Source organism: Solanum stenotomum, chromosome 2 (assembly GCF_019186545.1).
Source record: "Solanum stenotomum isolate F172 chromosome 2, ASM1918654v1, whole genome shotgun sequence".
Classification (NCBI taxonomy): domain Eukaryota; kingdom Viridiplantae; phylum Streptophyta; class Magnoliopsida; order Solanales; family Solanaceae; genus Solanum; species Solanum stenotomum.
The window spans coordinates 28,255,963-28,328,051 of NC_064283.1; the positions used below are offsets into that span (position 1 = coordinate 28,255,963).

General features: G+C 35.4%; 1 protein-coding gene across 1 annotated transcript; it reads right to left on the reverse strand.

Annotated features, from left to right (window-relative positions):
• Positions 1-35,969: 35,969 nt before the first annotated feature.
• On the reverse strand, positions 35,970-45,866 carry LOC125857082 (uncharacterized). The gene is made up of 4 exons (XM_049536752.1): positions 45,348-45,866; positions 44,014-44,871; positions 41,199-42,401; positions 35,970-39,041 (listed from the first exon to the last, which is right to left on the reverse strand). The coding sequence occupies exons 1-4, from the start codon at positions 45,484-45,486 to the stop codon at positions 36,208-36,210; spliced, it is 5,034 nt and encodes a 1,677-aa protein (XP_049392709.1). The 5' UTR covers positions 45,487-45,866; the 3' UTR covers positions 35,970-36,207.
• Between the last annotated feature and the right edge of the window lie 26,223 nt (positions 45,867-72,089).

A 72,089-nucleotide genomic window follows, 5' to 3' on the forward strand; every position in this document is an offset into this window, starting at 1 on the left:
TATTTATAAATAAAATATAAGTATTTAGATAAAGTTTAATCAATTTAAGTCTTTAATTTTACTATTTTCTGAAGCCCAACACTTAAATTTTAGCCCAACTAATAAAATCTTAAGTCTAAATCCCTCAATAGTCATTACTTTAAAGATGGAAAAATTACATAAGTGAAGGTCTTTTATTTAATAATTACCACTTTTAAGTATACTTTTAATTTATTACCATTTTTGTCAACTTTTAGCAATACTTACTTAAACAATTTTGTTCCTTTAAACTTAACAAAAAGTGCTGTCATTCGCAACTTTTAGCAATACTACCATTCAGCCAAATTGTTATATATGGTTAAAAGAATAATGTTGACAAATGTTGTAAATATTTTTTAAAAAGTGTACACGTAAGTGATATTTCCTTTAAAGATCACACTTTCTATGTTCTTTAATAAAATTTTCTAACGTAGCATTGAATAATTTAAAGCTCAAGCTAAAGATGGTAATTGATTAATTTTGACTATTAAATATTGATTATTATTTTTTGGAAAAAAATCTGAAATAGATCCGAACTTTGACCGAAATTGCTATAACGATACCAAACTTTGGAAAGGGCCCTTTACCACCATGCACTATTTAATAGTGTATTTTGAAGGTATATATGTGCCCACGTGGACATAAAAATATAGCATAATTGTAATATTTAACATGTCCACGTGGACACATATATACCTTTAAAATACACTACTAAATAGTGCAGGAGGGTAAAAGGTCCTACATAAAGTTTGGTATCGTAACAACAATTTCGGCCAAAGTTAGAGTATTTTTCAGACTTTTTTCCCTTTTTGTAGAAGTAATTTCTCAATATTTTAAGGTATAATTTTATTGAAAAGTCTATTGATAAGATGTTGAGATCTCCGGAATATTGAACCAACTTTATGCTATTGACAGTGAGTTTTTTTTAGTTTCTGAAACTTGATACATTGGATGAATCACTTTGTTCATGCAATAGCTTATTTGTGAATTATTCATGTACTAAGTGTTTGTGTCTATCGAGATGCGTATGTCCTCAACAAACTTATTACTTTCGAACCAAAAAAACCTAAAAAAACGGACGATAATCAAACCGATGGTTATTTTTTTTATTTGGTTTGGTTTGGTTTTAAAAATTTAAAAACCAATTTAAATTGGTTTGGTTTTGGTTTTAACTAATAACCGTTCCAAACCGAACCATAAACACCCCTAACAGTGATGTGGCAAGCTATGTGACACTAATTCCGCCACCTAAGCTTGCCAAATAGGATACCTACAAAATTTTGATCCAATTTATAATTCAAACCCTAACTCATTCTTGCTAGATCCACCCACTATTATTAAGAGGCAAACCCTAACCCATTTTTGTTAAAGGGATTGTATATGAACAAGAGATGAGAGTGTCTTATTAGCTCTAACAATCATTACTACACGTTTTTCATCAAACTTAACCTTCTATTTCGCATAGTTCAGATGCAATTTTAACCCTTTTCTGTTATTATTTTATCAGGCTAATGGAACCTTTTCAAGACAATGTGTAGAAAATTTTTTACAAAAAGAAGTTGAGGTTGGAAACTGTTATATCAAATATTAATGGAAAAATAGGGATTTTGTATATATAAATATGAAAGAAATGACTGTGAGGGATAAAGAGCAACAGCTCACTATCAAACTTACCAGACAGAGATTGGGCAAGGAGTTTTGTAACAATCTAATACTACCCTAGACGTGATATGGTGCCTAGAGTCTCGAGAGACCCCAAGTTAACCACATGTCATAGCATGACACTAAGATAATATACATAACTGAAATAACATGAAAAGTGGAATAGAGTCTCAAATGAATCTCAACATAATATGGAAATCTGAGTACAAAGACACATATACAGAAATACTAATATCTAAAATAACCTTTATCAAAAGTGAGTCGCTAGGACAAGCCCTAGTTCACTCTAACATCGAAAACTAAAAGTAAAGTTTGAAATGAAAATAAGAACTCATAAGTGGTATGTCCCCAAACTATGAGGACTCAATGAAATAATGCTAGGTTGATAGGAACTTATACTAACTACGCGTCTGATGAGATGCATCAAAACCTATAGTATGAAACAATATGGATAGAAAAGTATGCAGTCAGCACTCAGAATATACTAAATTTGGATAAATGCATAAACATGACATAATAACATGATAAGTATGAAAACATGATAATGTAATGACCAAGTAATCATAACATGAAAACTAATACTCTGATTTTGAAAACATAATACAAGGTGATGTTATGTTCTCGAAAGTCAATCATAACATAAATGTGTGTGAGAGACCAATAACCGACATATAACCATGTGAGCATACATGGAGTTTGATGTACTGCCCCATTGAAAAAGACCCAATATACCGTATGATACAACTGGACATAATGAGCATTTTGCTCTATAATAAGCAATTAGCTCCATAAACCTATGGGTAACGTAGTTTTGGGACATGAGTAATCGTCACTAGTCCAACTTAGTGCTTAAGTACTACTCCCAACAGAAAACATGCATTATAAGAATCATAGAGGCTGTAAGAATTTAATAATACTGAATCATTCGTGGAAAATTTGATAATCATAAGACTGACTCCTTAAAATCATAATACATAACATAATCTTGAGATACAATTTATTCGAAAACATCTAAATCATGATAATCTCATAAACTATTTGATTCTTAATCTAAAAGCATCTTTGATTCATGGAAATCTTCATAACATAATGCATGCATATTGAAATAATGTAATCATGATCATAAGAATACTTGCATAGCATGTGTTCAGGAAAATATCATTGAAAAACATTGAATTATGATCAAATCGTGCATAATAATATCAATCATGAAGAATAAATTGAAATTCAATAAAACCCTTAGAAACCATGAAACCCTAGAATTTGGTAAGAATCATAAATTAAGAAAATTGAAGTTTCTTTGGAACTCAATATGTGAAGAAGGGCCCATTGATAAAGTTCTCACATACCTTGCTAGAAACCCTAGGTGAGAATTGGAGAAGAAGACTTGAAGCTTTGAGATCCTTGATATTGCATTAGGAGAGAAGACTTGCGAGAGGGTTTTGGGATTTGAGAGAATGAGAGTGAATGGGGAGGTTAGGGATCTTAGCTAGGAATCAATTATACTCTTCAAAATAGGCCTAAAAATGTAGTATAGGAATTAAAATAGTAGGAAAATACCCAAATACCATTGAAATAACTGTTGAATAGCTTCTATGAATACAGTTTGTACATTTTTCTACGGACCGTACTATCAACTCGTAGATCCCAATCCATTCAACCCAACTTTCTAAAGAATGAACCATGGGCCACCATCTATGACTCGTAGTCCTTTTCACAAGTCGTAGATACCAATCGTAGAATGAGTCCAAAGGAAATGTCTAGGTTTCAGGACTTTAAACCACTATGTACGACCCATATTTTCATATACGACCCATATTATCAAGTTATATAACATAATTACTGAAAATCACCAAATTTCTTAAGGCAAACCATGAACACCTTTCTATGACTCGTAGAACATTGCACGAACCATAGGTCCCTCTCGTACAATCCAGGTATTGAAATTACACATTCTGAATGTTGCCTCCATGAGACCCAACTACGACTTGTAGTTCCATTTATGAGTTGTACTATTGGCTCATACATTGAGGTCTGAGGCTTAACATTTTTGAAGTTACTGAACTCAACTCTACGAGCCTATCCATAAGTCGTAAATCCCACTCATAGTCACTGAACCAAAATCTTGAAATTCTAAGTGTCAACCACGATTAGCTTCCACGAGCCATAAACTATTATATGACACATACATGGGGCTTGTGAAACCCAAAAAACAGAATATGACACTAGTTTTCTACAACTTTTCAACTTCCAATTGAGTTATGCACTTTCTAAGTGTTACAATATCTCCCTCTTGGAAAGATTTGTGCTTGAATGAGATTCAACGTAACTAAGCATGATAAGAGTAGGGATAAATCTAATAACTTAGCATGAATGTAAAATACATTAAACCTGAGGGAGTGACTGATTTCATGAACATGCATGCATACAAAAACATGGGAATAACTAAAATACATTAATCCAAACACCACATAGGAAGAACTAATATCTCACATTGAAACTGAACAAAAGGGAAAGAAATGAGGGTACTTGGACATCATATCGACTTTAGCCTCTGTTCAACCTAACCATCGGTGGGGTGAAAAGTTATGTTAAGCTTAACTTGAGTACAAAGACCTTTCTGAAATAATCTCCAAAACTGAGAGGTGAACTAAATACCTCTATATAAAATAATGGATAAAGGCACACTGTGCTTCTTAACCATCTCCTGAATATGGAGTCTAGCATAGTCCTTGACTTAATAAGAGGTTTTCATATGAAGAAATGCGCATACAAAGTCGTTTGGTCTAAAATTACCCAAATAGATTTATGATGTCGATGAGTGTGAGGTAACCCTATAATGAATCTTCAAACATCCAAGTAGGAATGCTAATATCCTGAGTCATACCGTTTGGTTTCTAATGTTCAACTTTCAATTGTTGGCAAATTGAACACTTAGCCACAAATTCTACAATATCCGTCTTCATCTCATTCCACCAATAGACTTCCCATAGATCACGATATATCTTAGTGGCTCCCGAGTGAATAGAATACCAAGAATTGTGAGCTTTTGATAATAGTTGTTCCCTCAACGTATCAACATTTGAAACACATAAATGACCTTGATAATGAAGCACACCATCTCCCCTAGGAGAAAGCCTCAATAGCTTTTTCAGAAACCAATTTCTTCAACTCAACTAAAGTTGGATCACTATCCTGTTTTGGCTTAACATCTGACACAAGAGAAGATTCTGACCCATTTGAATAATAACTCCACCATCCTATAAATCACCCAAACGAATTCCTAAACGGGCTACTCTGTGCACATCACGAAGCAACTAGTTTTTATCATCCTCAATATGAGCAACACTATTCATGTACAATCTACTACGACCATCCACAACCACATTTGCCTTACTCGAATGGTAAAGGACACTCATGTCACAATCTTTCAACAAGTCAAGCAATCTTCTTTGGCGAAGATTCAAATTATTTTGTTTAAACACATACTGAAGGTTCTTATGATCAGTGGACACATCCTCATGAACACCATAAAGATAGTGTCTTTATATCTTTAAGGCAAAAAACCTCGTCGCCAACTCTAAATCGTGAGTCAGTTAGTTCTTCTCATAAACCTTAAGTTGTTTAGAAGCATATATCTTACCATGTTGCATCAACACACACCCAAGAGAAATCCTTAAAACATCACAATACACAACAAAACCATCTGAACCTTCTGGTAAAGTCAATATTGGGTTGAAGTAAGTCAAGTCTTCAACTCATGAAAACTCTTGTCACAAGTTTCGGACCATTGCAATTTCACTTTAATATGAGTCAAGTTAGTCAAAGCAGAAGAAATGGAGGAAAATCCTTCCACAAACCATCTATAGTAACTGGCTAAACCCAAGAAATTCCTAACATCTAAGGGAGAAAGAGGTCTAGGCTAGTTCTTAACTACTCAGTCTTCTTAGGGTCAACTTGAATACTTTCTCCTGAGACTATATGGCCAAGGAATGCAACAAGCCTCAACCAAAATTCACACTTGGTAAACTTAACAAACACCAGACGATCTTTGAGAACTTGCAAGACAATCCTCAAATGATCGGCATGCTTATCATTGCTCCAAGAATAGATCAAGATGTCATCTATGAACACAATGAAGAACATATCCAAATATTGATTGAACACCTTTTTCATCAAATCAATAGAAGTTGCAGTAGCATTCATTAGTCCAAAAATATAACCAAAAATTCATAGTGACCATATCGAGTTGTCACGACCCAAACTACCCCTAGATGTGACATGGAGAATAAGATACCGAGAGACCCTAAATAATTCACTTGACATAAGCATGACACTAAGATAAACATAATAGAAATAAAGAGATAAAGCGGAATATGTCTCAATATTTCCCCACCTAATATGATACCAAAATCAAAGTACAAAGACTGTAAATGTGAAATCATATTAGGTCTAACAACAGGTCTCTACTAATCATAGATGTGACTAGGACAAGTCTTAGCTCATGAAATAAGTCTAAAACTGAAATGACTGAAAGCAACAAAAGATATGTGGTGGCAAGGTCCTCGAACCATGAGGACTCACCAAAAACTCTGTAAGTAGCTGATCAATCCAACTAGTCTGGGCCGAATGGAGGAACGTCAGACCATATATTATGAAACAATATAGGTACAGAGCTATATGCGTTAGTAATTTGAATATACTGAATACAGGGAACATGCAAAAATATAAACATGAAACATGGTAAGTCTTATGATGACACATGACCAAGTAAACATATCAAATCTTGATAAGCTAAAATCATAAATTATGAGGTAAGGTCAATGCAACATTTGAAAATCATAACATAAGCTTAAATCACCATCTTTGAGGAAATCATAAACTCTTTTGAGAAAACCATAATCTTTTGTAGGATGTTTGTCGTTCATCGACAAAGACCATAGGAGTTATAACATGAAATCCGGTGTCTTTCCCACACCTAAAAGAGATTATCCTACTTGCCAAGGTAAGAACCATGTTCTTAATCTTAGGTGGATCAACTAGGTATGTCCAATCAGAATAAAGTCTTACGGGGGCACATAGTTGTGGGACAACAGAATTGCTACTAGAGACCCGACCACTACTAACGGGGGAGCCTTCATTCAAAAGTCCTCTCGGTGCTAAGCAAACTCCCAACGGAAATAGGAAAAATCATATCATAACCATAATACTTGGAAAGGTAAGAATCTAGTAATATCAATCTAGTCATTAACTTCATATCATAGAAAAACTCTTTCAAAATCATGATTGCATAACATATTCATAAAAACACTTATCTAAAATCATCTAAATCATGACCATCTTTCATCATGAAAATATTTTACTTTGAAACAACATTTTACATAAAACATATTAATATTTTATCTAAAGCATCCATGATTCATAAATTCCTCAATTTCATTATATATGCATAATCTCAAAACATAGTTCATAATCATAAAATAGGCATATGACATGGGTTCATATGAAATTCATTAAAAACATGTAATTTGAATCAAATCGTGCATAATAAGATCAAATAGAATGAATTTGTCATAAATAGTTAAACCCATTAAGAAGCATGCAAAACCCTAGAATTTGGTTTAAATTATAGAAGAGAAAAGAAGAAATCTTTGAGACTCAATGAATGAAAGAGAATCCATTGATTAGCTTCCCACATACCTTGATGAATGTAAGCCTTGGAATTGGAGAAGGGAGCTTTAAGCTTGAAGAATCCTAGAATTTTCCTTGAAATCCTTGTAGAGAATTTGGAGGAGACGACCTTTAGGGATTTTGTTTAGGGGGGGTGAGTAAATGAGAGGGAATGGGAGATTTAGAAGAGTAAAATTAGTTATAGGACTTAGATATAGGCTAGAAATGACATAGTTTAGGTGTTAAATGGGTTGGAAAAGACCTAAATACCCTGAACTTAAAAATGATGGAAAGATTCTACTGACACATCTACGGTATGTATAAGTCTCTACAGACCGTAGTGGTCATCCGGTGACCAAGTAATGGAAACTAGAATTCCTAAAGTCAGACCATGAGCCCATGTCTACGAACCATAGGTCCTTTCACGGGTCGTAGGCCCTCTTGTATAACCCAAGTCCAAGTTTCCTCCGAGTCCTAAATACTTCCCATGGACTGTATAGGCTTGTAGGGCTTGTACAACCATCTGTAGACCTAGGCCTCCAAAATTTCTTAAAGTCTGGACTCTTTCCTACGACACGCTCTTACGGACTGTAGAACCATCCACAGACCATCTTGTTGGTTTGTGGAAGCCTCATCTGGTCATACTCCAATTTTTTCAACTAAACTTTCACGACTAAGCTCTACGGACCATAGAGAACTGTACAAGCCATAGTGTCGTTCGTAGAGCAATTACACCAGCAACCATTTCTGCAAATTTCCTTTCTAATTTAATTCACCATTTTTTAGGTGTTACACGTGTCTTGAAGGGTGTCTTCATAATGTCACATTCTCTAACTTTAAGTTGATGATAACTAGATCTGAGGTCTATATTTGAGAAGAAACTAACATCTTAAAGTTGATCGAACAAGTAATCAATCATTGGGATGGGATACTTATTTTTATTGTGATCTTGTTCAATTGTCGATAATCCATACACATTATGAGAGAATCGTCTTTTTTACGAACAAAGAGAACTTGTACACCCATAGAGAAATACTTGGTCAGATGAAACCTTTATCTAAGAGGTCCTTTAACTAATTTTTCAACTCCTTAATCTCATCTAGAGCCATTCTATAAGGAGGAATGAATATAGACTGGGTATCTAAAAGAAGGTCAATTCCAAGTCAATTTCCCTTTCGGGGAAACTCTAGGAAGGTCATTTGGAAATACTTTCAGAAACTCATTCATAACAGGAATTGACTCAAGAGTAGGGGTTTCAGAATTTGTATTCCTAACCCAAACTAGATGATAAATACAACCCTTGAAATAATATTTATGGCCTTAAGGCACGAGATAAACTGACCTATAGACGTTGAATTGCTACCCTTCCACTCTATGACTAGTTCATCTGGAAACTAGAATTTAACAACTTTGGTTTTATAGTAAATATAGGTATAACAAGCATGAAGCCGATCATACCAAGAATAACATCTAAATCAAGCATATCTAATTCTACTAGATCAACTATGGTGATTTTCTAAAAAAATGAGACTGGTCAATTTCTAAAAACCCATTTAGCAAAAACTGAATCACCAACTGGAGTAGAGACTGAGAAGGGTTCTCATAGGATTTCGAGACTGACATCTAATATCATGGTAACATAATGAGTCATGAAGAAAAGTGTGGCTCTTGGATCTAACAAGGCATAAATATCAAACTGAAAGACTTGTAACATACTAGTGACCATATCATGGGAAACCTCTTGTCCTATCAAGTATGAAGAACATAAAACTTGTTCTAATGATGTACGCCACCAGAGCTAGATGAAGTACCCTACTGATTCGGGAGTACTGAAAAAGTGTTAGGTTGAGTATGTCGATAACCATCTCCACCCTTATTAGGAACCAAAGGGAAATCCCTCAATCTATGACCAGTCTTACCACATCCAAATGATTACCAATACTAGTCAAGCACTCTCTTGGATGGCTCTTCTCACATTTTTTATATGTGGCTAAAGGACGTCCCTGAAAGCATTACCATATGGCTTAGGGTTGGGCATCTTATCTTTGTTGGACTTTTTCACCAAAGCACTAGTAGAAGATGGAGCTAGCACTGAATGCCTCAATCTAAATGGAGAACGACCATCATCATTAGATCTCTGATGAGAGTAGTCACCACTATCAGTCCAAGCCCTCTTAGTCTCCTTAACACTCTCTTTAAGCTTCTCTTTCTCAATTTGTTGGGCATGAGTCATCAACCTAGAAATATCCATTTCTTTAATCAACATGGTTTGTACTACACTATTTCCCCACCATCTTCGAAACATAGGAAACAAGCTTGCTCATTCGAGATCTAGAATCAGCCATTATAGTCGAAGTATATTTGGAGAGTTGAGTGGATTTTGAGGCATATTCTTTCACACTCATATTCCCTTGCTTGACGTTGATGAATTCTTGAACCTCTATCCCTCTTATATTGAGAGGGTAGAATCTATCTAGAAAAGCTTCATTATTCTTTTCCCAATCCAATGGACCCACATTAATAGCCCTTTCTTCCCTCCATTGTTTTAACTAAATCTGGGAAACACCTTTTAATTGGTAAGTATACAAGTCCACACTCTTAATCAAAGTGACACCCATGATCTCAATGATCTTTTGAATTCCCTCAACAAACTCTAATGGATCCTCGTCCACCTTTGAATCGTGGAATTTTTTAGGATTCATCCGAGTGAAGTTGCATACTCTAGTCCCCATCATACCTACATTTGGGTTCATGGGAGCTACAACCACACAGTTGTCTTGAGCAGTAATGGCTTGGCACTTGAAAAGTAGCCCCAAATTCCACAATGAGTGACCTACTTGCCAAAGGATCAACTAGAGCTTGTGGTGCTTCTGGTTTCACATTCAAATCTCTTCTCAAATGATCTTTTATTGGAAGCATAGCTCTGATAACACATAGAACATGAATTAGAAGGAAGTCTTATAGAGTTCAATTCTATCGCACAACTAAGAGTTATGAAAGAAGTGAAGTATTTCTTAAACGTCTTATAGCTTCTCATTCAAAAATGTGGTGCGCTTCACACCCACGAATAAGATTCTACTTAACGCGAGTTTGAGACACCCTAAGTCACTTGAACCAGATACTATAAATACCAAGTTTGTCACATTCCAATACTAAACCCTAGACGTGACATAATGCCTAGAGTCCAGAGAGACCCCAAGTTATCACATGCCAATTGGCATAGCAAGACACTATGATAATATACATAACTAAAATTACATGAAAAGAAGAATAAAGTCGCAAATAACAATCTCAACATATTATAGAAATCAAAGTACAAAGACACATATGCAGAAATACTAATGTCTAAAATAGCCTCTATCATAAGTGAGTAGCTAGGGCAATACCTAACTCACTTGAACATCCTAAACTGAAAGTAAAGTCTAAATGAACATAAGAACTTATAAGTGGTATGTCCCCGAAACATGAGGACTTACCAAAATAGTGTTAGGCTGATAGGAGTTTGTACTAACTATGCGCTTGATGAGATGTATCAGAACCTATATTATGAAACAATAAGAGTAGAAAAGTATGTGGTTAGTAGTAAATGCATAAACATGACATAATAACATGATATGAAAATTGATACACTGATACTGAAAAACATAATACATGATCATGCAATATTCTTGAAATTCATAATCATAACATAAATGTGTGAGAGAGACCGATAACCGACATATAAACATGTGAGCTAGACATGGAGTTTGATGTACTTTCCCATAAAAAAGGGCCCATATACTTTGCCAGGGTATAGAGGCATCATAGCATGGGGGTACCACTATACATAATGAGCATTCTTCTCCATAATAAGCACTTGGCTCCATAAACCTATGGGTAACGTAGTTTTGGGACCTGGGTAATCTCCACTAGTCCAACTTGATGCTAAGTATTACTTCCAACAGAAAACATGCATTATCATAATCATATAGGTAGTAATAATCTAATAATACTGAATCATTCATGGAAAATTTGATAATCATAAGAGTAGCTCCTTAAAGTCATAATATTGAGATATAATTAATTCAAAAGCATCTTAATCATGATAATCATATAAACTTTTTGATACTTAATCTTAAAGCATCCTTGATTCATGAAAATCTTCATAACATAATGCATGCATAATGAAATAGCTTAATCATGATCATAGAATACTTGAATAGTATACGTTCAGGAAAATATCATTGAAAACATTGAATTATGATCAAATCATGCATAATAATATCAATGATGAAAAATAATTTGAAATTCAATAGAACCCTTAGAAATCATGAAACCCTAGAATTTGGTAAGAATCATAAATTGGGAAATTTCTTTAGAACTCAATGGGTGAAGAAGGACCCATTGATGAAGTTCCCACATACCTTGCTAGAATATGTAGGTGAGAAATATAGAAGAAGACTTGAAGCTTTGAAATCTTTGATCTTGCCTTGGGAGAAAAGACTTGAGAGAGGCTTTTGGGATTTAGGAGAATGAGAGTGAATAAGGAGGTTAGGGGTCTTAGGAATCAGTTATACTTTTCAAAATAGGCCTAAAATGACGTAGTATAGGAATTAAAAGATTAAAAAAAGGCTCAACTACCTTTGAGAAATAACTATCAAACAACTTCTATAAATCTATCTACGGTCCGTACGTCCTTCTACGGACTGGTCAGTCCACTTATAGATCCCAATCCCTTCAACCCAACTTTCTAAATAATGAACCATGGGCCACCATCTATGACTCGTAGACTTTTCACGAGTTGTAGATACCAATAGTAGAAGGAGTCTAGAGGAGATGTCTAGGTTTTAGGACTTTGAACCACAACCACTATGTACGGCCTGTATTCCATTTATGACTTGTATTGTCAAGCCGTATAATCAAATTACTGAAAATTACCTAGTATTTTAAGGCAAACCATAAACACCTTTCTACGACTTATAGAATATTACACGATACTTAGGTCCCTCTCATACCATCCATGTATTGAAATTACAGTTTATGAAGGTTGCCTCCAAGAGACCCAACCATGGATCGTAGTTCTATTTACAAATCATACGGTTGGCTCGAACATTGAGGCCTGAGGCTTAACAATTTTTATGTTTTGAACTCAACTCTACGAGCCTATCCAAAACCCATACTTCGATCTACTAGCCATAAATCCCACTCGTATTTACTAAACCAAAATCCTAAAATTTTAAGTGTCAACCACACTTAGCTTCCACGAGCCGTAAAATATTATACAACCCATACATGGGGATCCTGAAACCCAAAAACCAATAGATGAGAATAGTTTTCAACAACTTTTCAACTTCCAATTGAGTTATACACTTCCAAGGTGTTCCAAATTCATAGTGACATTAGTTTATGCAACATATAGCCAAAAGGAGAGATTGCAATTATGAGAATAAGTGTGTAATTTGACTGAGGGCATACAATTATCATGGATTGTTGGTGGGGACTTTCATGTGATAACAAAACATGAGGAGAAATTGGGGGGGTCTGCCTATAACTAATGCTTATATAGAAATTTTTAGTCATTATATTTATAGTTGTACTTTGATTGATCAAGGGTACAGGGGTAGCAAATATACATGATGGAATGGAAGAACAGATGATGCTTGCGTTTTCAGAAGGCTTGATAAGGTGTTAATAAATTATGATACGTTGTAAATTTTTTCAATAACAAGAGTGGAGCATATATCAAGAAGTGGATCAGATCATGCAACATTAATGATAAAGTGCAACATGAGGAATGAGAATATAATAAAACCATTTAAGTTCCTAAACTTTTAGATTCAAGAGGATTCTTTGAAGAAAGTGCTAAGGATACATTGGAAAGTTGATTTAGAGGCAATCATTTTTCAATGTCTCATTATAAGTTAAGGAAGGTTAAAAATGTTTTGGCAAAATAAATCATATCAGCTTCCGATAATATATTCTAGGAGATTACAACACTGAAGGAAGTAATCAGAGTAATGGAGAGGCAATTTGATGAAGATCCAAGGATAGAGAATAGGGAAAACTACATGAGGCACAAGTGGAACTGAGTAAATAATTACACAGAGAAGAGAAATTTTGAAAGTAAAAAACTGGGATGCAATGATTTAAACATGGAGAAGAAACACTAAATTCTTTCACACACGTGTTAAGGGGAAAAGAAGTAGTCTGAAGGTAACTAGAATAAAGAATGAAAAAGGGGAATGGATAGGATCAAGAAGATATTGGTAATGAGGCAATAAACTTTTACAGAAATAAGTAGGGATGATATTACAAATATGGTGTAAGTATTCATTTTAGTGGAGCAATATTGCCTCGATATATAACTCACACAGACTTGGTACTTCTAACAAAAAAGTTTGAAGTGAATATTTTCTCAAATATGAGGCCTATTTCCCTTAGAACCTTTGTGAACAAAATTTTCTCAAGAATAATTCATGAGTGTATTAAAGGAGTATTAACAAAGAGAATTTCTCTAGAGCAGGCAAGTTTTATAAAAAAAGTATATCAAAAAACATATTAATTGTGTAGGAAATTATAGTAGATATAAGAAAGAGACGACAACCAACAAATTTGATCAATAAACTTGATACGATGAAGGCATATGATCATGTGGAAGGAACTTTTCTAACCAAGATATTGAGAAAAATGAGATTTGGGGAAAAAATGATTGATATGGCCGGTGTTAAGATTGGTAAGGTTTAATTGGTATACTATTTTTATGAATAGACAACCATTTGGTTTCTTTCCTTTATCCATAGGACAGAAGCAAGATTTACTATCCCCTATGCTATTTATTTTGCCGGCTGAAGTACTATCTCGAACTATGAATGTTCTAATGCAAGAAAGAGAATTCAAGAAATTTGGGATGCCAAGATGAAGTCCAACATTGAACCATTTGACATTTTCAGATGATATGATTATTTTCTGTAAATCATAGGTCAAAACAAGCAATTGGTTATGATGATGTGTCGTAGATTTGTGGTACTTTTAATGCTTAAAATTTAGGATTTTTGTATGTTATCTTGCTTATTTTAGTAGATTTTATGTGTTTTGTAGTTGTCTTGCAGGAACTTAGGTTTTGGTGGCTAAGTGTTAGAAGATAGTAGACGTTGTGGATTTTTGTCCATTTATGAGTCATGGTCTAAACCACAAGCCACAGATGGTCTAGTAAAAACAAGCTCAGAAATGTGAAAAAGAGTCTTGAATTTTACGAAGAGCCAAGACAATCCATAAAAATGTCTACGAGTCGCAGAAAGGGTTTGTGGTTGAAGTTCAGAGAATGGTCAAAATAATGGGACTTCTTACGAAGGAACGGGTAAGAGTTTGTATGATTCATAAACAAGCTTTCATGGTTGAGAATCAGAGAGTTCAAAAAAAGAAGCCTTAGGATTACGAACTGATAATATGAGTCGTAAAAGTTTTCATGGACTGTAGATCTTGTTCATGAAAACAGTTCTAAGACTACATTCACTATCATTTATGAGAGGATTCCACGAGTTGTACTATGAACTACGACCCATACTTTGTGTCATAAAAGTCATTGAATCTAGTTTTCCCAGATCAATTTGGATAGGGTTTTGTATGTTTACAAATACTTTTCCTAGGTTTTCTTTTACATTGTTATGCACATTTTGGTGGAGGAATAATAAGTAAACAACTCATTGCTTTTATTCTTGAATTTTGAAGATTTATTTCACATTGATCTTTGATTTTTGAGGTTGAAATTTAATGCAAGATTTTTGACGAAAACTGGGTCCCACACTTGAGACTTCTAGTGTGAGTTTGTGCCGTTAGGCATTCTAACTTTAAATCTTAAGCCAAGGGTTGAGTTTGGTCAACCTTCTTGGTAAACATGCTCAGATGAGAATTTCGTTAGCACGATTAGCTCCGAAATGTCGAGCTTGGTCTAGAACGACCTTTCATGCGGTTCTCTAGGCTTCTGATCTCATTTTGAGTCTTCTTGTGGTTTCATCGAAACGACCTCGGATTAAATTTTTGATGGTTCTGTTGAGTCTGGAATGTCGAATTCGATGGGGTAGCATATTTTGTTTGCGAGCATGGGGTTTTGAACGAATCCCAGACACCCCATTGAAGAATTCGGAGTTTACGCAAACTAGTTGAAGTGTTGATACCTAGTGCAGGCTTTTAGCGACCAGAAGTGACCACAATAGACTTTTAGCGACTAGACCTCAGCTATTTATATAGCGAATTTGTAGCTTCATTTCTTATTTTCAAAAGGTGATTTCTCCCTTATTCAAGCTCCGATTTGAGTGATTCAAAATCCCATGTGATCGTTGGGAGCGTGGATACTTGGGTTTTTGTTTAGAAGTTGTTGAGGAACCTTCGTTTGAGGTGAATTTTATCTTGAACCTACTACCTTAGCTTAGTTTTCTTGTTAATTTTGCATATTGTTGTTATGGCTATTTTCGGGCCTCGAATAGTGTTCAATTTTGGAGCACAAGTTCCAGGCGTAGTTAGGAACTTTTGACGGAGTCAATTTCGAGATTCCTAGCGTGGGTCCCACATTTTTGTTTTACTTAATTTTGGGTCTTGATCTACTTGTTGTGATATTAGTGTAAAAGTGTTTGTAATGACGTTGTGATCGATAATTTGATAGTTTGGCGGTGTTTAGAGGCATTTCAGATGCAGATAGCTCATGTGTGGTGAATTCGAAATGTTCATGTTCGGCTTTGAGGTAGGCTTCAATCTACTGTCTTGATTGAGCTTCTTAGATAATGTCTAGTATAGATTTCATGTAATTTTGGATGGTATTTGTCGGGTATTTAAATTTCCTCTAGTTATTCCATCATTTTTTTTAATTTCGTAGGAGCCTTGGGCTTATTGTGGGTGTTGGGATCCTTAGTTTAGATTGTGGCTTCGCTTGTGGTATAGATTCTCTTACTTATCCTTGATAGGATTGATTCGTGGTTGTCTTAGACTAGGTTGGACATTAGATGCTTTAGGTTATGTTTTATCACATTGTAGTTATAGTTTGCTCACTTTAGGGATTGTTTTGGGTCGTTCTCTTTGCGTTGATGCTTGTGACCTTAGTGGCACGTCATAAATGTGGGTTGGTCTAGTTGTGCAGGACTGGAGCGGTGTGATTGGGGTAGGGCATCATCCTTTGAGTTTGCTCCCCCTTTTATTGATTTGAAGTATCTTCTCGATCCCTTTGATTATTGATTAGCGGCGGGCATGGTGTATCATTATTGAGCTTATGATTATATTGTTTTTCCTGAGGTCGTGTGTAAGGACTAGTTGGATCGCAGGTTAGTACTCTATGCTTTGGTAGTGTGATTTCATCTGTTGTATAATTATTTTATTTTGAGTGCCTTGTTTGAATGCTAGTGATGGCATGCATTACATTGTTTTCTCATCCTCGCGGATTTTGTGGTACTATCCCAGCCCATGCATTGGCATATTTATCGTTTATGATGAGATATTGATTTACTCAATTTTTATTCTAAACTGGTTTTAATGGGAGTTGTACCACCTGGATCACTTGACTTACTGATTTTTGAGATTACAAGGCGTCAATGATGTGCTCCTTTCCTATTTGAGGTATTAGAGGCATATGGGATGTGCTCAATTTTCACTTGACTACCCGTCGCATTGACGCCTTTTCTTGCATGCTTTTGGTTTTACTTATGCCCCCAGGTCACTCTTGCTAGTCGGGTGGCTTACTCCCCTAGGAGTGGACGGGCTGGCTGGGTGACCTTGATACCTGAGATCCTCTTCAGAGTCGACAAACCACCGGGTCACTCTTGCTAGTAGGGCGACTTACGCCCCTAGGAGTGGAATGATTGGTTGGGTGACCTGGATTGATTTGTCACTCCTGCTAGTTAGGTTGGGAGTTAAATGGAGTCATATGGTTATGGTTTCAGATGGTCACTGATGGTTCTGTTGCTCACCCTGCATTCGTATGCATTGCCTATCACTAGCATATTTGTTTGTTGTTTGTACCCTTCGATTTATGGGGCCAGTTGGGTTATGTTTTTTGTTTGTATCTTTTGGGCTTATAGGGATTCGGTTCGGTTATTGTTTGACTATATTCAATTCTTTGCTATTGTTATATTCCGATAGTAGCTTTTGAATTTAGAATTGTAATTGTGGGTCCTCCTGACACTGGGTAGTTGACTTGGTATCTTAGTTGCTCGAGATTAGGTTGTTGGCTTGCGATCCAGGTACATTCTTGACTCGACTTCTTACCCATTGTTTCATGTTTCTATTCTATTTTATCTGTCTACTTTAGTATGTCATGTTTAGTTACTTGTGCTATACTATCCTTATTACTTGTTGTTTATGCTTGTGTTATCTTGTGAGCTTAGTCGATTGTTGCCTACTGAGTACTATTTTTTGTACTCATACTACACTTCTACCCCATGTAGATTGGAATTGAGTTATTGTCGTTGATTTGGAGTAGTGCAGAGCATCTTGGGTTTTTGAAGGTTAGGCTGAGATCCTAGTGTTTAGAGCTATCGGTTTTCGTCTATTTTGGCTAAGCTTAGTCTTTATATTTTATGCAGAGATAGCTTATACTTGTCTTGTATTTGTGAAAGCCTTGTACTCCTATTTTGGATTAAATGATCAACTACTAACTGATGTCAGGTCTTGGAATGGTTTCTGTATTGTTGTTGTTGATTATCCTTTTTTTGCTTTGTTCTAAGCTCTTACTTCTTAATGTTGGATTTCGATTGGTAGTTCGTTGCTTATGGCTCTGGGCTAAAGGTTAGACTTACCTACTAGTGGGGTGTAGTAAGAGCCATCATGGCATGAGAAATCGGGTCGTGACTGCTAATTTAGTTGATCCCCTTAGCAGGTTGTCCATGGGAAATACTGCTAATGTTGAGGAAGGAAAAAAAGAGTTGGTGAAAGAAGTGTACAAATTTTCATGTTTGAGAGTGCGTTTGGTAGATTTTAGTGAAAGTGGAGTTGTTGTGATGAATGAGGGTGAATTATCATTGGTGGTGGAAGTGAAAGAAAAGCAGGACATAAACCCCATCCTACTTGAGTTAAAGGAAAATGTTCATAAGCAGAAGGTGATGAATTTTTAACAAGTGGGAGATGATGTGTTGAGGTATAAAGGTAGATTATGTGTTACAAAGGTAGATGATCTTCACGATAGGGTCATGGCAGAAGCCCATTGTTCTAGGTCTTTGATTCGTCGCAGCTCTACAAAGATGTACCACGACTTGAGGAAAGTCTATTGGTGGAGTGGTATGAAGAGGTGTATCACAAATTTTATAGTTAAATGTCTGAATTGCTAACAAGTCAAGGTTGAGCATCAGATACCATGTGGTGTGGCTCAAACATAACTCTTATGGAATGAAAGTGGGAGATGATTGTTATGGAATTTATTACTGGATTACCGCGATCTCACAGATAGTATGACTCGATTTGGGTGATTGTACTAAATCAACCCATTTTTTGCCAATAAAGACTACTGATTCAGTAGAGGATTATGTTAGGTTGTACATCCATGAAATAGTTCGACTTCATGGAGTCCCCTTGTCCATTATTTCAGATAGGAGTGCTCAACTCACTGCCTAGTTTTGGAAGTCGTTTTAGATAATGTTTGGGTTTGAAGGTAAACCTTAGAGCCACTTTTCATCCTCAGACGGATGGTAAAGCATAGCGCACAATTCAGACCCTAGAGGATATTTTGAGAGCTTGTGTTAATGATTCCAAAGGTAATTTGGATGACCACTTGCCTCTCATAGAGTTTGCTTATAATAACATGTATCACTCTGGTATCCAGATGGCTTCTTATAAGGTTCTTTATAGACGAATATGTAGATCTCCTATAAATTGGTTTGAAGTTGGTGTAGTTGAGTTGATAAGGTCAGACTTAGTTCATCAATCTATATAGAGGTTGAAGATCATCCAAGAGAGATTGAAATAATGCAAAGTCATCTTAAGTCCTATACCGATGTTAGAAGAAGAGATTTGAAGTTTGATGTAGATGATTGAGTCTATTTGAAGGTTTCACCCATAAAGGGTGTTATGAGGTTATGTAAGAAAGATAAGCTTAGTCCCCGATATATTGGCCCATCTAGGATATCAAAGAGGATTGGTAATGTAGCTTATTAGTTGGAACTACCACTAGAGTTAGCGGTTATCCATACGGTATTTCATATATCCATTCTTAAGAAGTGTTTGGGTGATACTTTACTTATTGTGCCTACATAAAGTATTAGGGTGAAACATAGTATCTCATATGAGGAAGTTTCAGTTCAAATCCTTGATCGTCAAGTTTGCAAGTTGAGGACCAAAGAAGTTGCATCAGTCAAGGTCATGTGAAGGAATCATTTTGTTGAAGAGGCTACATGGAAAGTCGAAGAGAATATGAATGCTAGATACCCTCATCTATTTTCCTACGATCCAATTTCATTTCAAGGTATTAAATCTTCCTAAGTACTCATTCAAATTCATGCGTCTCCTTCATTCTCATGTTCCATTTATGTGTGCATATTTATGAAATCATTCCTTACTTAGAAACTTAGCCTGAATCAGTTTTCCATCAGTTTTATGAGTTTTATGTGTTGTTGGGTGCTATTGCATTTATGTTGGGTCGCTAGATCTTTCCCTACCCTCACTTTATGCCTATTTGGTTCTCATTTGAGGAAGAGTATTCCTAAGGGAAAGATATTGTTAACACCTCAAAAATTGGTAAGTGGGTTGAAAGTTGAAAAGGATCAGAAAATGATTTGGTGCCAGTTGCACAAGTCAACCTAAAGTCCGTAGAAAGACCTACGGTCTGTAGGAGGCAATTATACAAAAGGTTTTGGAAGATGAAAAATGTCAAGTCTCTGAAGAAAACCTACGGTCCAACAAGACGATTTGTAAGAAGTCTTATGAGTCGTATGAGGTGCCCGTAGATGGGTTCCAGACTTAGAAAAAAATTGATTGATGAAGCTTGGTTCTATGGATGGGTCTACGGGTCATACAAGGTCCTATAGTCTGTAGCCCATAGATCATAGTAGTGAGACTGAAATTAAGGATAAAATGTTGTACCATGGTTCTATGAGAGGGCCCTACGAGTCATAGAAGGTTCCACGGCCCGTAGGAAGTGGGCATGGAAATTAATCTAAAAGGTGTGCCTCCAGTAGTGCTTCTACGGCTGAACAATACAGTCCATAGAAGATAGAAGCTTATACGGACCGTATGTGGTGCCCATAGAAGTGGTTCAAAAGTTTTAAGAAGGGGTAATTTAGTATTTTTCCCACCCCTTCTAAGTCTAACCCCGTTGTTTTTACAACTTGTTAAGGTTCTTTTCAATATATTTCCCCCCTAGAACTCTCATTAACACTCCTAAGACTTAGAGCAAAGATCTAAGAGGAGAAAGGTAGGGTTTTCAACCGTCTTCTTCAATTTCTTTAAAGTTTCTCCTAGAACATTTTTCTTTAGGGTATGTAAGGCTATTCATAGTGTTGGACTAAGTTCATCCTCATACCCTACATCTAAATTCAGTCAGTAAGAATAAATTATAAGGTTGTACCCTAAGTTTTATGATTCTAAACCATATTTTCATTCCTTATTCTGAGTTTTGAACCATGATTATTGAGATTATATACTTTGTGCATTCTGAGTTCGAATTCTTGTTCATGGTTATTTCATTACATGAACCCTATTGAATGAATCTTTGCATAACTATTTCCAGACATTTATTTTCAAAACTGAAGCGAGTTCAAGCACTTTTAAAGTATCTTTTGAGAAGAGTTTTAATGGAAATTTAATGATCACAAACATATTATTTTTACATTTCGAAAGAAAGCATTATTTCCAAAAAAGTATAAAGAGTTTCAGAAGCATTTCAGACAAATTAAGCACAACTCAGTACTACCTTAAAGAGTCCTTTGAGTATTAACTCAACTCAGTGAGTATTTCTATATGAGCGATATATATACATTTCGGAGGAAGTATTGAGAGTTAAGACAACTCAAACTCTATAACTTGCGTCGCCAGCTTAAATAAGATTGTACTGTAATTCGACTAACTCTTTATCCCACCTCGTTGAGGGCTTTTAGTGGATCCATAAGTGGAAGTTGTATCCTATAGTCAGAAAAGGTATGAGGCAGCTTTGGCAACGTGGATAAGTGTTGTATCATCACGAGGCTTATATTGATGGTTGTCGGTTAGAGAAACTCCTCAGTAAAATAAAACACAGATCTAGAATTCAGTATTTGCTATTATTGTATCTTTCATTATGAATCTTAAATGATTTTTACTTTATGTTCATGTTTCACTTCAGTTGAGTTATTTTCAGTCCTTCATTCTAGTTAATTGTTTCATTCAACTTTATTGCATACAATACTTTTCATGTATCGATGTCATTTGACTTGCATCATGAAATGACACAAATACATGTACTTATGATCATCAACAGGGGCTTTATTAGGATTGTATCATCCATCGTTAGCTTTCGGTGAGGCATCCTTGCTTTCGGATGACTCTAATTTTATTGCTTAGCAGTAGTAGTGTTTTGAGGTGTCGTGGGTCTTGATCCGACACCTATCTTTAGACAATAGAGGTTGCATAGATAGGCAGAGTTCACATGCTTTGCTAAACTTTAACTATTTATATTTAGTACTTTCAGACAACTTTAGATCTAGTATCTGTTTTAAATGTTTTCTTCAATTTTTTTATCTTATAATTTCTTGAGTTAGTTTTCCGCAAAGTAGTCAGCCAAGCCAGGGATTCACTTGGGAACCAACAATGATTCTCGAGTGCCGGTCACGTCCAGGGTGTAGGCTCGGAGCGTGACAATATTAGTCCTAGCAGGAAATAAATAGATATATTTTGAGGTCTACATGAGAGAATGAAATCTTGTATGATACACCTTCTAGAGAAAAGAATTGTGCTCATTCATACAATTGATATGCTTGGTTTGGATATTCATAATTTTAATGCTGAGTATTTTGAAAAGGATGATGCAATTGACGCCCAATGATTTAATTATGAATTATGTGAGGAAGAAAAGATGCTTATAAGCCAACTTGAGGAGCTAAAATTGGAAGGCCAACTACTCGACCACACTTTTATTGATGGTGTTACCGTTGAGAAGAGTGCACTAGAGTTATGTGAGGAAGTAGATAACATTAATTTTAAAAACTCTAGTGTGTGTAAATATGAAGGTGTAAATAAGAATGTCATTCATGAGTTAGGAAACATTAGACCTCATTCCAATCATTTTCCCACATTATGTGTAGATGATGAGATATTAATCGAGTCATATAAACCTATGAAATAGTTTATGAAGGATGAAAAATGTGATATATTCTTGAATTTATTGTTTCAAAATTAAAAAAAAACCATTCCTCATTTAAGGGCCAAGAATTGCAACATACGATCTATGTTGCTTTGTTCCTTTATTTTTGTACCACCACCTGTTAAGCAGAATAGAAAAATTGATGTAAAACTAGGGGTGCAATTCACATCCCCAAAGTGGAAGGAAAATAGTAAAAATGATGGTGGACTGCCGCGATGTTAAATCAGGCGTTTCATGGGAGACAATTCATGTGAAAACTTGATGAAGTCTAAGTAGTAAAGTGGCATGTGTCGTGCTGCGACATTAAATCAAGCGATTACTGGGAGACATCCTAATTTGTAGTGTAGCTTCTTATTTTTATTTTTTTTAGTGTCACTTTTTGTGTTGTTTTGTTTTTACAGTTTAGGGAAAGTCTGATATTTTGTTTTTAAGTGTGGGTGTATGCGACCCTTGATGAAAGTTGAGAAAATATGTTGTTAACTAGGTCATAGAGGGCCCCAGGGAGTATTTCTTACCCCTCCCCCCTCCTCCTCCTCCTCCTCCTCCTCCTCCTTCTTCTTCTTCTTCCTCTTCTTCTTCTTCTTCTTCTCTTTTCGATAAATTACTTTGGGGACAAAGCATGATTATAAGCGTGGGATGAAAATTATTTCGATAGTTATGAGTTAAAGGGTGAATATGTCATAGGATTTTGTTTTATTTGAAAAAAAACACAAACAAAACAAAAGATTTTTATTATTATTATTTTTATTATTTTTTAGTGGCGTAACTCGTCCACCATTTTGTTTTTCTTATGGTTTTGATTCTTTTCTAAGGGGTCCCTTTGAATCAGGTAATTTTAAGTGTCTTTGGTGAAATCTTAATCGAGTTTGAAGGAAAGAAGTTTCTAGACTAAAATACTTACAGGATCAAGTTTTCGTTGTTGTCGATCCAGCTATCTCCTGGTTCCAACCAAAATTATTTCTTCTCCGATGCATATTTGAAGAGTGAGCTTAAAAGACTTTGATTGTTTCCGAATTGATTGTTTGTTTTTCGTATAGCTTTTTGTTATTTCTTAGTTTTATTGGGGTTGGGGCCTTTTTTGTTTTAACGTTCTTTTTTCTCATTTTGGGCTTCTGCCTATTTTCTTGAGGAAAAATTACCTAAATACACATCTTATTTACCATCTAAAATTTCCTACCATTTAAATATTTTTTTTAAATCCCCACTCGGATGCATCACTCTCCTCTCGTTGCTACATTTTTATCCGCTCTCGGAGACATCCCTCCCTTCTCGGATACATCCCTCCCCTCTCTGATACATCCCTCACCTATGTATCCAGATGTCTGCTTATGTATCCGGATGTCAGCTAATGTATCCAAAAGTCCAATGATATATCCGAAATCCATAAATTTTAAGGAATTTTTGTAATATGAAAAATAGTAAGGAAATAATGTAATTAGCTCTTATGTAAATTATAGTTTTTCTTTACGGATACTCTTTTGATTAATAAAAAATTGGTCTTCAGGCTTTTTAGCAACAAAAAAAAAATGTGGTAAGAGAGATCAATAGCATTGATGATGACAACAATTACATATGACTATCTTAAATATAAATTGTAAAGTAAAACTTTCATTCTTTTAAAATTAAGAAAAAGGTCAAAAAACTACAGAAAAGAAAATTAATAAATATTTTATTTATAGTTTAAAAATATTGCACTGGCAAGTAGTATCTATTAGTTGTTTAATGGCTAATTAGAAATACCTCATAATAGCTCTTTGGTTGCTCTTTATTCATTTTATTATTTTTATATGAATAAATTAGAGTATTGATAAATCCAATAATAATGGACATACTCACTATATCCAACACACACATAAAAATATTCCCTTTGAGGTGAAATTTTATCAATTAATAAATACAAAAATAACGTGTAATTCTAACATTTGAGTTTATTTTTTAAAACATTTTACAAAGTATATCCTATTTTTGTATTTTTCTTATTTAAATTAGTTTAAAAGATTAATTAATTTAGTAGCCATGAATAATGAAATGATCCCAACTAGTATTAATACTATTTGGACATTTGGCAAAACTCAATTGTGTCACTGACCATTATTGAACAAAATTTTATAATATTAATATATATATATATATATATATATAAAGAAAAAATAAAACAGAATAATATTTTTAAGAAAAAATAAAAGAAGAAAGAAATTAGTAGAACAAAGAAGTTGAAAAAATTATGTCAACATTAATATAGATTTTTCATTACCCTCCTCCTAAATTGATATGAATTCCATAAATAAATTATTTTTTCTCCAAATAATTCTTCCTTATTCTCCTCCTAATGTGATATGAATTTCATAAATTGATTGATTCTTTCTCCATACAACTCTTCTTCCCCTTGAACACTCATCACTTTTCTTATAAACTTTTCAATCAAATGAATTTTTTTTCTCAGCATATATCTCTTTGTATGAAGAATTATTGTGCAATATTCTTTCAAAATGTCTTTTATTTTGAAGAGATATTTGTTGCATGACCTTTCTCTCTCTCTGGACAGAATAGAATTATGTAATAATGTGATCAATTCAGCTAGTGCAAAGTTAGGCAAAATCTGTTGACCTTATGAATTAATTATGAGTCATGATGATGATGCTGGCGCACATGTAATATCAGACCGACATAATTCATGTTAATAGAAGTATATGTATAATGTGAAATTCAGTAATTGATTAACGTTAAGGAGGAGGAGGAAAATATATAGGAATAGTAGACAATTATGAGACCAACATATATATATACTAGATGGGCATGGTCCGTGTCAGCACGGGCTCAACACGTTATTTGATGTGTCCTTGAAATTATGAAACGACTTAAAGGAAAATCAAACTTTGATTTGTCTATTATTTTGATAATATTTAATTGCATTTATGTCAGAAGTAATGGTATCTTAGATCAAATGTACATATAATATGACAAGCTAAGAGAATACTATTTTTCCAATTTAATTGGATGAACTATAGTAGCACTTGAAGTGTAATTTTTTAAAATATGCTTATTAAAAGGAAAAAAATTGTTGCTAAAATACCCAGAAACCTTCACACTTTAAAAAAGAAGTACTAAACTCCCATACATATATGGATATACAAGTCACTTTACGGAAGAAAAAAAAGTGAGAAATGGATCGACTCTATAGATGAATAAAGGATAAATTCAATTTTAACAAATTTCATGATTTTTTGTTTCCACATCAACCATGAAATATAGAAGCATAATTCTCATTCCGCCTTTGCTAATGAATCTTCTCAATGTTTTTAGCAATTACAACTCTCACTTTCTTACCGCTCTCTTCATTTAATATGCACAGAGAAGAACCTGCAAGAAATGTACAAAAATTTTAAAAACAATGTTCAAAAATTCACCAAGACGTGAGACCCTTGACAACCCAAATCTCGCTCACTTCCATTTCCATACTCAGCTCCAAGATCAAAGTGTCTCGCACAACAGGCAAAAGTTTAATTAGTAACTAATACATACAACAATAAGGAGAACCAAAATTATCTTCTCCTTGAAATTATTTACACCAGATAGAGAACATAATTTTAGTCTCAAGTCCATATTCCATAATATACAAACTAACTTGCAAAACACTACTGCCAAGAATAAGACTAATACATGGAGAACCTAATTGGCAAACACTGTTGTATTCATCAATTATTTTTCTTGTGTAATCAACATTTAAATCTACCATATGGAATACAACAAGGAAAACGTAGAAAGTAAATACACAAAATAATAGTTATCGATTCTAATGAAATAGTTAATCCAATCAAGTATCTAAGAAGAGGTATCAACTAATGTTTTCACAATATTAGAGAAGTTCCTAAATATCATGTTTTTCAAGATATACATCTCTACATTGTGATGAGAAAATAACGCAAAAGCTCTGAATAAATGCGTATAGAATCAAATCTAGCTAAGATTGGAGAAGAACACAAAGAAAATATAGCAATATATAAAAATCACTTCAACACTAAAAATATTACAAATATGAAAATAAATGAAACAGATTAAAGAAGACTGAGAGAAATTGATAATGAAATGAAAAGGAGAAGCTAAAAGTGTTTGTTGCCCCCAAGAGAGGATCTTCATAGTGACTATATGTATATTTATTACCTTTAAATCAATATTTAATAACAAAGACGTTTAGATCAATTAATAACAGAGACTAAAGCATACATATAAAGCAAGATTGCTCTCTGGAACCATTCAAAATGGTAAAGAAGATGAAGAAACAGACTTAAAAGAGAAAAGACAATTTTGCCACATGCAGTTTCATTTGTCTTTGATGTTCCTTCTGCCTTAAATTTTTAAATCTTATATTTGAATGCAATAGGCTTCAGGCCTCTAAAATTCGTGTTTAATGCAAATTATAGAGTTAGCAAAGTCATCCCAAAAAAAATTTACCCTTCATCAATACCTCAAGTTTATCGCTAAGTTCTTTGACCAAGCGTTTGGTTAGGTCTTCAGAATTATCAACTTGAAGAGTTCGAACTACTAACCTGGGCTAAATGAAGCGGCAAAAAAGCTGAATAACATCTTTGTTAGTTCCCTATGATGGATCTCCTCTTTTGAGCATAGTTGTACCGGCTGATAATTTCAAAAAGCTTTCTTTGCAGTCACCAAAAAGCACAAAAGTAAGAAGATATTTCCTGCAATCATAATCTCATCTAAGCTCAATTGCAGGTACCTAAGTAGACTGACCTTTTATAATCCTTTTGTTGGTGTGGATGGCTTAATTTTCAACCCTAAGTAAACCAATCAGAAGCTATCAAACAAAGGTTCGAAGTACAATTAACACAATCATTTACACCAGTCATGTTATATTAATCTCATTCTGATTTTCTACCCCTTTTTATTTAATTAATTAATAACTTGAAGTTCTACGAATGTTGACTAACCAAATAAAATAATTTAAAAAAAATAATACAAATAAATGAGATCACCTAACTTCTGATTTTACGCATTTCATACAACCAAGGTCAATCTCTTAAATATCATTTACTCTATGTTCGTCTGAATCAATAGTTTTTTCCATTAAGAGTTCATTAAAATCTTAATGTTAGAAGTATATTCATTTATTCTACAATCATAAGTAAACTGACCTTTTACAACTCTTTGAAAGGTGTGGACGATTCAATTTTCTGAAGATTCAGACGCAACACCTGTTTTCCTGTATATTTTCATGTGGTGAATGTTTTGCATAGTCATTTGGTGATGAAGAAGTAAGCACTACAACTAAGAAATAAAATAAGAGCGACAATGGTATGATTGACACGAGTAATAAGCATATATATGAAATGTTAAGGAAGGGCAAATACAGATTTTCAAAAATTCTACGCACACGTGGTATAAACTAAGTAATTGTGTTTCTTTTGTTCTTCCTTGTAAATTTTCCAAATTTCTTAAACTTGTTAGCTGGATCAACTCAGATATCCTTTTCTAATCGCTACATCAATTTTATTGTACAACTTAACCACCCAATAGATATAATGTGACCTTAAATAAAAGATGCTCAAACCTAGTGAGAACTTGTCTACAAATATTCAAATTAACAATTCAAATGTTAGAAAGAGTTGAAGTGAAAATTGCTACTCCAATATCAAGTAAAATTGCAAAATGTATATTTGGAGGGTTTGTATATGTGAAAATTCCTTGCCTAAAAACCCATCTTCTTTCGATCTAAATGTCCTTTGTTGTCAAACGTTTTCTTCTTCAACACATAAGAAAGTATAAGAATCAAAATAAAAAATCAAGTTTTGTGTGTCAAAAACTTATTGTAGATATATTAAATAGTTTGGAATATTAGTCATGCTTTGGGCATCAATTTGTTCTATATAAAATTATTTGAAAGAGTAGCTATGAGCTTGTCATCAATTTGTTTTTACTATTACAAAGTAAAGATGTTTATCAAAGACAAATGACTATCTACTTTCATGTAAAGCAGAACTACAAAAGACTATCTCACTATTCATTTAACTAAACTTTTAGTGGCAAAGCATAGCCTCACTTACTGATAAAAATTAAGGGAAAACAGTTTGGTATGAAATTTTATCAGGTTTCTCTTTTAACATGTCCACACATAAAATTTTTTATGAATATTAGCTCAAATAATTGGACTTTTTGGTGTTTATAACTTCAAAGAATGTCTTTGTCCCCTCATCACACCAAGTGTGTCAAGCACAGACTCACAAACATATGCTCATACAAGCTCTGTCCTAAAAGTGCACATTTACACCCCTATTTGTATGGCACCATGAAGCTGCAACCTAATTAATAGTTGTATAAAAAACTGCAATAGATGTTCAATATTGGTATAATTGCATCTTCTTGATGTTTTTTCTATAAAATCTATTACTTCATCAAAAGAAGTGTTGCAATAGATGTTCGATAATGTCAATACCTAATTAATGTTCAGCTATGAAGTCTACATCATTTTGACCTGATGCTCTTTGCGTGACAACTTCTTTTCTTACTTTTTCTTTCTCAAATAGGACCAATGTTTGAACTATGCTCTAGATTCTCCTCGAGTTCATACTTTTTCTCCATGTGACTTGTGAGAATGCAAAATATTTTTGTTGCATCTCAATGTTTGTACATTAACATTGAGAAATGCATATTAATTGAATTCAACTCGATTAATCGAGAATGCAAATGAACCAAACAGATTCTAATCGATCAAGAATTAGTTAAATAATAAGTCGAGAATATATAACAAAAAGAAAATAATGAATCACAAAAGTGAAAAAGGTTGTCTAATCTCTCATAAACTTATCAACAACACAAAATTATGGAGAAAGAAATGGGCAGAAAAATCACCAAAAGTGACTATCGGCTGACATGTAGTACTAATCTTTAGGGATTCTATTCATAGAGCCTTTTTGTATTCTCATTGAATTCTTCCTAATACCATATACACCTATGAAATTGAGACAAAATAGTGAATTAGTACATGCATGTGCAAAATCAGTTAAAGAAAGAGCGCCAAAAGCTCACAAGGTTTTTGCTGAGTTTTACTTCATTCTCTTTCTTTCTTTGTTACACCCATTTCATTGTGATGGAGAACCTGTAAATTTTTCTAATTCCACGTTAAAAACACATACGAAGTAAAAGACAACATCAACAACTCAGAAAAAGTAAAATAATTAAACCCAAAAATTGGAAGGAAAACCCAAAAATTTATGATTAGAATAAAAAATTACCTCCAATTTCGATAGCCAAATGAAAATTTTCATCACCAAATTGATGCACCAGCTCGAAACTCTAATTTTCCATCAATTTTCTCGTACTCTCCGAAAATGCCATACCTCAATTTCAAAGTCTCTTCTTCTCATTCTCCACCAAGAGTGAGAATAGGAGGAATGAAAAAAATAATTAAAGTACAATTTTCAGCATAAAAGAGTTGTACCAAGAGAATTGAAAATTGTACTTTACCATTGAGCTCTATCATAAAAGAGTTTTACCAAGAGAATTGAAAATTGTACTATACCATTGAGCTGTATTACTGATAAATAAACACGTGTACTACAGTCCTTCTGCATCCTACGGTATGTTATTTTGATTCTTTGTCATTTTTAACTTTGATTATTTTTTTCTGAGTTGTTGATGTTGTCTTTTACTTCGTATGTGTTTTTAACGTGGAATTAGAAAAAGTTACTGGTTCTCCATCACATTGAAATGGGTGCAACAAAGGAAGAAAGAGAATGAAGTAAAACTCAGCAAAAACCTTGTGAGCTTTTGGCGCTCTATCTTTAACTGATTTTGCACAAGCATGTACTAATTCACTATTTTGTCTCAATTTCATAGGCGTATATGGTATTAGGAAGAATTCAATGAGAATACAGAAAGGTTATATATATATATATATATATGGGGGGGGGGGGNGATAGACAATTGTGAGACCAACAATGTCATAACTGAGTGAATGTAGGGTCTCTTAAATGTAACATATTCATAAGATGAGTATCGTAGAAATATGAATGTTAAGATGGATATGCAACATTAGAAAAAGTTACAAATAATCACAACAGATGGTGCAACTAGCTCAAGCATTTGGTTATATATTCTACGTAGACCTCCAAATATGCTATTTCATATACAATATAATAGGACAACTAAAGGTGTTAAAAAGAAACAAGGTAGACCAAAAATCGAATGGAGGAGAATTGTCTCAATAGAGACCTAAAATCCTTCATGTTGGAATTGAATTAGAGTGAAAATGTGAAGGTACTTGGCCATCATATTTGTTTCTACTTCTCAAGTAGCTCCCTCAACTAACTGATTCCTTCATAGGTATTTCATTGAAGAGACTTTCTTATTTCTCAACTTACGAACCTAACAGTCGAGAATCTCGACTGGGACCATTTCGTCAGAGAGACTATCCTTCACACCAACACTCTATAAGGGCACAACTGATGTCATATCACTCATACACTTCTTCAATAGGGACACATGAAACACCGGATGCACTGATGTCAACTCTGCATGTAAATCTAACTCATAGGCCACATTACAAAAATGTCTCACAATCTGGTAAGGACCTACATAGCCGGGACTAGATTTTCCTTTCTTACCAAACCTCATCACCTCTTTCATAGGTAAAATTTTTAGATATACCTAATCATTAAACGCAAATTCAAGCTCTCTTCACCTCACATTTACATGTGATTTCTGTCTACTCTGAGTCGTTCTCAACCTATTCTTAATAAGTTGAACTTTTTTCATAGCCTCATTAACTGATTCAGGACCTATCAAAGCCACTTAACCAACCTCAAACCACCCTATAGTAGATCTATACATCCTACCATAAAGCTCCTCAAATGGAGTCATCTGAATACTGGAGAGGTAACTGTTATTATAAGCAAATTCAATTAGAGGTACGTGATCATTTCAATTACTTTTGAAGTCGATCATGCAAGATCTCCACATATCCTCCAAAATTTAAATAATACGTTTGACCTGACTATATGTTTGTGGGTGAAAAGGTGTGCTAAGCTTAACCTGAGTACCAAGACATTTTTTAAACAATTTCCAAAACTGAGTAGTGAATTGAGTACCCCTATTTGAGATGATGGATAAGGGAACCCTATGCAATTTCACCAACTCTCGGATGTAAAGTCTAGAATAATCCTCGGTTGAATAAGAGGTTTGTAACACCCCGTATATAGAAACTCAAGTGGAAATTGAAAAGTGTAGAAGGTTGTCAATGCACTGATTCCACGAGCCCATATATGGACCATAGAAGGTTGTATGGGCAATAGGAACCAATCGTGGGTTGAGTCCTGAAAGTTGAAAAATGTTATGTCCCATATAATTTTCTACGGATCAACAGGACGGACCGTAAGAGGATGTATGGTCCGTAGAGGAGGCTCGTAGAACAGTTTCCAAACTTAGTGAAATTTCCACATCTTGAGATTTTATGGATGGCTTGTACGACCGTAGTTATTAGCTCGTAGTCAGTAGAAAGTTGAGCCCAATATATTTTCTATGGTTATCCAGTATGGCCCGTAGAAGGACATGTGGACTGTAATTGTCCGTTGGTGGAAAGTGCTATGGACTTATAGGATTTTTACACCAGGGGTTCTACGTGTTATATAAGGTTTCACGGCCCATATGAAGGGGTCCGTAGAAAGTGACTCAGAAGTTGGTCACCATTACTCTACCTACGGTTGATCAGTAAGGTCTGAAAAAGTTTGTACGGATCGTACATGGTGCTCGTAGAGTCGATCCAACAGTTTGAAATCGGGTTAGTTTAGTCTATTCTTACCCCCTTCTAAGTCTAAATCCCAATATTTTTACACCTCATTAAGGTTATTATCATTTAGTTTGACCCTAACACTAACATACACACTTCTTAGACTTAAAGCAAAAATCTAAGAGGAGAAAGCTAGGATTTTCAAGCGTTTCTTCAAGTTCTTCAAGTTTCCTCAAGAAATTCGTTCTTGCAGGTATGTAAGGTTATTCATAGTGTTGGACTAAGTTTTTCCTCACACACTACATCTAAATTCAGTCAGTAAGAGTTGAATCAAATATTCTTTCCGAAGTCCCATGAAATTTTGAATTCGAATTGTGTTATTAGTCCAACTCTGATTTCTTAATTATGAGATTATAATATTTTATACATGGATATCCTTGATTGTTGTTCATGCTTATATTTTCACATGAAACCTAGCTGATGAGATTTTATTGAAAGCCTTTGTAAAATTATTTTCCTCGCATTGATTTTGGAATTTAAAGAGAATCCAAGAGTAACATTAAAGCATTATGTTGAGAAGAGTTTTAAGGAAACTTTAATGATCCCAAAGGTATTATTTTGCATTGAGTAAAAAGCACTATTTCCACAAAAGCATAATGAGTTTTCAGAAGCATTTCATATAGATAAAGTAAAGTTCAGTTATCCCCATAAAGAGGGTTTTTTGAGTATTAACTCAACTCAGTGATTATTTATATGAGCATTAGAGTGTATATTTTTTAAATAGTATTGAGCACCGATTTGGGTAAGAGTAAAGATAACTCAAACTCTATAACCTACGTCGCTAGCGTATTTAGGATCGTACCGCAAGACGGGCAACTCCTCACCTGCCTCTAGAAGGATTTTAGTAGATCCATAAGTTAAAGTTGTGTTCTATACTCCGACATGGTTTAGTTTAGGGCGGCTCTGACAATGTGGATAAGACATTTTATCATCACAAGGCTCATATTGATGGTTGTCGATTTGAAAAATTCTCTAATAAAGTAAAATATTTATATTTCAGTATTTGCTATCATTGCATCTTATAGTGTCAAGCTTAAATGATTTTACTTCACGTGCATGCTTTACTTCAGTTGAGTTACTTTCAGTCCTTCAGATCAATTATTAGTTTCATTCAGCTTTATTGCATACCGTACATTCTATGTACTGACGTCATTCAATATTTCATCATTTTATGATGTAGATATAGGTTTTCAGGATCATTAACAAGCAATTCGTTGAGATCACACTATCCACTTGTCATCTTTTGGTGAGGTCTCTTTTCTTTCGGAGGACTCCAGTTTTATCGCTTTAGTAGTAGTAGCATTTTAAGGTTTGTCGTGGGTCTTGTTCTGACACCTATCTTTAGACAATAGAGGCTTCATAGATAGGCAAATTTAGAGAGTCTCTTAGTATTCAGTTTCAAATATTTTGTTAAACCTTTAACATTTATATTCAATATTTTTAGACACTTTTAAGATCCAGCTAATTTTTTTAAATGTTCTTCATATTTAAACTTATGTATGCTTGAGTTAGTCTTCTGCTAAGTATTCAGTCAGCCCAAGGGTTCGCTTAGGGATCAGAAATGATTTCCGAGTACCAGCCATGTTCAGGGTATAGGCTCAGGGCGTGACAATGTCTTAGCTGGCAGGAAGTGTGCTAACTTAGTCATCCGATCTACGACCACCCATATTGAATCATATTATCGACGCGTGCTAGGCAAACATGTGGTAAAGTTTATATTCAAATACTCCCACTTCCAAGTAGGAATGTTGATTTCCTGAGTCATACATCTTGATTTTTTATGTTCAACCTTAACTGTTGGCAATTTGGGCACTTAGCCATAAATTTTGCAATATCCTTCTTCATACCATTTCACCAATAGACTTGTCATAGGTTACGGTACATCTTAGTGGCCCCTGGATGAATCGAATACCAAGATAGAATCTTCTGCCTCAATCCATCGATATCTAGGACACATAAATGGTTCTGGTAACTAAGCATACCATATCCCCTTTGGAGAAAGCCTAAAAGTCTTCCTAATGACTGCTTCCTTCAATTCAACCTAGGTTGGATCATCATGTTGCTTTGCCTTAACATCCTCACATGAGAGGATTCTGAACCATTTTGAATAATAACTCCACCATCCACTGAATCCACCAGACGAACTCCCAAACGAGCCAATTTACTTCTTGAAAGTTGTGCCCTTTCCTGTACTTTTCTGCTATAATTAACACATATTTTGTCTTGTAAGAAATTTTATCATTGATGGTTGAATTTTACTTGTACAGATACACCAACTCAGAGTGCAATACAATGAGGAAGATTTGCAAGATATATCAGGCACTAGTAAGTGGTGTGATGGAAATGGATGAGGTAACAGCATAGCATTATTCTCAAACTATTCTTAACATGATGCTTTCATCAAAATTTATTTATGAAAGTAAATATGCGTAAGACGAAAGCATTTATCATTTTGATTTCATGTATGAGTGTCTATGGTGAGATTAGGAATATGGCTATCTCATCCTTGTCTAGGCGAAAAGTGGTGAATTTTGAAGTTTGATGATTCATATTAAATTTAATGATCGAAAGTTTTGTAATGTCAGACATTTTAACTATTTTGCTTCTTGAATGAATTATTCTTTTTTTCCCTTTGAATGAATTATTTCTTTTATTTTTGTGTATGGTTAATAACTCAATAACCGAACCAAATCAAACCAAAACCAATAAATATATATTATATTTTATTTGATTTGATTTTAATAAATTAAATAAAATATGAACAAGATGTAATTAGCTCTTAACATTACGGGATTTATGCAACTTTTACTTATTTTTTTATTTAGCCCACAAGCCGGCCCAACCCATATTGCTAAAGCCCTACAGACTAGCAGGCTTAACTGAGCCGGTCTAAAAACAATTCTTAAATAGGCTCCAAAGATCTTAACCCAACCCTATTAAATCACAAGTTAGCCTATTCTACTTAAGCATCTACTCATCATTTTCCGATTGACAATGCTTCAGATTTGGCTAATATACAGTGTCAGAGAGGATCGTGTTTGACAATTGAATTAAACAGGGCTACCTTGGTAGATGTCTCAATTTCAAAGTAAACTACTTCATCTTTCAGATAATGTAAATTAGACGAGAGATGGATTCTGCAATCCTTCAAACACGAGAAGAAGTAGCCAAACTCCAGCTACATTATCTCCCAACTTATAACCTATATCTTTTTATTGGTCAAAAGAAGGGAAAAAAACAAGAAACAAAAGTGGAATCTTTACAGCATATGCTGGGGGCAGCTTTGTATCACCATCACATCACTCTAATAGGTGAGGTGGGACCTGGCTTGGAAAAAAGAGTCCCTCCTCTTACTTATTTTTTTAAGCTAATTATTCTTTTGAGCCCAGCTGTCAATAACAATACTATGCATGTCATTGGATTTACAACTTTTTCACAACAAAATAAACAGCCACTTGACAATAATAACAAAACAGGAGGGCAAGGGGGAAAAATTGGAACATCAAAAATGCGAAATGCTACTTAACTTCTTCCACCTACCAAACTCTTGATAATTTATTGCTGTATTCCCCATCAAATACAACAAATACAAAGCTACTTGCAAATATTACAGACCCTAGAATTCTGTAACCAAAAAGACGGCAACAACTGTAACCGTCTAGTCTACTGCCCTATGGTTTCCTGGATTAAACTTACAAAAACTATTGTACATTCTGGCAAAAAGACACTTGCCACAGGGAGACCACACTCTGGCCTCCTTTCCAATCAACTACCTGCTCACATCCCCTTTACTTCTCCAAGAATCATCCTCTCTCATGATGCTTCCCGCCTGCCCACTAAATTGTTCAGCTTTCGCATAATGCATTTTTATGGCAGCCACCGGATCTGACACAACACCAGTGCACTGCAGAATCCCTCCTCTTCCAACAACCACCCCCCTTGCTTGTTGTTGCATACCAGCCACAACATCAAACCCATTTCTTCTTTGCATCTCAGACAACACCGCATCTTGCCTCTGTTTCATCTCTATAGTAAAAGGCTGCACATCTCGATTTCTGTACACTTGATAATCTGATCCTGCTACTCCATTGTTGCTACTTGAATCTCTTGCTGCAAACACAGGGGGACTGTTCAGATTCCGCTCAGCGGTCTTCACAACCCCATGCAAACTAGGCTGCTCCATTTTGGTGGAAGCTATCGCATAATTACCAAATGCCGCAGGATATTTAGCCAGCAGGATAGCAGAATCGGGCAACGAAGAAAACCCTGTCTGTATTCTATTCCCATCCCAAAAACCAAAACTCCTCACTGGATGATTCTCAGAACCCAGGAAGTTATTTCGCTCGAATTTTGCAGTGGCTGAATTGCCTTCTAAACTATGACTTGCACTAAAGGAATCGCTACCAACTTTCAACTTCTGGTTGCTACCATCACTCCGCTCTGCATTAGAACTGGGATTTGCCTTGGGGCATGGTTTACTGAGAATCTGTCCGAACAATTTCACATCGCCATTCCTACAAGGTTTCTCCACAATTGATGAACTACTTCCTGTCTGTTCTCGATTGGGAATCAGATCAGAAACGGAACAACCACCGCGATTTGTACCACTGCACTTCTGGAGAAAGCAACCAGTTGTAGAAAATGTATCGAATTGTAGATTCCTACCCACCTTCTGGATCTCTTGCAATGCAGCCGACGCTCTGCAGCCCGGATCTCCATTCTCCGTGAGAGCAGACTCTCCCAATAAATAGCTGCCAAGAATCTGGCAGGATTCAACCTGGGCTAGCCGTGAAGTGCTCGACAAGGGCTGCTCAGCTGACTGAGTAGCATTCTCACACTGCTTATCACCAACATTCTCAAGTTCCAGCTCTGATAATTTATCAGCATTAGAAGCTTCAGACATCTGTTTCCTCTGAAATGAAATATTGCTTTCCAAGTAATTCACATCTAGCTTACACTCAGAATCAGATTCTAACTGAGTCATATTCCGGGATCCATTAAGAGGACATAATCCCCCTCCCCTAGCAGCAGCAAGGCGAGAACTATTCCCAAACAACACCACATTGGGCTTTCTTTCTTCCAAAGAGCAGTTTGACCTACCGACTTCAGTTATTTCTGCTTTTCTATTTTTCAAAACATGTTCAGGCGAAGAAACTACTCCCCTGATTTCTTCCCCTAAATGCTTGGCAGAAACTTCACACGGTATGTAAGGCAGGCCAATCTCTGAGGCATCTCCATCAATTTCAACACCTTCCCGAGAAACAGTAACCATATTCTCATCCCCTTGACCACTTCCAATACAAACACCAATCTGAATCTCACAGTCCCTGTTAAACTCCACCTCTTGCTTATCTACATGACAGTTTACCTGAACTGAATTCTTAGACACAAGTTCAGTATCTACAGAATCCAGTTCTCCAGCCTCGTCTTTGTCATCAGAACTGGTCAAATCAGGCTTTAAAATCCCTGCATCCATACATAAATCAGATACATTTTCCAACATCAAACTTGATTTTTCATTACACAACAGCTTAGTCTCCATAACACAAGCATCAGGATCACTTCCACCATTAACATTAAGCCTCTCCAAATTGCCAGATCCAGGAAGAATCTTATCTAATCCAAGACACTTCCTAGCCTTGCTAAAGAAGATCTTGCACTGATCACGGGATCTCGTTCCAACACATCTTGAGACCATAACAAAATCCTTTCCATAAGCTGACACAGCTTGGACGAAGGTTGATTTCTCTTCATCTGACCAATCAGTAGGATCCATCTCCCCACAGCTCTCATCTGAACAGGTTTCATCATCAACACTCTGGGTAACCTCAGGAGTCCGGGGCAATCTGGTCGACAAACCCACTTTCAGGTGCTTCCATTCCTGGTTCCCTTCACCAGGATCAACTGAACTCGTAATGCAAGAACTCATAGCTTCTGATGATAAGGATCCACAGATACCAGCCAAAACATCAGCAGCCACTGTTTCTCTTTCACTATGACATACATCAAGACTGTTTGACCTCTCCAACTCATTGGCCATTCGAACACTGTACTTTGACATACCCTTTGGCTGAATTTCAATACTATCCTCCACATTAGCTGCAATTGCTGATGCAGCACCTAAGATATCGAGAGAAACAGAATTAGCTTCACGGCTCCATCTTTTCCCAGAAGAAGCAACAAGGTAGGTATTTGCTGAACAAACTTTTGCTTGTTTAGAGTAATCTGGTTTCCTCCTTGTTCTCTCAAAACAATCTGATTTGTGATTCTTGTAATAGAACTCAATGCAGTCAGCAGTTGTTTTGTGATCAAGAAAAGAAGCTATCTTCCTGAAGTCTTTCCTAAAGGTAGCAAGCTTGTCAATAAAGATTTCTCTCTCCTCAGGGGTCCACGGATTGATCAGACCCCTTTCTTCCTCGACAGCACAGGGATCTGCCACCAGACTGTTCTTTGAAATGAACCTTGACATTGTCCTCTCCTTCTGATCTAAAATTAAAGCAGGCATCCTTAATGTGTTCCTGTAGACCTTTGCCCCAAGTTCTGAGAGTAGCCTGCTTGCAAAGTTCAATATTTCAGATGACGGTACCAGACTTAAGCTTCCAACTGCATTGGCAAAAAACATTTTTTCAAATCAGTATTGCAAAGAAGACAACATGAAGGCAAATGAAGACACTAGGCATGCTAAAGCCAAAGAAGAAAACAGCTCCACACATATATTCAGACTTCAGAAGAAGCAGATATTACAGAAGTAGCAATTATTTTAAATGAAGGGTATCCAAGCCGGGTGCATATGGGATCTCTCGTGTTATTATTTGGGATTTAAAACTGGGTTTGTTAGGTTGTTACTTCTATGCATGGTGTCATCACTTTTATGCCCCAACCAGTCAGCCAACCCCAGTCATCCCCCTTGGGACCAATATTAAAGCGCTAGTTCAATTAGAAACAAACAACTTACAAATAATCACAAACACATTGCTATCTATGCATGTTGTCATCACTTCAATGCCCCAACCAGTCAGCCAACCCCAGTCATTCCCTTGGGACCAATAATTAAAGCGCTAGTTTAATTAGAAACAAACTTACAAATAATCACAAACACATACAAACATCTTACAATCCTTTTACTTAAATACTACTGACCTTCCTAAAACATTTTTAAGAAAACCAAAAAAAAAAAAAACAGAAGGGGGGACTACGACAACAACAATATACCCAGTGAAATCCCACTAAGTGGGGGGTCTAGGGAGGGTAGAGTGTACGCAAACCTTACCACTACCTCGAGGGGGTAGAGAGGCTGTTTCTGAAAGATCCTCAGCTCAAGTGCATCAAACCCAAGTAAAAAAAGGACACGGGGACTGCATATAACTAAATTACAAACAAAAAGATCAAAAGTGCCATTTAGTACACGCCATTCTCATCCTTCTGAAATTTATTGCAAGCGTCCACAATCAAATTTGAGAAGTAACCTCGCTTATATCAGACATGATTAAAAGTAAGATTATTGCTGATTTAAGAGAAGGTGAAATAAATTCAAATCAAAGAAAGTTGTGTCCAACGCAATCCAACTTGGATACCATAAATTAGTCATGCAACAGTCAGCAAAACCGAGACAACTCAATAAGCTGTCAAAAAGATAACTGGCATAATGACCAACCTAAAAAACAAAAAGCATGAGGTTGAGGTCCACTCCCAATAGAGATTTCTAATTAGTCATGCAGCAGTCAGCATACTAGAAGCAACAGAACTCTCGGGGGGGCGGGGGGGATACATTTAACTTAGGTATTAGGTAGTCTTATGCCAGTAGGACATGTAAAGAACTTCCAGTACTTTTCACTTTTACTCTATATGTTTTCTGCCTGAGATGAATTTAAATGGGGAATATGGTCCGTGGTAGATTCATATAGCCAACCAACTTGTTTAGAATGGTGACAGTTTTTGTTGTAATAGAACTTAATAAACCAACTGAAAAGCAAATGGGTATAATTACTGAACTAGGATAACAAAACAAGTTTTCAGAAGGAAAATAGGGGGAGAACTTCCCTCTCAGTAGAGAGGGCCTTACAGCAAAAGTTGGGCAACAATAATTTTTAATTAAAGCTAGACTACATGAACCACATTAAGTATAAAACATCCCTTACATAATTTTGAAGTTACCAAATTGAACAGCAATTCTTTCTACAATGCTGGCACATGCACGGGAGACTGAAACTTGAAGCCGAAACTCAATCTAGATTTTAAAAATAGAGTTCAACTCATGAGGACAATACCATGACATTTACAAAAAAGGACCAGAGCACGAAACTCTCTTCCTCTACCTCCACTCTTGGTTAGTATGAGCTATAACTATGTCTGACTACTCCCAGGCTATGAACAACAAATTGAGTTCACTTCGCTCCAAATCATCAAGACTTATAGAGCTTAAGTTTGATTCACCTAACTACTCCTTAACTTTGGATCACAATGTTGAATACTGCACCCAAACCTTGAATAAAAACAGCACAAACACAATTCAACTCAAAAGATAGTAATACCAACTTGAGGTAAGAAGAGAGTAAGGGTACAGCAAAAGACCAAAAATCCAGATATTGAAAATTCTTCCACTTCGGTATTTCAGAATTTTAATCTATATAACAATAATGCTTCCACCTAAAAATACGCACTCATAACATAGCAACTAAGCTAATTAAGGGCTATATTAAGAGAGGGAAAAGGAGCAACAAAGGATTAATGGTACAGAGAAGATAAAAGGAAGTAACTTACCAGTAGCAGAAAATCGTGAACGAATTGTGGAACGGTGTTTTTGATGTCCTATCTGCACAGGGCGCAGACTGAAGTCAAACTTTTTCTGAGACTTCGCACGAAACTTCCTAATGGAAAGCATGCGAATATCTTCCTTCCAAAGGTGCTGATGTACCCTAAACTTTAAGGCAATTATCTTTTCTTTGAACTGTTGAAACTGCTTCCTCTTTACAAATCTTTCCTTAACCGCAGGATCAATTTGCAACGAAGAGCCTCTGACTGCTCTTGAAAAATCAAAACTGCATTTGCTGGCAGGCAGTAGGTTCTTAAATACTTCAAATGCTCTTTCTGCAGAATCTTTGTTGGCAGCTATTACCAAATTATATAAAGCATCTTTTCCACAATTCGAACTGCCATTAGAAGCGGAATGAGAATAATTTGCAGTTGGCTGGGAGCTCTCCCAGCAAGCAATTGTGTCCCTTGCTTTTTCCTCGTTGAAGTTGCATAGCTTTACATCTGAACTTCTAGACTTAGCCTTCTCCTCAGTGAAACTGCACATGTTGACATTCAATCTTCTAGACTTACTGTCATCTGAAATCAACATTCCACCATGTCTCATGGCATTAACAGGTTCCACACTTTTCTCCGAGGGCAATTGAACAAACTTTGAAGTTGCACTACCAGGGCTATCAATGTCCTCTACTTTCACCTCGGTCGGCTCATTACCATGTATATTAGCCTCTTCCTCTCCCATCAAATCATCCGGTATATCAACTAGCAAAGGAGCAGGTCTAGAAGCTGTATTAGAAGTAGCGCCTTGATCTTCATGAGAATTTGCATAGCAATCTTTTGGTGGAGAACAGGAAGCAGATGGAACAAGCTGGTTATTTTCAGGTCCAGAGATCAATGTCTTCAGTTCATTCTCAAGTGAATCAATCTCAACTTCAGTTTTTTCCAGGGCCTTAGTAATATCACTCTTCCACACTATCAACTTGTTAACTGCAGTTGATCTCATAAAACCAGAGTCCACAGAATTTGGGTCCTCTGATTGTAGCAATTCATTGATTGAAGAGTTCAAATTGGAAATTTGAGCAAGATCCCAATTCTCTAAGTTAAAACCTGATCCCTCAGAGTAATACTGGGAGACAACACTGGGTGAGCCACATAAATTACCAACATCCTGATCAATGTTTGTTGCCTTGACTAGTTGTTTATCCTCAAGACCTGTTATTATCAAGCATGGGCAAAAACTGTGAATTAGATACTAATCCTCTGAGCCAAGCAGAAACAAATTGTGAATAATTTTTTTTCTTTTCTTAATCTCTTATACCTAAAAGGCTTAATTGTCTAGCTCTCCAGGTGTTCAACTGCAAACCCATAATTTCAGATCAACCCACTAAAAAGGAAAAGAAAGGACAGCGAGAAATAAAAACCAATACTATGACTATGGACAAGATGAAGAGCATATGAATTTTCTTTACTCAATACTGTCAATGGAAGGAGATCCCTAGGATTCTGCTACAAAACCACACTATAAATAAGAAACATAGACATGTTTTGGTCCTTTGGCAAACCACAACAGATAGGAGCAATACGAGCTTTATCTCTTTTTTGAACAATTGAAGCACTCGAAAGCTCCACATTGAGAATAAAAAAACTTCCAAGACAAGGATATGCAGCAGCGAAGATGCAAAATATATGTTCCCCTACTAAAAGAAAATGTTATATAAGCTAGTGAGTCACTTCATGTGTTGGATCAGCAAAGAAGCCAAAAAGAACAGATAGAGCTTAAGAGTGTCAATCACTAGATACTGGAATTTGTTGAATAAGACCATATCAAGTTTTTCTCAAAAAGAGCATATCAAGAACTATAAATATAACATTTCAGTAACTGGAATTTTTTGTGAAACTTGTAATTAGTGTATCCTAAAGGTAAAGGTTGTGTTACATATTATGCCTGCAAATACCGATTTGAATCAAATCAGAAATCCATGATCTTCACCCAAAAATTAAAATTTGAAAATAAGGATATTACACTTCCATTAAACTATAAATACCGAAGTTTGACGATTTGAATCAAATCAGAAATCCATGATCTTCACCCAATAATTAAAATTTGAAAATAAGGATATTACACTTGCATTAAACTACATAAGCATTTTCCATAAATTAATTTTTTTTAACATTCAAATTAATAGCATGTTTAGTCAAACTTCTAAAATCAGCTTATTTAGAGAAGTGTTCTTCAAAAAATACTTTTGGTGAGAAGCAGTTTGTATTTTACCACATAAAATTGACAGGCACTTTTGAACAACAATTAGTGCTTGGCCAGGCTTTTTTAAAAGTGAGTCTAAGTGTATGTTTCTCAAAAGTGTTCTACAAAAAGAGTCCTTTTGGGGAAAAGCTAATTTTTTAGCTTCTAAAAAGCAGCTTACGCTACTCGCCAGAAGCACTTCTTTCTCTCAAAAACTTGACCAAACATCTCACCTTTTAAGAATTAAGTACTTTTGGCCTCCCAAAATCCTGGCAAAACAAGCTATAAGGCCAAAAAAATTGTCGCTATTGCTAAAGCAGTGAAACACGGACCCAAAAGAATGTCAAAGAACAGCTCCTGACGTTTAGACTCTTTAACACAAACAACTACTTAGATCCTGTCTTTTCCAGCATTCTTCTGCATATTCTCTAGTATTCTTTTCTCAGCCTCTTATTTGTTCATTTGGCATTCATTTAATCCTTTGGCAATTTTCTGCTCCATAAAAGATCAAGTTCTGCTCGGTCCACACACTGTGCATCTAATTTCACAACATTAAAATAAGGAATTACTTGAGAATAATACCTGGTGAAGAACTACAAGCAACCGACGAAGGTGTGGCAGGAGAGGGACAATCTGGAAAAACAGCAACTCTTGGGCTTCTATCTGCCAGGTTCAAGGGCTGAGAATGACCAGGTTCCGCACTATCACCGGATATAGAAGCTCCCACCTTTACAGCATTATCCTCAGGACCTTCAACTTTCTTCTTCTCATACTTGGCCAGTCCTTCTCCCCAACCCAGACGCGGTTTCTTCCTGGAAGTTGTCTCTTCAGAGGGGGCAGCAGAAGTTACACAAGCAGTTGCATCCCCTGTAAGAGATTGAACTGCTTTTGAGTTTCCAAGCTGCAACTCAGGCTTTGTCTCATTAGAATCCACTCCCATGCTTTTTGAGCTACCAGAATGACTTAATGATCCCCTTGACGATAAGCTTCCAGACCGAGTCCATTTCAATGGCCTCCATTCGATTGACCCCAGTGAGCTCTCCCTCTCAAATCTTTGCCCTGCGCTTGCTGTTCCGTTTATACTACCACTCTTATTGTGCTGCTCTCTAGAGTGAGATTGATCACATGTGTTAACATGCTCAGAATGAGGATGGGAAAGACTGTGAGACACCACAACATCCATTGACCTCTGATCATTTGTAGCATCGTTCTGTCTTGCAGAACCACTGGGGGATGCAGCTTCCCAAGAGTGACCACCTCTCCAGTCCCTCTGACCAAAGGACCTATTTTCCCTGCTATTTCTTCCATACTTCCCACCATCACCACGAGATGGCCGACTGCTCTCATCTTCAACAATCTTATCATTCGAACGAGAAGTCATGAAACCATGTCCGGGTTCTTCAGGACACATGTGATAACTACCCTGCTTACCACCATGACCTTCAGCAGAAAAAAATTCAATCCCCAATAAAATTAGGTAAAAAAAAAAAAAAGCAGGGAAAAAATCAACAGATACAAATAATAAAAAAAGGGAATTAAGAAGAAAAATGGATTTCACATGAGCTCTTTTAAACTTCGGACAAACCATAAACTGACAGATAAAACAAGAAAATCACAGATCTGCATACATATACGAAGAAAAATCAAGAGCTTTAGCACCAGATCAGCCCTAGATACAAGCTATGTCTGCCTGAGTCATATACCCTATTAACTGAAACCCAAGAACTGAAAGACTACAGATCCAACCATGAAGAAGCAATAAAATTCTAATTCTAATTTTAGTAAAAGTAGAACCTTCAACCCAAAAACCACAAGACCCACAAATTTCTAGATCGACCCATTTGCTACATAACGATAATTTGAAATACCGAAAGGGTGCCGCAAAACCCTAGATCAAGGGCAGCATAAAAACTCACCAGAAGTGCCTCTAGAACGATAATCAGGATTCCATCGTGAAGAAGTGTAGTGGTGGTGCGGTGTAGGCTCCCTCCACCGATCGTGCTTCCTCTCCTTGAAGAAGTCCTTCCGATCCCAAGGCAATGGCTCTGGCGGCATCAATTCTACCCTCTAATTTTTTTCTCCTAATTTGCATCACACGTCCACACACAAAATCAAACAAAACCCACAACCACCAAAATCAAACCAAACAAATCCTGTCTTATAAAGGAAAGAAGTATTAAATAAAGATCCTAAAATCACCCAAAACTGCACCAAACCCCACGGCACAACCTTTAAAAAAACTAGGGTTAGGGTTTCACAAAGTCAAAAAAAATCAATAAAAAATAATAAAAATTGAACAAAACATTTGCTTCTTCTTCCTTTTAGCGTGGTTTCTTCTTCTTGTGGTGATTCTTGAATGGAGAATCAGATAGAGAATAAAGGAAGAGAGTGTTTTTGTGTTTGTGTTGTTGATAAGGGAAAAAGGAAAACAGAGAGAGAGAGAGAGAGAGAGAGAAGAGAGGGAAAGAAGAAAAGGATTTTTTTTATTTATTTATATTTTATTTCTCTCTTTTATTTTTTATATTTTTGACGAGATAAGAGAGAGAGAGCGCGGAACGTATGCGGATCTCAACCCACTAATTATGCCACAATTCATTCAACTTTTGCATCCGCTCAAATTTATTACCCTATTCTTATATTTTATTTTTTATTTTTTATTTTATTATTCTTATATTTTATTATTAGAAGTTCACTCCCTATTTTATTCTTTTTATATACTTACTATTATTTTCATTTACTTATTCCTTTTTGCGTGTGTTTCCAAATATATATATTTTTTAAAAGTATTGAAAAACCTATTTACTTATTTTGAGGAAAAAAAACATTTTTTGAAAATAACAAATTATTAAAATCACTTTTAAATGGAAGCAACAACAGTTTTCTACTATTGGAAAGAAGTTAAAAATTTATGCTTCTTTTAAAAAAAGTAGAAAAATATTTTTTTAAAGATTAAAATATTTCTTTCATATATACATATTTACCAATATAATCATTTTAATCAATTAGCATATGTAATAAATTTGATTAAATTTTTCATTTACATAATAAATTTATACTTTATTTTATATTTATATATATTATTATTTTATATTTTATATATCATTTTACGTATTATTTTACAGAATTAGAAAGAAAAAAGGTAAAAAAAATACTTTTTTACAAAATTAGAAAAAAAGAAGAAAAAATAACAATTAAAGATTTCAGCACTCCCCGAAAAAGATATAATATTGATTTGAAAATTCATAAATATATATATATTTAATTAAAATTGTATAATTGATATTTAAAATAGTTTCTGAAAAACTATTTTTTTTTAAAAATCGAAAAATAAACATTTTTTAACGACAATATGCCAAATAGACTCTTAGTTCCATTCTCGAATTATAGACAGTCTTGAAAACATCATTCTATTTGACTAATTGAACTTAAATATACTCTCGATCTACCACATGGTGTAGTAAGTGGATTCAAACTCTTGTATGAATGTGAGACTCTTAGTAAAAAATCGAGAAAAGTGTTGAAAACACCTCTAAACTTGGCGAGAATTTAGGAATGTATTTCACCCATGTGGCAAGTTCATGTGAGTACTTATATTCAATTAGTCAAGTAGGTAGTGTTTTTAAGACTGACAATAGTTCAGAAATGAAACTAATAATTTGCGCCAAGTTTAAAACTGTTTTCAATATTTCTCTCTAAAAAAAACTTGGAAAAATAGTTGAGAGTGACCAAAAAATGCAAAATTAAAAAAAATAACACAAATTTTAATTATTGACAATTTAAAAATTAGTGTTAATTTAAAATCTTCAAGTTTTATTATTTAGTAAAAGTTCCTACCTTCTTCATCCTCATTCCTTTTGTCGCAAGTGTCTCACCCATTTTTTATACTGCCAACATCATCACCATCTCCTCATAAAATCACCATCACCACCTTCGTCGTCGTCATAATCATCATCTCATTTAGCAACTCCTCTTTTACCTTAGTTTCATCCAAAAAATTTCAACAATTGTCGAAGTTATTGCAATAATTATGCTAAAGTTATGGGGAAAAGGTTTAAAATATATTTGAACTTTGACCGAAATTGATGTAACAATACCAAACTTTGGAAAACACCCTTTACCCCCTCTGCACTATTTAATAGTGTATTTTAAAGGTATATATGTACTCACATGGACATCATAAATATTTCATCATTATAAATAATAACGTGTCCAGGTGGGCATATATATACCTTTAAAATACACTATTAAATAGTGCAAAAGGGTAAAAGATCCTCCATAAAATTTGGTATCATAACAACAATTTCGACCAAAGTTGAAATATTTTTTATATCATTTCCCCTTGAAGTTATTGCAACAACTTCAACAATTGTTTGAGTATTGCAATAACTATGTTGAAATAGCTTTGATAATTGCAATAATAACTCAAATAATTGTTGAAATTGCTACAAAAATTCAAATAATTATTGAAGTTGGCAACTATCGTAATTGTTATTGTAACAACGATCGTATCTGCATAATTTCTTTTAATGAATTAAAAAATTAAATATTTTAAAAATCTCAAAATCAAAACAAAATAGTCAGTAAAAATAAGAACAAAAAAAGAGAAAAATGTGATAAAAAAAAGTTATACGAGAAGTCACCCTCACAATAACCTGACGGTGAAGATAATAAAAATGAAAGTCATAATCCATGTAAGCATATCAGAATATGATATACAATATGGGATGATGTGATATATGTTGTTATATATATATATATCAAATAAAACATAGAATTTAGTGAATTTAAGATAAATCTCTTTAAAAGTTGAAAACTTCTTCAAAATGGTGCAACTTTTTGTAATAACCCAGATTTCATTCATAAAACAACAATATGCTCCTTTGGAGTCCATAATAAGTGAAATTGTAGCATAATAGTTTTAAAATAAAAAATGAGTATTATTTGCTTTTAACTCAAGCCATGACCAAACACAAGTGCAAAATGTGTAAATACATGTCAATCACAAATAAATAATATGACACACATAATCATTGAACAAGATAGGGTAGGTACCTTTCAAAGGTCATATATTCCTCATTCCTATCATTTTTTGTCGTCTTCGTCCCAACCCTTCTAATACCGCTATCATCATCACCATCTCATGCTCGTACTCTTCCACCACCATCATATTTTTCATCGTCATAATCACCATCCCCTTGATTGACTCCATTTCTCACTTTCATTCAAATAATTAAACAATTGTTAATATTGTTACAATTATACTAAAATTGTTGCAGTAACTTCAACAGTTATTTGAATATTACAATAACTACGTTGAAGTAGTTGTGATAATTTCAATAATAGTTATAACAACTTAATGATTATTGAAATTATTGCAACATTTCAAATAATCGCTGAAGTTGGCAATTATCGTAGTTGTCGCAGCAACAACTTCATATCTATTTCATTTTCTGCAAAGTTTCTTTAAATGACTTTTAAAAAGCCTTTTTTTTTCAAAATCAAAACAAAATAGACCATAAAAATAAGAACAGAGAGAGAATACGATAAAAAGGATGAACATTGATAGTAACAACGATGACAATAAGATAACAAAGAAATAGAAGAAGGAGAAGAAGATGATGACGGAAAAGATAGCATAAGAAAATAGATACAGTGGGATATAGAAAAAGAAAGGAAGATTGTAAAGATAATGTTGAAAGAAGGGGAAAATTTTAAATTTTGAAATATCAAATAGGAGGGAAGACTTTTCAGAAAAATTAAAATTACAACTAAATTAGAAAGATCTAATTTCAACATGTGTGCTTAGGAGAATTAAATTACATTTTAAGAATAAAATAGTCATTTCACCTATATCTATAATTGCAGCTCTTTCATATTACTCTTTCGATGACACCTATTAAGCCACATGTCTTCTACTAGCACCTTGTTGCCTCTTTATTTCATTTGTCTTCTCCATTCGATAAGGCTACTATTTTCTCTCTGTCCTATTTTTTTCATATGTTTTTTTCCTTCCATGTTTATTTTTTGATTTGTAGTATTATTTTGAATTAATAGTGAGGTTTTTAGCTAGACTAGATTATACTTATGCAAGATGTATTAACTTTTAAAAAAATGATTTTTAGGATCTTTTTTCGCATTGAAAACCTTAGCTAGCCTCTTCTCTTAGAGAAAATATTTCAAATGACCAATAATTTGCCAATGAAATTTGAATTTTTTTACAGACATGTTTGTAACTATGTTAAAATATGCAACAAGGGTGCTTGATAATATGCCTAAAATAATTGAATATTTTGTTTAAAAAAATACTTTATTTCCTTTTGATTGACGCTCTCCAATTTGAAGTTGGCTATTTCACTTCGTTGGATTTGATTTTATTGTTTCAATTAGTTGAATTGATATTCATGTGTATTTAATGGATTGACCCCCTCTTTTTTCTCGATTTGATTGACTGATGATCACATGTAGGTTGAATAAGAGTCTTGGATGTGAGAATCGATTTCAGTATTAGCTAAGGAACTCACAAGAATGTCAAGTCTTTGCTTATACGAGGTAATTTTTTCGCAGTTATTGCACATTTATACTTCATTTCAATTTGAGATCATCTTAGCGTTGTCAGAGTTTATTAGACTTTTATGACGACCCACCACGTCATCATGCCACATAAGTACCACATGACACAAAGTTGCCCATTTGGAAAGATTTCAATAGGAAACATGCTAGTCATTAGTAGAATATTCTAGAGAAATGGAGAGATTTCCTATGGAAGTTCCTCGAGTTTTTAGGATTTGCGTGAAAGGTCCTTGAAATTTTCTAACATTGTAGAAGATTCTAAGGAGAGGACTATTTTGTAAATATCTAGGGACTTATGTAACAATTATTATTTGCACTTTAGCCTCTAAGTTAGTAGTATAAATAGAGGGGCATCCATTTGTAAAATCATCAAACAAAAATCAACAAAGTTCTCTACAATACAATCTTTCCAAGTAATCATTCTATGTTATTTATTTCATTATCTTAGCGATCCCTAGAATCTTAGACTAACTTGGAATAGCAAGATCGTGAGCAAGTGGTGCAAGAACATAAGCAAGTTGTCAAGTGTCACACGTGTACTTAGTAAAGGACTAAGGACGTGACAAAATGATATCAGAGCCAGGTTACAACTAAAGGAATGACAAACGACAGAAAATCAATGTTTCTAACACTCAATCCAATGTCACCCAAGATGCTACCAACAAAAATCATTATGGCAAAAACAGGAATGCCGCTATCAAGAACCAGGAAGTTTCGTTCAAGGTTAAGCAAAATGAAGGACTTACATCCCAAGAACTTTCTACCACTGAGACGAGTGAGGATGATGTAGAGGTCCTACCTGAGTACGCTCAGTAGAGAGTGGGTCATGAAGGTTAATGCGGGGATGGATGTCGTTGAGATATTTAGCCAACGCTTGGGAAAGTAGAAGGCGCTCTAGGCATTCTTGAGAGGCATACTTTTGAAGAGGTTGAAAGCATCTGAAGCGACTTGGACGGGCGACACAAACTGTGATAGAGATGAGACAAACCATCGCTACCTTAAAGTGCAGGCTTATGGAGGCGTCGATCATTATCGATGCCATGAAGGCAAAGATAGAGGTACTCGAATAGAATGTCAATGTGGGCGTGACTGAGACTGTCAGGAATGTTGTTGTAACGAGGGATGCTAAAATTGAGGCTCCCAAGCCAACAATGTTCAAAGGAGTTCGTGATGCATAAGAAATAGAGAACTTTCGTAAGCACTTGGAGAACTATTTACGACATGGAAATGTAAGGGAAAACGATGCCAAGATCAACACCACATTGTTGTACTTGTCAGAGACTACCATGCTATGGTGAAGACGTAAATAAGTTGATGTTGGAGAGAGGTTTGTGCACTATTAGCACGTGGAATTAGTTCAAGGTCGAGTTCAAGCGACATTTCTTTCCAAATAGTGTCTTGTACGAGGCAAGACGTAAACTTCGAGAGTTGAAGTAGACAGGGAGCATATGCGATTATGTCAAAGAATTCACAACCCTTATACTTCAAATACCTAACCTCAGTAGTGACGACTTGTTGTTCCACTTTATGGATGGGTTACAAAATTGGGCTAAGAAGGAGTTGTAACGTTGATGAGTTGAAACCGAGTCTTTGATGGATTTTAGGAATAAGAAGTATGACAAAGACAGAGGCAATAAGTCAAAAGATGACATTGGTAATAATGGAGAAGGTTATGGTAAAAGCAAGGAAGTACATCAACAACATCACAAGACTTTGAATACCTACAAGTTCAATAATAAGAAGTCAATTGGTTGTCAGAGCTATACCGAAAAGAAAACACAGTTCGAGAGAAAAGGTTACTATATATGCAGGGGGTCATATAACTTTAAGGATTATACCAACTTGAGGAGTCTTAGCGTTATGGTGCGTGAACAGAAGGAGCAAGCGCGCTCCAATTAACTCTCGCATCAAGACCGTGAATGTTGATCCTCAAAATGCTTATGGTGTTGCTAATGGTATTGGTATCAAATTGGGAAATGGGAAAGACATGACAAACTTTACCATTACAAAGATGAATATCTTTAATATTATTCTAGGGCAAGAGTTCTTCACATAATGTCAGACCTTGATCGACCCTTACCTTCATTGTCTATGGGTCATGGAACGAGAAGGGGCCTGCACAGTGCCTACATTAACTTTACCACATGAGCAGAATCAAGCACAACTTTTAGGTATACAATTTGTGAATGGACTCAAGAATGAGGGGTCGATATCCTTGGAAACCACTACAAGTTTTGATGGTGACAAAAGACAAAATGCTATTATCATCTTCCGCGACCATTGGAAGAACGGTGGAAAAAAGTTACACAAGAATAATATGAGGGTTTGTGGCTATTCAAAGATAAGATTTGAGAGTTTATGTAGGAGTAATGCGTCATGGTCACCGTAACATCAGGTGGGAGAGAGTATGATGCCTCGCCACATCATCATGCCACATAAGCGCCACATGACACAAAGTTGCACATGTGGAAAGGATTACATAGGAAATAGGTTAGTCATTAGTATAATATTCTAGAGAAATAGAGAGAATTCCTATGGAAGTTCCTAAAGCTTTTAGGATTTGCATGAAAGGTCCTTAAAATTTCTAGCATTGTAGAAGATTTTAGAGAGAGGACTATTTTATAAATACCTTGGGACTTATGTAACAATTATTATTTACACTTTAGACCCTAAGTTAGTAGTATAAATAGAGGGACATCCATTTGTAAAATCATCAAGCAAAAATCAATAAAGTTCTCTACAATACAATTTTTCCAAGAAATTCTTTTGTATTCTTTCTTCTATTCTCTTAGTGATTCGTAGAATATTTGGCTGACTTGGCATAGCAAGATCGTGAGCAAGTGGTGCAAGAACGTGAGCAAATTGTCAATTGCAGCATGTGTGCTTATAAAAGACTAATGACGTGACTCTTTACTTTAATTTGAAAATTGAAGCTTAATGGATCATCATCCTTTAAGATCTCCAATTTCATTCTCTGATAAATTTCTTAGTCAATTCTTCAACTAATATAACTGAGAATTCTACTATTATCACTATTAGTCCGGTTGATGATTTAATTGCAAGGCCACATAGGTTTCTTTTAAAGTCCAAAAATAAATTAACATTATTTAGTGAACCATATGAAAGTTCCTTTTAAGAATTTCATAATGTGAGTATTAATGTTTCCCTCTGAAGGCAATTCTCATTTCTCTTCTTTTACGAATTTCTTAGTATAAATCACTATATTTAGTTGCTTTCATCTTATGTTGCTTAATATTCTGTTCCTTAATTCTTTTTATCCTCTTTTAAGTTTGAATAAAATTTGAATACATTTAGATTTGTAAACATATTTAGTGAATGAATCTTTGATACTGTTAGCGGTATCTTATTGTTGATAAATGGGTGAGTAGTGGTTGCTTACTATTGAATTTAAATACATGTGAATTTTCTCTGTCTTCTCATTTTCCTAATTTTCGTCTCTATTGAATGTAATATGTTGAAAATTTATCAAAATGATTTATTGTTGGTGGTGGTAATTTGAGATGATGATATTTAGGGATATTTTGACAAAAAAGTAATAGAGAAAAAAATACATGTATTAACTTTGATAGTATTTGATTCTTTATTTGATAGTATTTGTCTGATTATGTTTGCTTGTTTGGTATAGTATTCTAGCTTATATCTAATAACTAGATGTAACAGTCTGGAATCACATTAAAATAACATTCTCTTTACAAAGCTACTATAATTCTATATTTCTAAGAATCGATCAATAATGAAACAATCTTTGGCACATAATTCGATTACTTTCAAGATGAAAAGGATCGGAGATGGAAGTGTTGAAAGTCAATTTATCCTTCATGGAATATGAATTTGAGACTATAATTGTTTATTCTATCTTATGCAAAAATAATTCCAAGGAGAAGATAATTTGTATTCTTTTTAGTTTGATATTACTTGCTAATTAAATATTTTCCTTCGTTATCTACCCAATTTAGGAAAGAAGATGTTAGAGGTTATTTTATAACAACAATACTTTAATACTTGATATTTTCAAAAATATAAATTTGGTGTGCAAGATATTTCGATATTGAAGCCGAGTATGGAAGTGGAAGTTAGCAAGAGTAGGATTGTTGAATACTTCTTTTAAAATTTTTGTACATTTCTCTCTGATACACTGTGCACATCTAATGAAGAGAATGATAAGGAAGTAAAATTTGTAATTGTTAAAATCATTGAGAATGTGATTACGTTTCACGGTTAGTGAGGAGAATCGTTAGAGTTAGATTATTTCTTTATTAATCTAAATTCTTCAATTTCCTTCAGTTTTTTCTTCCGAAAAAAACTTATATTCTATATATGGATGGAAGTACAGATGTAACGACCCATTAGATCGTTTTGAGTACTAGAGCTAGTTATTTCATAAAATACTCTCCCGATAGATTCTAAATGAGTATTTTGGACTATTCGTAACTACAAATATATAATTAATGGGGTAATTTTAATAATTAATTTAATTGAGAGTTAAAGAAAATCACATTAAGATTAGTAGTGGGCCACTCCACCACTTCCATAATTAGTCATGTATAATAATTAGGGTAGTAAAATTTGTAGAAGAAAATAAAATAAAATAAAACACTTGCACGGTCGTAAAGACAAATTGGTAGGACGTCTTCAAGTGAGTTTTACTCCAATTCTTCTTAATCAGTTCTTACGTATATGTTTTAAAATTAGTTAGTTTGTTGTTAGTGAGGAAAGGAATTATGAATTGCAAAAGAAGTAAATGTTGGAGTTATGAATTGCAAAAGAAGATATGGTAAAGTCGATGGAGAGACGATCAATAATAAGCTAAGATACATGAATTCATAAAAATCTTTAAGGTATGAGCTAATGTTGATAGATAAGGGGATTGGGTTACACAGTTAGATTCACAATTCAAATTTTTCATTGTAAGTCTACATTCGTGGTGTTATGTTTTGTCAAGGTATGGATTCATAAGGTAAGAAATGACTGTTTGCATCGGGTATTCAACATTTGGAATGCCTTATGCATGGTTTATATCGTAAAGTTTGTTACAAGACCTAAGGAAGGGTTTCACTTAAAAGTGTTAGTTTATAATAAGGTAAATGGTCGGACTGGTTGTGATGATTGTTAGTATTGAAAGTGTGAGTTTAGTAGAATGATGTAAAGAGTATGTGGAGTCTAATAAATATAGTGGGTCGCTAAAAATCAACGAAACGGTGTCAACTAGATGGAAATGTTTTGTATGGGCTCTTTAAAGGAAACTTTTAGTAATATTAAAACTTGGTTATGTACATTCTTATGTGACCACCTATTTCTTTTTGTACATGGTTTGGAGTATAGTTCACTAGCTATGCCCACACGTGTTTTCACTTTTGTGTGGTGGATCGGGTGTACAAATCCTGTGATGTCCTCTTGGTTGAGTAGGATCTTTAGGCAGACTTGGTTATCTTAGATGACATATTTGGTATTGTCTTGGAGCTGTTGAAGTATTCTAGTGGTTCTACATGTACCACCTTGCTTATGAGAATTTATAGAAGAGCTACCATGTGCATTTAGAGTTGTCCGACAGTCTTAATATTCATCTAGTCGTTGAGGTCATGTTCCGATTATGTTTGGTTGAATGTGGGACCATTATGTCTAGTTTTATCGTTCTTAAGGGTTATCTACAATCACAATTACTAATCTAGCATTTCGACAGTATTGTTAGAGGTTCATTATGCTTTGGTGTATCGCTCGATGGGTGGTTACTAGATCTTTTCCTTCTTTGGGTTAAATAGGTATGATTGTCCCTTGATGAGTACCTAATGTCTAAATATTAATTTTTTATAATTTAAGCTCGTGGAAAGTTTATCTTGTGAGAAGAAAATATTAATATTTTCTATGATGGTTTGTTATTTGAGTGTGTGGTGATTGGTTTAAATTTGCTTCTGATTGTATCCAATATTGATTTAGGATTTTTATCATGGTTATGTGAGAAAAGATTTGTCCTAATGATTGTGTCAAGGTCCTTGAGAACATGTTGCAGACGTATGTACGATTAACTTTTGATGGTTATTGGGAATAATTTTTGTTGTTAGTTGAGTTTAAATACAATAGTAGTTATCATTTGAGTATTGAGATGACCCCATTTAAGGCATTGTATGAGAGGAGGTGTAGGTCTTCAATTGGTTGGTTTGATGCATTTGAGGTGAGACTTTGGGGTATTGATCTTTTTAGGGAATCGTTAGAGAAGATAAAGTTTATTCAGCTTAGAGCAGGTAGCAACAATATGCAAAACAGAAGGTCAAGGACATGAATTTATGGAGGGAGAGAAAGAGTTATTGAAGGTTTCACCCATGAAGGGTGTGGTAAGGATTGGTAAGTGAGGTAAGCTCAGAATGAGGTATATTGGTTGAATTGCTTAACTGTGTTTGAAAGGTGGCCTATGAATTGACTTTGTCTCCAGGGTTGTCAAAAGTACACCAGTGTTTCATGTGTCTATGCTGAAGAAATATCACGATGAGTGAGCTACATTATTCGTTGGGATTCGGTCCTTCTTGATGATAGTATATATTATGAGGAACAACCTATAACTATTCTAGATAGGGAGGTCCGCAAGTTGAGCTCAAAGGAGATTACATTTGTCAAGGTGCTGTGGAAGAATCGACCGGTTGAAGTGTTCACTTGGGAGATTGAGGCTCATATACATGAAAGATATCCACACTTTTTTTATCGATTTAGGTACTCTTTCTTACCCTCGCCTTCTTTTGACCTTTCGAGACGAACAATGGGTAAATTTGTATATGATGTAACAACTCATTAGGTCGTTTTAAGTACCCATAAATAGTAGAGCACGAATCTATAATTAAGTTCCTAATTTTTATGTCAATTAATAAGTCAAGTCACATATTTTCCAAATTTTAAAGTTTAGGGCTAAGTATCAATTTTAAAAAATAATTCCTCAAATCCTAAACTAAACTCAAAACGACATCTGCCAAATATCAATTCTTAAAAAAATCATCGACTTACCCTCATTTTATCAAAATTTCCAATTAATATCCCATCATTACACCATAATTACCCCTCACATTACTTAGCCACTTTCTCTATATTATCCACTAAAACATGAAAGAAAAATCAATAGAAAGTACTAATTGTTGACACCCAATTTCGGACCCCCACAATAGAGATTAATCATCGAGTTTCTTCAATTTTGAACGATTTGAAATAATTTATTTTATGAAATTCTCAAAAGAAAAAATTCAAGTTTTTTAATATAGGGTTTTCTTTTTGAAAATTCTAAGTAATAATTATTGTTTCATATAATTATGTATATAATTAATACATTTTATGAATATTCGAAAATCATCTCAAAAGATTTTATATTTTCCTTAAATCTTTTATTAAGTTAGTTAAATTTAAATTATGGTTTTAACTTTGAGTCATTTAGTTTAATTTAGTTTATTATTTTATTTTGTTGAAATTAAGAAGTTCGTTAGTTGATCATATTAATTCGTCTTATTTAAATCTTAGCCAAATTCACTAGTTAAACTCAATTTGGTTAAGTTTTAACTTTAGTTGGCAAAATTTGCAATCCATTGGCCATCTCCTAATTACAAATCTAGCCTTTTTCTTACCTCACATTCAACTCATTAAAAGACCAATTTTGGATATTTTTTCAAATTTTTCAGCTGCCCAAGATCCATTCCCAGCCAACAATAATAATACAACAGAAACCCAATTCTCACAATACACCAGCTTACAACAACGTACAATACGTACAACACCCCCAAAAATACCCATATACGCATTGTGCATACAATACGTACAACACCACCAAAACTACCCTTATACATGTTCTTCTTCATTACATAAAGAACCCAGAACGTAGCCCAACAATTCCTTGAGCCCAGCGGGTGTCCTCTCCTCCTCTCCCTTATCATCTCTGTACGAAAAACGTTGGAGAATAATCTAGGTGTCTTATCTCATGTGCTTTCTCGTCCTTGCCCAAGATCAAATGACTACCTTCAAAAATCCGTTGAGGATTTGTACTAATTCCAGCTATTCAAACTTGCCTCTTCAAGAGAATTTGAAATTGGAATTCGAATTCTAATTCAAAATTTTACTCGGTTTCCCCCCAAAATTCTGCCCTAAATCCTCTACTATAAAACACATCTATTTTCTCTTTTTTCAATGAGATTTTTAGACTTGCTAAGGCACAGATTTCTCACTCCAAGAACAACAATTTCATCCTATAATACTATAAGTTTTATAAAGGGAAAATTCCCTAAAACAACTTATTATTTATGAGTAAAAGTTTACAAATCTTGGCTGGTCGAACTCGAAGGCATTTCTGGCGAGATTTCGTTGGTGGTATGAGTTAGTCTCCTCAAAGATCACTGTCCCGGCTCGCTGCTCCAGAAAAGGTATGAAACCTTACACTTTTTAGAGTCTTCTTCTTAAATATGTTATAATTTTGTTTGTTTAGTTGATGGTTTGTCTTGATGTTTCTTTTTTAAGTAAGGATCGAGATTACTCGTATGATCGAGGTTTTGGTCTTTCGTTTGTTGAACATTATATATCTATGGATGTTAGGGGCTGATTTCTAATCGCTGCTACTCTTGTTTTCTTAGCCTTTATGGATGTACCATATCAACTTTCGAATTACTCTATCCATCTCAATTTTGTTCCTGTTTTGTCATTGAATATTTCTTAAGATGTGTGGTCCTGTAATTTTTCAGATTATAGCTTGTTTTCAGTTCTTATTTTCTTTCAAAGTTGCTACCCACTTCTCTTTTATGATTGCTTCAACATGTTGGCCTATTTATATTTTTGACCTTTTGAAGTTTGGCCTTATCGAGAGGTTTGAGTTCTCATAGATATATGCATGTGTGGTACCTGCTTTAATCTTAGTTATGTGCTAAAATTATTTGAAATGCCTAAATGTTGTGTTTATTGTTCTAAAAGGTGATATCTTGATCATTGTTTCTTTACAGACTAATGTAAGATACACCTTTGTCGCTAAATGTTGAACTTGGTTACATATTCAATTCTGTCATTGCTAGTTTAATTTTTCTCTTAGATGCATGCTCCAAACATGTCCAGTTCTGATTTTGATTTTTGTGATAGGTTGCTATCTTGATCAAAAGCCTTATTATTTTGCATCTCGCGTAATTTGTGTACCTTGATATTGATTTTTTGAAAGCCGGCAAATTGGTTTGAGTCCTTTTCTTGATGTGCTACATCGTTGCAAATTTTGATGTTGTGAAGCTTTAAGATCGATTGAATACTAGAAGTTGTTTTGTTATTCTCCAAATATGTGTTGGCAGTGTGTTTCTCATTCCATTTCCCTCATAAAACTGATACAGTACCCTCATACACTGCCAAAAATAATTTGATCTCATCCTTGTGCATTAACAGTAGCCTTAGGAATTGCTTGAGTGTATATAGTTGTATTCTTCTCTTAGCCTTGTTAAAATATAAATGCTAAATTATAGAGGCAATTTGTTATATGTATTCACTTGAGTGTCAATATGGTAATGTGAGTTTTAATCCACAAGGAAGTGTTTTAACCAATTTGGGAAGTCAAATTTTCAAACATGCTTAGTTGATTAATTAGAGTGATACTAATTTGTTCTCCTCTTCTTTTTTGTGTGTAATATTGACCGAGTTTATTTGGACTCCATTCGTGCATCCCATCAAGTTGAATTTCTTCGAGTCAGCTCCATCATCGTTCAATCCTTTAAAAGACAAACATTGGATTGTTTTTGTGTAACATATCCCTTTTTTTCTTTGTCTATTGACTGAGTTCCCCTTTTTCATCATTGTTCAAGTGAAAAGGAAGCTAAAATAGAGTGTTTCGGAAGCTAAAATGCCGAAAATGGAGCCGATATATAATCTGTTATACAACATATTTGTGTTTGATTTGCAGGATATACGTGACATACACTGTTTGTAGACACAATGATACAACAAAAATTGGGCCAGCCCCAAAACGAAATGCAACAAACCATCTTAAAAGATTGAATTACTTAAAATTAGGACAGGATGAAGGAAATTGGGCCTGCCAACCCAACAACATGAAATTTGGGCAAGGGCCCAAGTTTATGATTTTCTTTTCCCCCTATTATTCTCTTTGACTATAGCTTGTTTGCTTAACTTTTTTTTTTGTTTTTGTTAATTTAATAAAATCTCCTAAAGATGAACCACTTTTGATTATGATAATTATTTGTTTAAATAATCTTATTTAATTAGCTTTCTTTACTTGGTCATTTTTGAAAAAGTTTACTTTCCTTTCTAAAATATTTCCAACTGCTTAAGTTAAATTGTTTTTAAATAATTACTATTTCCTTTAAGTAATTATTTCAAAGTTAGTCAAATATTAAGTCAAGTCGCAGGTCAACTGCACGTTAGCGGACACATTAAGGGCCTAATACCTTCTTAATGTGTAAATTGAACCTCGAACCCTCTTTTGATATTTTCAAATGATTTTTCTGTTTAAGTCTTTTGAAAATTATAAGTTTTCTTGATTTTTCTAAAAAATTCAGTGACGACTCTCTTTAAATAAATTATTTTTTCTTAAAAAGTTAAATTGATTTTTTTTTAAAACAACTCTTTTATTTCTCTTTTTTTCGATAAAACAGAAATGACGACTTTGCTGGAGAATTAATTAAGTTCTAACCATAATGACTTAATATTGTTTGACTATTTGTTAATCTTTGTTGAATTTTTTTGCCTCTTATATGCCAAATTTGTTTAAATTTTGATATCAACTGTCATTGCACGCATATCATCTATTACGTCAAATGATTTTTTTTATTCAACTTAAAGGACGATTATGCGGGCTGAAGTCGTTCATTAACCAAACTACTTCTTGGGGTACTCTAACGAAGGTAATTGGCCACTGGATGGTCAACGGTCGCTAACTACTGATGTTTGACATAATCAACTGACACTATTTCGGTTCAAGTGCCATACGATCGCATGTAGTGATATAACCCAACCAAGAGTTGGGATCGTTCCCACAAGAAGTGGTTTTGAGAATTAATAGAAAAATAAAATCTAGTTCTAATTAGTCATAGCTATAGATATTAACGATTAAAAACATACTAAATCTAAGGGGTGACACAAGCGTCAATTATCAATGGGGGGGGGGGTTGTATTAAGCTAATAAACAAAAACAAACAAAAATATATGAAATCGAGATATGGAGACGGGATTCTTGAGATGTGATAGGAATACAGGATAAACTAGACTATCGGGTACATGCTTTTGATGGTAAATTGTTGAACATTTGTGACTAGGCTAGACTATAGTGGGGGTAAATTCTTTCTCGAGCAACTTACCCCGAATCAACATGGTTTTCTCGAACACGGAGTTACCGCATTAAGCACAACCTCCGTCTTAGCCCATTCATTCTCTCGAGCTGAATGTGTGGGAGAAGGACTGGGATTCACTCTCTCGGGCTGAACCCATGTCGACCCAATACCACTGACTATCAATTTAGTAGTCTTAGTTTTACGACCTCTCTTTCGAGCAAGCCAAAAACACTAAGATGAAATCGTATTTGCAACTACAATCCCATTAAGTTCATACACAACTACTAAACGAAATCACATTTAAACAACAAATAAACCATCAACAAGCAAGACCCAACAAATAATCTAACCCACATTCACAAAATCATACCCCAAGAATTGAGGTTTTCGCTAGCCATGTAAAAGAGATAAAAATCAATACCAATATCAGTTTCCATCAACTGGGTATGAAGAATTAAGTCTTAAAACACATCAAGAGTGAAGAATCTTCGAGACCCACGTCCAATTTCTTGAAGTGAAACCCTTTGAACCTTCAAAGTTTTAGAACAAAGTCTTCAAAACCCTCTAAAACATGAAAAAATATATATTCTAAGTCTGAATAATAATTGTCTATCACTTGATACTAAGTTAACAATTTAAACAAGTATTTATAGTGTTTGAAAATTTGTGCTGCAGCGGATCACTCGGCGCAGTTAGTCGGGATCACCGATACACTCGGCGATTCGCCTTTTGGTTGATTTCATCGCCTTCTTGCTTTGGCCTTCAACATCTTCGCGCTTCAAGTCGTTGGGCGATATAGTACTGCTTCGTGGAACCACTCGGTGACACGCCGACTGCTCCATTTCATCGCCAACTTTATCTTTCCCTTCAGGGCTCAGCACACTGGAACAAAAGGCGATCTCCAGGTCGATTGGCGACTCGCCAACTGGGCTCGGCGATCTTCAGGCCTTCATTTCTTCTTTCTTTTCAGCCGCCTTGTTCCTTCTTGCCAAGTAGTGTCCATGCTTTGACTCAAACTCCAAATACTTGAAACTTAAGGGTTTTCATCAGATATTGAGACAAAATATGCATTTGAGGACACTAATTCTATGAAAATATATGCCTAAATGAGTCCAATTTGTGGACTCATCAACACCCCAACTTAAACTTTTGCTTGTCCTCAAGTAATACTCAAGTCCAACAATTCAAAAAGGATGTCTCAAATAGTGCTAAACAAGGCTCGACCATGAACGTACACAACAAGACTCAATTTACTCAAGCAAGGATCAATTGTGTACCCAAAGATTGAAGTTGTGACACACCATTACCAAAAATTCTCAAGCTCGCAATACTTTCTTCAAATGCAAGTTCAAGCTCAACAAAAGTATTCGAATACCCTCACACAAAAGATGATTCCATATTCACACACAAAGGTTTAATCATTTAATGTTCCGGAATCAAATGCAACACTCACTCTCTAAAAAAGAAGAACACTATGCATGCTTTCACCCATATGTTTGCCCGTATTTTGTCATCAACATTTGTTTCAGCTCACTCAAGATCAAAAAGGTCTTTTCAAGGCTTGTAACGGGGTTGAGTGCAAAGGTATGATAATTTAGGCTCAGTGACTTTCATACTCATGAAATGTGATGCTCACAACACTTCCTTTCCTCTTCCTTCATCATTTTCTTTAGTGCTCATAAGTCATCCTATCATTCACTTTCTATGGATTGTTCGGGAATCCCATTTCTTTTGTATTTTATTCCACAACTTTACTTTTTTATTCTTTTCTTCTCTTTTTCTCTTCTTTTTTTTTGTATGGAGGGGTTCCGTTTTTCTCAACACCATAGATTAAATGAGACTTTCCTTGCATTTCTTGACTTGCCCTTATCTTTTCACCAAACCCCCAACTTAGGCTTTTGGCCTAAGTTAGCTATTCAATCAACCATAATTCAAGAGGATTAAGGGTATTGGGTCAAGAAAGGTCATGTTGTCATCAAGTTTCTTTCAAAGAAAAGTAAGGTTCAAGGGGTGTTCAAGAGAGGTTCACACACTCACAAGGTAGGCCACAAAAGAGGTATATGTTAAATTGGCTCACACTCTTCAAAGTTGCCTAAGATCATATTAAGAGATAGCCTTACTTAGTTGACCGGACCAATGGGGAAAATTCTAAATGTTGTCATGCATGGTTCACAGTAAGTTCATCACACAAGGCATCGACACTAAAGTCAAACAAGACTCTACACTTTCGCTAGTGTGCAACGTTCATCGCAAGAGAATCTATTTGATACATGGCTAATCACAGCGAAATGCAAAGAGTTCACAATTGTCTATGCAACTTCATTTGGTCTCATCGTAGCCGTACATTCATGTTCGTTCAATTATGAGCACTATTTAAGTCATCGGGAAATCGAGACTCAAATTTGTCAAGGAATATCCACATTCAAGTACATACAAGGTGACGAAAATTTCGGAAGGGTCAAAATCATTTGCTATAAAAATAGAAGGAGCCGAAAGCTCAAACGTCCACTAAAAGCAGTGTATAGCATACTTATAAATTTCAACCCAAAAATAACAAAACAAATATGCACAAAGGTGGGCCTCACCCTACCACAAACAAAAATCATGTGTCCTCAAATGAAAATAACACAAAATCCAAAAGTCAAAATAAAGTAAGACATAAATGGAGGTAAAGAGGGGATCCTGTCTATCTAGTCGCTCCATCTGTCGGGGCTTCAGTGCCTGGAGTAACCTCAGAAGGAATAGCAGTGCCAGATCCACTAGGATCTGCTGTGAAAGTCTTAGTCGGCGATATCTGGATCACCGGCTGCATAATTATCGCAAGCAACCTCTCAAAGAATAGGGAGTGAACGATCCTTCTATCTAGATCGGTGATTCCGTTCGGGTGAGCCAGCTATCAAAAGTTTTGCAAGCAACCTACACTAAGCTAAGCGAGCTAGAAGCTAAGTGAATTTTTTTTGGCATCTTTTTCTTTTCTTTGACCGCAACAGATCTGGCAAATCTCTAAATATGCTCTCCTCTCGGCTCTCTAACATCGCATCACCATGCACCGCCATCTGCTTCTCATCGGTCTCTGCATCCGACTCCTCATCTATTGTGCCATCCCTCTGTACTTCTCCGGTGGTAGCCGGAGGAATCAGTGAAGTCTCTGGGGTATCTTCATCATCAACAACCCCTATTAATGAATTGAAGTCCGTAGACTTTAGATAATCTACGTCCTTCCTCAAATCTGCTACTTTGGCTTTCAAAGCTGTCACCTCAGAGGCCTCTTCCTATTTGCTCTCACAAGCAGTGACTTTCACAGTCAACTCATCAACAGAAGTCTGGAGGGGGTGAGTGCAACAAGGATGACTCTCTCGATCATCCCAAGGATGGATCTCTCGAGTCGGGTTGCCCGCATATCAGCTGATTGGGCCAAATTCTCCATATTTAGGATCGTGATCTGAGTAATCCTAACAGGCTGGGAGGAGGAGGAAACACCTGGGGCCTGTGAAGAAGAGGAAAGAGCGGATGTACCTGAAGGCTTAGAGGCCGGAGTAGGCGAAGATGCCTCTGCAGGTAACGAGTCAACATCAACATCTGGAGAAATGTCTGCCAGAGCTGCTCTCCTTCTATCCATATCCTCTCGTGTGTACTCGGCCTCAATACGCCGTATGTCGGTGGAGGATGAAGGGGTTACCTCAATATCTCTCGCAGTGTCCAAGGGTACTCCAGCACGCCGGCACAACTCAGTGATCAAGGCTGAGAGTGGCAGAGAAATCTATTTATGTTTGGCTCTCATGGCCATCTCTTGTGAAATCAGTAGTCCCAGGTCGATGCGTATCCTAGACATGATAGAACAAGGCAAATTGCTTTCAGATGACGCAAAATGGACTCGTTCTGGGATGGCATTATGGTGTTGCTGATAAAGCCAAACCAGAACCTAGCAGTAATCCTCAAGTCCTTTTTCTCAATAGGGGCCCCTGCATCCATCCACCTCGGGGTGGTGTCAGAAATCAGAGGAGCCAACCAACCCTTCAAGTCATCTAGAGACTGAGCAATGGGCAACCCCTCGTAAAGAAATGTAGAGGTCTATTCAAAACAATGTTAATATATTCATTGCAACACCCTACTTCCCTGCCTCTAACCATGACCAACTTTACTGGCTTGAACTCGCTCACCTTTTTCTTGCTCTTGGGCACCAACTCCCCATAAGCTGTATAGAATTCCCGAACCCAGGAAGGAATGTAAGGGCCTCAGGGCCTGGGGAACTGGTCAAACTCATGGTAGTGAAGGGTCTCACTCACTTCTGAATACTTCCCGTCTAAACCTTTTGTTGAAAGTAGCTTTTCCTGAAGGATGGTTCGTAAACCATCGCCTTTTAATCTGTTTAGGAGCATGGGAGGAGGGACGACAAGAGGCACGGGGATCAGATGAGGTGCCTGAGCTGGCACCGAGTCTACTGCCGGATGAATGGCATCTGAAGGGACTCTGGTGGACCTGGTTTGAGATCTAGCCCGAATCTCATCCCTTTGGGAAATCAAGGGATGCTCGTTTTCAGGTTCAGACAACTTTGCCTGGTTGTCAGTGGCTCCTTTCTTAGCTATGTGCTTCTTTCTTTTGCCTTTGTCTCCCGGTGGGAGTTCTTGCCTTCTCTTCTTTGGAGGACCTGATCCCCATTCGTTTATAGTGATGCCTTGTGCTTTTTTCTGGGGTGGCGTGGTTAGATTAGTCCGAACCATATTTGCAAAACATTAAAGGTAGGTTAAATAATAATCATATTGAAGCACATAAAATTGATTTCAGACAGACTCGCCGATCCAGTCGACGAGTCGTCGAACCTTTTTAGCGAGCTAGATCGGGCTCGCCGAAGGGATTGGTTCAAAAATTATTGCAAGTCGGTGATGGGAAGGCCCTTTCGGAGATCAAAAGTTTGTCCGTCAAAAGTTACAGTGCAAAAAAGGGTTCAGGTAAAGGGCGATCAAGAATACTTTCGGTGAGTCGCCGAGTTCTTTTGGCGACCTTAGGTTGCTCACTGAAAGTTACAGAATCAAACAACACATATAACATCAAATTTAAGGTGATAAGGGGTGATTAGGCGAACCGCCGAGTGGTTGGGCAAGCTCGACCCAACTCGCCAAATGGCCCAACGTGCCTATTTTCAATCCACCTTCTCGAATTCAACCCCGCAACCCTTGAAAACAAAATCAAAATATGCAATAGCTAAATTAGGCTCAGAACCATAGAACCCATTACCCCGAAATACTCATACTTCTTTCGATTTTGCCAAATTTGGCCATTTGACGATAATTACCCTTAAGAAGGGTGTCACCCGTTCTATCATTGAGCAATATACGTCAATTAGCGTAAACACGGGATACTTAGACTTCACCCAACCAATCTAAACAACACGCAAGCACAACCTCATAAAATTTCATTCATCCTAAAGTACAAATTGACAGGTATTTGATGATCAAAACAATACGGGCACGATTATTAACTTAAAATTGGCATTTAAACAATCTAATCCTATCAGAGAGGCCCATCACACGACAAGATGATATGACCATTGCAAATGAGTACACAATTTTTGAAAGTAAACTCGGCATTCGGAAACCAACCTTAGATGCCGATTACACTAGGCTTGAAATGCTAGGCGATAAACAAATCCTAGTTCCGAGCACCAATCAACAACCAAAATACTTATTGAAAGCAAGAATATTGAAAATACTAACTTGGTGTGAGTTTGTGAAGCTTAAAAGCGATGGAAAGTGAAGAGTTTTAAACTTTAAAACCTTTTGCCATATATAACCGACCAGCTTGCATCCATTCGGCGACGTTAGTCGCGTCCGCCGATCCACTTGGCGACGCGCTGAGTGGTCACTTACCCCGCCGATTTCTACAGGACCTTCATTTTCTTGGGGGTTAAGACGACAGTCTTAATCGTGGTCACCGACTCGCCAAACTGCTTTTGAGCTCGCCGAGTTTTACAGGCTCTGAATTGAAATTATGTTGAGCCAAACGGCGGATCAAATTGAGCACACCGACCTTTTCAGCAATACGCCGACTGGACCATTTGCTGGTCAATCTGCATTCTCCAAACACTTTCCGCATTTAAACCTGCTTAACCAACACACTATTATTTACAAAAACAAAACTAAAGCATTTAAGAGTTTTGGGTTGCCTCCCAAACAGTGCCTTAGTTAATGTCGTGGCACGACGTAAGTTAACACTCAAAACTCATTTTTGGGGTTAGCCATAGTATCACTAGGCAACCCCCTGTTTTGCTGCGAGTAGAGATGGGTCAACGCATGACCCATAAGGTTCTCGAGTAGCTGGACAGATTTGGAATTAGAACCAATCATTTGCTTCATCACTTTGATGCTCTCCTTCATTTCTTCCAGCTCTCTATCCTGCTCAGTCACCTTATGGAGAATGATTTAGAGCATTACCTCAATGCGTTTAACCTCATTGTCCTTTGGTCTTCTTCGCTCATGAGGAATGATGTATTTATCCTTCCTTTTGCATTGGACTTCAATCCCCACCATCTTTTTGGTCAACTCATCTATCTGAGTCATTAGTGCGGCCAGCATGAAGTCCTTTTCTACTTCTTGGTTTGTTTCAGCCATTTGATCAAGCATTTGGGTTGCTATCACATATGACTGTTTTGCAATTCCTCCCGGAATGAGTTGGTCGACCAACACCTTGTTTCCGAGACCAAGACTTCTCTAGAAATCGTCAAGGAGGCCTATGTCAGGAATGTCATAAGTTGGGCATTGAGTTATCAGTTCTTTAAACCTTGCCCATGATTTATGGATCCGTTCACCTTCCAATTGCTTGAAGGTTAGGATGCGATCCCAGAACATCATTACTTTTAATGGAGGAAACTCCATTAACTCGCAAGTACTGTTCGATATACTCACCTCTTCTACTTTAAAGTACCAACAAGCAAAACAAAACTAAAAATTAGGTAAGTAAACTACGACTAAAATCTAGTTCTAATTAGTCATAGCTATAGATATTAACGATTAAAAACATACTAAATTTAAGGGGTGACACAAGCATCAATTATCAATGGGGGGTGGTTGTGTTAAGCTAATAAACAAAAACAAACAAAAATATAAGAAATTGAGATATGGAGACGGGATTCTTGGGATAGGAATACGGGATAAACTAGACTATTGGGTACATGCTTTTGATGGTAAATTGTTGAACATTTGTGACTAGGCTAGACTATTGTGGGGGTAAATTCTTTCTCAAGCAACTTACCCCGAATCAACATGGTTTTCTCGAACATTGAGTTGCCGCATTAAGCACAACCTTCGCCTTTGCCCATTCACTCTCTCGTGCTGAATGTGTGGGAGAAGGACTAGGATTCACTCTCTCGAGCTGAGCCAACAACACTAAGATGAAATTGTATTTGCAACTATAATCCCATTAAGTTCATACACAACTACTAAATGAAATCACATGTTAATAAGAAATAAACCATCAACAAGCAAGACCTAACAAATAATCTAACCCATATTCACAAAATCACACCCCAAGAATTGGGGTTTTAGCTAGACATGTAAAACAGATAAAAATCAATACCAATATCAGTTTCCATCAACTGGTATGAAGAATTAAGTCTTAAAACACGTAAAGAGTGAAGAATCTTCACGTCCAATTTCTTGAAGTGAAACCATTTGAATCTTCAAGGTTTTAGAACAAAGTCTCCAAAACCCTCTAAAACTTGAAAAAGAAAATATTCTAAGTCTGAATAATAATTGTCTATCACTTGAAACTAAGATAACAATTTGAACAAGTATTTATAGTGTTTGAAAATTTGTGCTGCAATAGATCACTCGGTGCAGTTAGTCGAGATTGCCGATACACTCGGCGATTCACCTTTTGGTCGATTTCATCGCCTTCTTGCTTTAGCCTTAAACATCTTCGCGCTTCGAGTCGTTGGGCGATATAGTACTGCTTCGTGGAACTACTTGACGACACGCCGACTGCTCCATTTTATCGCCAACTTGATCTTCCCCTTTAGGGCTCATCACACTGGAACAAAAGACGATCTCCAGGCTGATCGACGACTCGCCAACTGGGCTCGGCGATCTTCAGGCATTTATTTCTTTGTTCTTTTCAACCGACTTGTTCCTTCTTGCTAAGTAGTGTCTATGCTTTGCCTCAAACTCCAAATACCTGAAACTTAAGGGTTATCATCAGATATTGAGACAAAATATGCATTTTAGGATGCTTATTCTATCAAAATATACCCTTAAATGAGTCCAATTTGTGGACTCATCAGCTACCCTAGCCCAAATTGTTCACTTAGGTCACCTGTCCACTTCAAATAAACCCCACACTTAGTCAACTAGAGTAGAGCGAAACCAAATCCCTCAATTTAGCTTGTTGTACTAAGATGTTGGGACCATTAGAAAGACCATCTTGAGTCCAAAACGACCCATCACCTTACTGGGCAATCATACTTATGTGTTTAAATTTGAAGGATGTATACGCCGTTTGGAAAACCATTGTCCCTTGAGGTAGAGAGTTTAATAGTTTGTTTGAGTCAAAGAAGGATCAATTTACCATTGTATCCAAAAGCGTGGACATCTGGAGATGACAAGAAATCAAAGATGAAAGACCTTCTATGGAAGCATAGTTTAGGATTGTACTCCTGTGTGAGACTGATTATTTGAATCCCTTTTCCCTATTATGTATCCCATTCAGCTCATTCATAAAGTTTGTATAAATTTGAGGTTTGAGGCAATGGAATGTTTCAAATGACGCTATACATCCTTCAAATCATTAGGCCTACCCTTGGCATAAAAGGGTCACATATCTATTTAAAATGTGCAATATCTGTTTGTGTGTTATAACTGTTTGTGTGGATATGTTGCTTTATTTGGAGATATTTTAGCTCACTCCTCTTCGAATTATTTTTAGAACCCATAAACACAAATATCAAGTCACTATCGAAACCGCGTCAATATGCTCCTTGAGTCTTTAGTTTCACAATAAAATTTGAATATCACAATTCTAAATCTTACTTTGTCATCTCGGAAAAAAGGTAATTTTGCCATCTCAAATCAAAAAGAGATTTAGGCCTGTCGAACTACGTAGGACTTGAATTCTCTTTTATAAGATACGTAGACAATCTTTTAAGACTCGGTCTCCATCTTTGAAAAATTTTATTTTCTCTGCTCTTCCAAAAAAATTAGAGTTTCATCTCAATCGAAAATCAAAGTATGTCAATTAAAGATACAAAAGGCCATTGACTCCACGGAAGTCAACATTCCTGATTCACTAAGCTTAAAATCAAATAGACAAATTCATGTCTATTTAGTCACTTTTCTATTTCTCTGGGCTAGTTTATCTTCAAGTGAAACAACTCTTATGTGTTTGCAGTCATGTGTGTGATATTTGTATTATTTATCATCAATATAGACTAACACATTTATCTTTTGAGTTATTTTTCTTTTGTCACGTACTCAAAACTAATATGTGTTGAGAAAATGGCTGATCATTCATACTTCACTAGGTCCAAAGACCCCAAAGATTCCCTTTCTAACCAAAGTTTGTTAAAAGGCAAAGAAAAAGTGGTTGAAAATGTTGAGAACTCTGATTTGACCAAAATCATTATGAATGACCCTATCATTGCTGAACAGAACAAGTTGATTGCACAATTGTTCAAACAAATCACTTTATGGATAATCTGGCTATCATTGCCAACACTCTTACTCCAAATAACAAAAGGCCTCCACTTCATTTTCCTACTTCGAATCCAACATCCGCATATCTTCTAAACATCTCAACCACCGCTACGATTTTGAAAACCTCCCATCATCTACCTAACCACCCCTAACCTACATCATGCTAGCTTCTCACACCAAACGTTACCTACTCCTCAAAAATCCAAATACCAACAATCTCCAAAATTTTCCTCTGATTCCTACTCAAATTGTTCAAATCCCACCTACTACTCAATCCATAACTCTAGAAACCGCTTCTCATATTCCAATATCATCATAATCATACCCTTTACTTACCACACATTTTGAACTCGATCATTATGAGAATAAGGAGAAAGAATGGAAGGTCATAAAAGGAAAGGCTGGGCAAAGCATCAGAGAGGATGTTATGAATGCAATAAAGGACTTTCAATATACCCCAAATGTTTTTTTATTGAACTATGAAGACTTGTGCATCTATCCACATTTGGACCTTTCAGAAGGTTTTGAAGTGCCAAAATTTGACACTTTTAGTGGAGTTGAAAATCCTTTTGCTCAATTGAGGTCTTATTGCAACAAATTTTTAGGAGTTTGAAACGATGAGGCTTTGTTAATGCGGTTCTTTAGTCGAAGTCTAAAATGAGAATCTTTTGAATGGTTTATTTCTCAAGAAATGAAACAATGGCCAAGTTGGAATGATTTGGCTAAAAACTTCATCAAAATGTGTGGTTACATTGTAAAATTCATTCCTGATGGATACTCTTTGGAGAGAATCAACAAAATTCTACTGAAATTATCGAGAGTATGCCTACCGTTGGAGAAGAGAGGCTACAAGGGTTAGGCCTCCCATGACTGAGAAAGAAATTATTGAAGTCTTCGTGCGCATTTAAGAGCTGGAGTACTACAATATGATGTATACTCATTTTAGGAGGGAAGGTCAATGACATAGTCAAAGTTGGTGAGACTATTGAAAACGGTTTTAAGACCAGAAAAATCATCTGAATGACTTCCCAAGATGAATCCTCATGTTCATTGAGGAGGAAAAGGGAAGATGTTTGATGGGGTGTCATGATCGCAAAATTGAGTT

What these genes read in the sequence shown, in the direction of transcription:
- LOC125857082 (XM_049536752.1), bottom strand. Translation starts at nt 45,486, where the DNA reads ATGCCGCCAGAGCCATTGCCTTGGGATCGGAAGGACTTCTTCAAGGAG. An exon ending in TGCTTGTAGTTCTTCACCAG is followed by an intron (nt 42,402 to 44,013) that starts GTATTATTCTCA and finishes TGATAATAACAG; the next exon opens with GTCTTGAGGATAAACAACTA. An exon ending in TTCACGATTTTCTGCTACTG is followed by an intron (nt 39,042 to 41,198) that starts GTAAGTTACTTC and finishes TTGCCAATGCAG; the next exon opens with TTGGAAGCTTAAGTCTGGTA.